This window comes from Opisthocomus hoazin, chromosome 7 (genome assembly GCF_030867145.1).
Source record: "Opisthocomus hoazin isolate bOpiHoa1 chromosome 7, bOpiHoa1.hap1, whole genome shotgun sequence".
NCBI classification, from domain to species: Eukaryota; Metazoa; Chordata; class Aves; order Opisthocomiformes; family Opisthocomidae; genus Opisthocomus; species Opisthocomus hoazin.
The window spans coordinates 57,237,676-57,309,764 of NC_134420.1; the positions used below are offsets into that span (position 1 = coordinate 57,237,676).

Here is a 72,089-nt window from a genome sequence, read left to right on the forward strand (position 1 = left end):
ATAGTTAACCTGTCGTCCACCAGGACACCCAGGTCCCTCTCCGCAGAGCTGCTCTCCAGCAGGTCCACCCCAAGCCTGTACTGGTGCATGAGGTTGTTCCTCCCCAGGTGCAGGACCCTGCACTTGCCCTTGTTGAACCTCATCAGGTTCCTCTCTGCCCAGCTCTCCAGCCTATCCAGGTCACGCTGAATGGCAGCACAGCCTTCTGGTGTATCTACCACACCTCCCAGTTTGGTGTCGTCAGCAAACTTGCTGAGGGTACATTCTAACTCTTCATCCAGGTCGTTGATGAAGAAGTTAAACAAGACTGGGCCCAGTACTGACCCCTGAGGGACACCACTTGTCACCAGCCTCCAACTAGACTCAGCGCCGCTGATGACAACCCTCTGAGTTCTGCCATTCAGCCAGTTCTCTATCCACTTCACCGACCACTCATCCAGCCCACACTTCCTCAGCTTCCCCAGGAGGATATCATGGGAGACTGTGTCGAAAGCCTTGCTGAAGTCAAGGTAGATAACATCCACAGCTCTCCCTTCGTCTACCCAGCCAGTCATGGACCAGGGTTTTCTCTAGTGAAGACATTCTGCCATTGACATCACCAAAAATCAGACAGTGTCTGCTGGCCACCTCTTTAGACTTTTTCTTGCAAAACCAGACACATTTGGATGGAAATAATGAGCTACACATCTCGTTTGTGATTTTGGCCTTACACAATATGCTTTAAAGCTGTATTAGCAAATAAATAAAATCAACAACCTTTAGGTGAAAGTGCTAATCCTGAGCCTGTATCATGCTAAACTCCTCTGCATTCACACTTTATACTCTCAGCTAAGCATGCAACCAGTCTCAAACTATGCCACGTTTAGGCAGAAACAACTGGAGTAAAAAAAGAAAGGCAAACATAGGTAACTACACCAAAATAAATGTTATAGATTAAAAAATATTCTAGAAATATACTTGCAATATTTTTATTATAGTATTCAGGGGTTAAGTGCTTTAGGCAATCAATATTTGGGATACTAGGCTCAAAGTGTAAATTCTATCATTTTAATTCCACTTTGGATCCAAGAACATATCACTGTCTTGTGCAAGCACACAACATGAATATGGCAGGGAATGATCGTACTCTTGGGCAAAGGGTTACTTATTCCCTTCACTTTGTAATTGTATTCACTTCTCAAGGAAGTCTAGCTTTTAAAAAATAATTTTATGTAGCTAAACTTCTACATAGTGATGACAGACAAAGAAGCTAAATTAATAACTCCATGAGTTCCTCAACAGCAGTATATAGCAGCATTTCATTTTATCATTGAAAAGGTACTTAGATTTACATACACCCTATTGTTGAATAGTTAATAGAAAACTAGAGATGGGCCTGAGCTGAAACTGCTGATTTGAACATCCCGGAGCTTTTCTGGGGAAGGTCTGCAGAACGTCATCTTCCTCTACCACCAGCCCAAACTCTACATCCCACTGACAGAACAACTGCAGACAGGAATGTGTCCAAAATCAAGGTCTGATTTCTGCAGTTCAGGCACATCCTTATATAAAACTGAAAGCATCGGTGTGTTGCAGTACCAAGGGATGTGACGGCCGGCATGCAGACACGTCCCAGAGAGCAACTGGGTTGGTGCCTGGGACTTACTCAGACATGGAGACCAAGTGGTGTCGAAGCCTGACGTCCAGAGAAGTAGCCAGGGTGGAAATTTGTCTTTCACTGCATCACTACTTTCAGCACAGAGGTAAATGGAGACATACATGTGGAGGTGTGACACGAAGGAAAGTTTTCAGGAGGTGGGGAACAGACCAGCATCTCGGCTAGTCTCATTGCCTTTATCCTAAGGGTTACTTACTGAGTGTAATCTGAGACCCTACGTGAAATGAATTTGGGTGGTTTCAGCTTTGCTTTAAGTGCAATCCACGTCACAGAAAATACAATACTAAGCTATTATGCTGAATTTGGCACGATTGGCAGTCTCTGCCCAGGGGAGGCAGAGACTGAGTTAACATGGGCACAACCAGCTTACCAGACCCTCAAAAGTGGTCGCCCAAGCCAGACCTACAATGTCCTTGGTGGGTCAGTTCAGGAGACTTGACACTTTCAGCAAACAGCACTAATCAGTGAATGAAGAGGACTTTGAAGGGCTGCTAGTCCTTTCAACACAATCCTGCCCAAATACTCACACCAAGATATAGAGAACATCTGTCCTGTAGGGGTTTCCCTGGGGAATCAGTGTGATGCAAACACAGAGAAATGTGTACAATTTCACAAACGAAGAACTTTTTAATGATAAAAAATAAAGTGTGATGCAAAAAAGGAGGCTGATTATGAAGTAATAATGGTCAAAGCACCTCAATAATACCGCTCTTTCAATAGCAATGCTAATTGCTAAAATCTTACATTTTGATTTCTTTCGTCTGAAAAGTCTTCAGCCACGGAAATTGCATAGTCATCAGACCACAGATGAATTTCTTGGGATAAGTCACAAGTTCATGCAATTTTTGGTTGCTTGATGGCTTAACAGAATTCTTTTTCCTATTTTAACAATGAAATAATGAGAGTAATAAGAATGAAGTTAAAGCACACAAAACTTCAGAGGCTGGAGAAGCATGTACGTGACACCTCCCACCTGTGACCCTCAGACCCACTTACAATAAGTTGCTGCCACTCTGGCAGATCACCTTCTCCTCGAAAGCAGCTTTTTTTGGACACTCAATTCAAACTGAAAAGTGGGGGGAAGAGAGGAAGAAGAAGAAGTAGGAGGCATCGCGACATCGCTTTCACGAGATGCAGCATGCAATGCTTGTGCCTTTTCGAGGCCTCTTCTCCAGGCAGCCTGGGTGGGCGAGTTTATCCTTCCCTGGAGAAGCAGCAAGCCTGAAGAGCAGCCTGACTTTCTCTTCCGAATCACTGATGCGTGCACTATTTCTGAAATGAAGTCCTTGGCCACAGAGCTCCTTTCGCTGCCTTATTTCACCCACCTTGCATACTCCATGTGTGTGCTTTGACAGTTCACCACCTCCTGCGCCTTGGTGGGGTTTCGGGGATTATACAACCGCATTATTATCAACTGTTCTGTTGTTTTGGGAGGAGGTCATTGCATATTCAGCCTGACTGGTTCCGTTCTCTTCTTTTCTCATTGGTTTCCTTGGGTGATCCCAGGTTCGGTGATGTATAGGCAGGGTGGAGGGAGAAGAAAGAACAGAGATAAACATCTTCTTTGTCAATACAGGTTTAAAGCAAGGACATGAAAGGTGCATCATAACACTGAACTTTTCATCTCTATTTTCCCTTTCTGAACACAGGTCAAACCAGCAGTTAAATTTTGTCAAGCCTCGTGATCCACCTGGAAGATGAGGAGTCTGCTCCTAAGCCATGTTGATGGGCTGTTGGTCTCCCCGTGCTAGCCTGTGTATAGATAGATGCAGGCGTGCATGTTGCATGAGACAAAGGCTGCTGGAAGGAGAGCCCTCCACCACCACCTTCATGCCTGGAACAGAGGTTTGGGTGCTGGCTCAGATTCTGCCTTGGGGCAGTCCTGGGCCTCTCTTCTCAAAGTGCAACGTCATTCAGACCGGGATGATGACCAGTTGTGTCCACTGAGGACCCAACTCACCAGTCATCATAAAACCACTGTGTTTGGTCACTAGAAGAGGACTCATCTGACCAGTGTAGATACGCACATCTGTGGTGACCATCTCAAACTACCTTCACAGTCAATGAAGAGAAACAGGTACTTTCAAAGCACAGTTCAGTACAGTGGATACCCAAAATAAGTCAGATGCTTTGCGCCCAAGGCATTCATGTTGCTCCGCACTGTCTGTGAAGGAAAACTAGTTCCCTAGCTCAGACACAGATCCTCATGTTCTAGGTGTCTGAGTTAGTGAAACACAGTGCTTGCTGTGATCTACCAGTCCCTCAGCGTCAACCACTGAAGGATCCCTTTTTATTTTGTTTGGTGGCCACTGGCACTATTTGGTAACGCAGGCCAGGACCACCAATGCCAAGAGTGAGGCAATTCAGGAGACATCTAACTAGTGCAGAAATCTAACAAGCATCTGCACATCACAGTTGATCATCTTATTTGGGATTTTAAAGTGACTCTGAAAAGGAAGACCTGAGCATAAGTCCATGTAACATCATGTGTTTCCCCCACAACTTCTCTCCTCAAAAATGGTGCAATCTTTATTTAAAGCTGAAGCTGTACACATAGTAGGAGGAAAAAGCTTTGTGCTTTCCACACAGATATTTCAGACATTAGTGCCTTGAGTTTAAGATGTTTGCTTCTAAGGGCAAAAAGAGGACCAGATAAACAAATGTAATACAACAGTCAGTCTGTGCAATTGTTCTTGACATCATTTGACAAAACAAACAACAATTAATAAAAAATAGTTAATGACATTTAAATTCAGCAAAGTATTAGTGAAAGATTTATGGGGAATGATTACAAGAAGATAAATTTGTTTTGCTTGTAATTTCAAACACAACACTTCTGATAGTGATATCTTACGCAGCTCTTTGGCTGGTAAGAGTTAAGGCTGGTTAATATTAGCTGCGATTCCAGGTGTTAGAGAATGGAAATGGAAGGGAAAGGGAGACTAAGAGCTTTGTTGAATCCTTTTCAGCCATTAACATGCTGTGCCTGTCTGTATCTGACACAAGCTCCTGCGGCTCTGTCTTTCATGGCATTGTAAAGCACACATGCATCCCACCACATCCCTGACAAGAGGAATGGAGAATCTGATGGCAATACTTCTCTGATTTTTTCCTGGGCAGGAAAAATTATGTGGCTGTCTTTAAACTTCTCTGCTGCTTTCAAAAATTTTCCTTTTTTTTTCCTCCCCCCACCCCATTCCAACCCTGACAATGAATGATTAGAAAATGAAGACATTTCGGCCACTTCTACTTGCCATCTGTTTGTCTGCTGTTAACCTATTCTTTCTTTCTTTTGGTCTCCTATGTGTTTCTGCACCTCTGCAGTTCCATTTCCCTTCCCCTTCCCTGTCTAGCCTTCCTCTTCTCTCTTCATGTTAAAAAATGTCTTCCTCTCATTTTTCTCTCCCTTTTTCCTTTTTCTAGAAGTGATTTCAAGACTGACTTCTTCAGTCCTCCTGAAACTCTTTTTCATTTCCTCCTCCTTTTTTTGTGCTTCAGTTTCTCTTCCCAAGAGCAGCCATTTGCTCCTTCCCCTCCCCAGGCTGGTCTCCCAGCACAGAACTGGGAGGCTCGGAGACTCTCCACCCATGGTGAGACCGTCTCTGGAGACACTGCTGGAGAGGTTGCTGGTGATATTACACCACTGGCACTAGCATACATTGAAAGTGTGTTTTTTGAGAGCCTGCAAAGAGTGGAATAGAGATTTTATCAGTGTTCTGCATCTGCCTTATCAATTGCTCAGGGTTAGTGCCAGCAAAACAGAGCAACTACTTTCTTGGGTCTCAACGAAATGGCTATTTGAGGCATTTGTTTATTTATTGGCAGACACAAAAGCTCAGGCTTGCAGACTGCTCTGTTGAACTCCTTCACTCAATTTGTTTCCACACGCATCTCAGGCATGGATTTGGGGACAAACCTGCCTCAGTTACACCATTTAAATCACTGGCTTGGCAGACTTGTATGCACTTGTCACAGTGATTAAAACTGACCTAGGTATTTAGCTATGCAAAGTCATTTTGGCCTGTTGCAATTGTTGAACTGCCCTTTTGCATTAGGGCGCTAGATCTTTTTGTGGCAGTAGTTCTGTGTGCCACTTGCTTTTTTTTACCTCAAATTTCCTTGACTGTTGAGACCTAAGCATGCAAGTTCTCCTCTTACACACCAAGGGGAACCCTCTTCTCCTATTTTCTGCCTGATAAGCTAGGTTATGCATGATCTTCCTACATGTAATACTCCAGGCCCTCTTTCACCTGAAGTGCAGTGGCCCTGTATTTATGCATTTCCATTCTAGGGTTGCTTTTCATTGGTGAGTGTTTCAAATTAGTGAGGGAATGAGGAGGGAACTATTTGTATTTGACATACTCACTTCGTGGCAGGCAAAACGGGCTGTTCGCTAACAAGTGGTTTGCATTGCTTTACAGCATGATTTGCTACACATTGTTCTTTGATGTCTAGCAAACAAATCGGTGCACTCTTCACGTCAAACATCTGCTAAGGAAAGGTACATGCACCTCTGTACAGCTTAGTACACGCCTGAAATGATGCGTCAGAGTCCATAATGCCCTCTCCACCGTGCATGCATTAATTTGCATGAGTCCTAAAATCAAGAAAGCATCGAACAGCCATTTAACAGCGTATTTCACAAGTCAAGCTTCAATTTCAGATGATGTTCTGCTCACATTATAAATCTTATTTATCAAATAAATTCATACTGGCTTGTCATATTGGCTTGTGCCACTTCTCTGCAGAGTCCTCTGTAAAGGTCGACAAAATGGCGCACATCCAAACACAATTCTTAAGTTGTGTTTAAAAATTTCTTAGAGGAGAGACAGTTTTTGGCCCTTGATCACGTCTAGTTACAAAACTCAGTTGATCTATTTGACAAAACCCTCCCTGCCAGCTTTGAATACCGGTGTAAATCTGGCAGAGAGCTACTGTCTGCAAGGCAGTTGTGTGGTAGAGTACTAGGGGAGGGTTTCACCTTGTGTCTCACTTGTACACACTTAGGGCACTTAAGGAAATCTCTACATATGATTTCTCAGATAAAATCAAGCAAAAGCTGAGAAGACTATGTATTTAATCAGGACTTTATTATGCCTTGTTACTTACAGGCTTATTGAAGCTTTGAGGAGAATAAGATCAGCTAGAAATAAAAGTTTTGTCCAGAAGAGTAACTGCAACAGAATCTAAAAGACACAACACAATCCACATGCTCATACTCTTCAAAGTGCTTTGTGTTTGGAAGGGATGAGAGTTAAGCATAAAACCTGATTTCATAAGACAATCCTGAGCATTACAAACCTGTTTCCTACTGCTTACCTCCGTAGCAATGTCTCTGTTGAGTGCCAGCGCACCATGGCCAGCATCTGGGAAGTTTGGGTCCTGCGGAAACCCAGCCAAGATAGGTGGGGGTGGCCTTGCACTGGCAGCAAATAAATGAGGGGATCTTAAATTCATCTCCTTCTGGGGCCCCCATACATGACTCGGCACTGCCAGGAGATGCCTGCCTCCACTTGGGATTTGCTGCCCTGGATTATCCTCTGAAGGTAACACCTACTATTCTGTTTCTTACAAAATGAGAATAGAGTGTCATTCCTCCTTTAAAATGCAGTGAGAGGAGGAGAGGCCACTTTGCCCTCCCTGCTGTGCGTAGCTGGAGGAGGTGCCCAGTGCTCAGAAGACCACAGTGCAACTCCACTCTTTCCCGAGCTGTGGCACAAGATTGTAAATCATACTTAAAAGGCATCTGCAAAAAAAAAAAAAATATAAAAAAGATTGCATTGTATGGATATCAGTATCAACTGATAAGAGATTTTACTGACAGTGAAAGCTATGAGGCATCTCTGTACTGCCTTTGCACAGCTGTACCTCTGCCAATGCACAAGGTACCTGTGCCAAAAATCCTTTCATGTTTTCAGTTCCTCTCACGAAGGTGCTTTTAGTAACACATAAAGAACTTGTCTCTCCTCTCAAAGTGGTTTCACCTTGAGGTGGCTGCTACCACCAACAAAGCTGCTACTGAGTTCTGTGGGCAGACCCACTTTTGCGTGTCACAGCACAGGGTTGTGTTATGGGGAAAGATAAGCAGCCAGCGAGCTGCTCCACCAGCGAGCATTGCCACAGCTCACCAGCCTCACCGGCAAGCATCGACATGGCTCACCCACCCCACCAGCGAGCATCGACATAACTCGCCCACCCCACTGTTGAGCACTGCTGTGGCTTGCCTGCCCCACCAACGAGCATTTACACGGCTCGCCCGCCCCACCACTGAGCATCGACATGGCTCGCCCACCCCACCGGCAAGCACCATTGCGGCTCGCCCGCCGCTCCTGTGCTGGCAGTGGCACGCACTTGGTTGCCTGCGCGCCTACCGATCCCTGCAGCACAGCAGCAGAGGGGAAGAGGCAAATCAGAGAGCTGAGGATGTATCACTTATACGTGCAACAACTTCAAAGCTGTTCTCCACACTGATGAATATTTCATTAGCGATCAACACATAAAAATTAATGATTTTCAATAAAATTGGGTCTCATACGGCACAACCATTTGCTTCATAGGATTGGTCTATCCTGATGTGTCCCCAGTCCACAGCAGAAATATCCAAGCTACCTATATACTAGTAGAGATCCAACCGCAGCAGCACCCTCCTGGGTTACAAAAGTTGTCCAAGAAACAGGGTAAATACCTGGTAGGTATGTTTTCACTCAGCTTCATCTCCTGGGCTAGGATGCTAGCAGTACTGAAGGCAGCTATGTTTAGAGCTTTTGGCTAGACTTCGCTGCTGGAAGCCCAGACAAGATGATGTGTGGGCTACAGTCACACTTCAAAAACATCTTTATTTAGCAGATAGCAGACAGCAATGGAAGAATAAATTTTGTAATGCTATTCAATTAGTGGATCATCTTTCCCAGTAATGTAAATGTTTATAAGAATATAAAGAAGATGAATGGGGGCTGTTTACATCTCAGTCCCATGGGTGTCCATCAAACAGCTGTTTGATTCACGTTGGCCATCAGCCATCAGAGGTGAATCAGTTCCTGTGACAGCAACCGGTTGAAGAAGTGAACTTACATTTTAAGACTGGTTTGTGAACAGGACTCCTGCTAGAGGGGCTCAGTGCACTGACAACAGTTGTTTTCTGGGACATAGCCATCAAATTTGTGTGCAGCCACCCACCATGCGCCTTGCCTAATGACTAACCTAGGCTGGCCAGCCTGGCGCTACAGCCCAGACATATGGGGCTCATGTTACAGAAGGACACTTCTCTGGAGATAGTTTTCAGAGTCATGGAAGGAGAATCACATTCTGACTTCTGCATTTGATTGTCTCAGAGGAATCACAAAAATTCAGTATCTGGATGTTTTTTTTTTGACAACATAAAGATAGAAATCAAAGAAGAAACCCTAATTATGAAAATTCTCTGAAACCTTAGATTTTCTGTATTAAATTAGTTAACAGCCATGTGTAGACCATCTCTCTGTCCAGAAAACAAGCTGCATACTACTCGTTACTCATAGGAAGAGGTTACCGGCTCGACTACATCCCATGTACAAAGCGAATGTTTTACAGTTATAATAAAAAGCAGCTCCATCTGCACAACTTTCAGCAACGCACTCACTACTGCTCTATGTTGGTCAAGGACCAGTGATCAATACTCCCAGTCTCCCGAGGCTTTTACTTGTATTCCCTGTATTTCCATCTCCAGTCTGGCAGGTATTGCAGCATCTAAAAGACACAAACTGTCTTGCCACAGTGTTTATTACTTATTATCCTAGTAAGTGATGTTTTTGACTTATAGGTAACCTGAACGATATTACCTGTACTGTTTGGACGGGACATGTATATTGGGTTACCTTCAGTTTTGGACATTTAATGGAGGTCTCCTTTCTCAATCTGCATTGCCCTTTGCTCCTTGTGAAAAAAAGATGTGCCTTATGTGAATCAGAAGAAGTCATTCTTTCCCTAGAGACCTTTGAGTACTTCACCCTTAGCCAGATCAAACTAGCGTCCAGCTGATAAATAGTATTTACCAGAGAAAGTAAGCATACAATTTCTAACATCATCAGACCTTTTCTGTCTCTCTCATACATGGAGCAGGGGAGAAGAGGAGAAGATCTGTATAAGCGCATGTGCTACGACCATTATGCGAACTGGGAAAGCTTCTTTCACAGCACTGCAAGTCATGTTGCACCAACAGGCTTTGATCTAGCCCCAGGATACCATCTCCTAAGGAGAGTTTCTTCTTTTCTGCCTCTGCACATGGGAATTTTCAAGCCCGTAATTTAGGGCCAATTCAGCTCTCCCTCACAGCCATTTTTAGCTGACCAGTTTCTGGAGAGTATTTAAGCAAGCCCTGCAGGCATGTAGGTGGTTTCTGTTTTGGGGTGTTTCACACTCCCCTGTCACAGTCAAATCCCACTTGCTATGCACAGACTGAAGACCTAGCCTTTGCTGAGTGCTTCTCTCAAGGAAAAAAAACCCATACAGAGCCCGCTCTGCAGCCATTCATCAGCACTCAGAGGTTCCTGGAGCTGGTGCACTCGGGTGCAAAATGGGGTGGGCAGATCTCTCTCTGTAGATGTGCATCTATCCCAGCCGGCTGAAGGTGCTCCGGGTATATCTGAAGGGAGGATTTCGCCTGTTCAGACTGCAAGTAATTGAAATAGATTGCTGAGCCACATGTGAAATTTAAGAAGTGGAGTTTAGTCTTCATTTATTTTCAGCAGTGCAAAGTCAGAGTAATTCCACAGACTTTGGTGGACTTGAGGAGGATTTGCTCTGATGTTACAAAGGCAGATCTGCCTCTGGGAGGCTAAGGTGATGCAATCACATTTCTTACTAGGTCTTCAATTAAGCTAACTTCAGAATTATGCTCCTTCACAAAACCAGTCTGAAGGAAGAGAAGCAGCTTTATTATTGGGATATTGGACTATTAACTGACATAACTGATAAAAGAACTTTCAGTGACCCCTCATGTTGTAACCCATTCTCTGCATTCCCTATAATGATCTTTAAAAGGTTTTATTGACTGGAGGGATATTACAGCTGACGTTATCCATTGGGTGTTCTCAGTGCAGAATACTTTGTCGATATGTTTTGATGACAAAAGGAAAAACATGAATGGGCCTCATGTGAAAAAATGACCTCAGGTCACCAGCCTTCCAGCCTGGCAAAAAGCCACCAAATGAAAAAAAAAAAAAGAAGATATGAAATGCATGGAATGAAGGCACGTTGCTTCGAACAAAGCAAAACCATGTCTGGAGCATGGCCATGCCCACAGCCATGCCTGGCAGTGTGCTACATGCTGACAGTGCCCTTTGGGGATGAGCTGGGCACACGCCTGCTCCTCTGAGGCCTGTCCTGCCACAGAACAGTGTAAGCAGCTAAGGGACATGCATGGAGCTTGGCTCATGGTGCACTGTGGTCTGCCAGGCAATGCAGAAACAGCCTGGGATTGTCAATATGTACGTCCTTACAAAAAAACTTCTACATCGGAGGGGGAAGTGGAAGAGGGAAAGGTGCAGGAATCCCCTGCCACAGCTGCAGACTGGCTGGCTGTTGGTGCCCTGGGCTCTGGGTCTGGGTGGCCATCAGCACAGCAAAAACATGGGGTTGGAATGATAAGAGGCAGAGAGAGGAGATGAGCAAGGGCTGCTCTTCACTGCTCTCGCGTCGTCTCTGAAGGTTGATATGTCCCCAGCAGCCAAATGACTGTAGATATTGCCATTTTAGGCACTGGACCTTCTACAAAACAAAGCTGATCTTCTGTGCTACTTTGTGCCCAGATGAATGTAGAGAACTACCTTGCTATTTGATCCCCGGCAAACATAGGCACAAACCTGAATGATAGACTTGATCCATACAGAAGAACAAGGGTACTGCTATTTCACAGAATCATTTAAATAGAATTTCACAAAATTATTTAAATAGTAATGGTTAATTTCTGTGCAGATGAACCAAAATTCTCTGTAGATTTTTCCATTACAGAACTGTCTTTTAACAGAAGAGTGTCTGCAACACAAACAAATGCAAGGAACTGAGAAGAAAAGAAAAACTTGCAAAATGAACCGACCTTTGCAACTACCTAGATCACTTTGTATTTGAGGCAATCTGTCTCTGTCACCAGCTAGAGTAAGACCACTGATTTCCAAGCAGCTGCTTCTGCATTTCTCCACTCACAAACAAATGTCTGCAGAGCCATACCTTTCTCTTTGCAGGATAAATGCAAACCCAGTGTAAGTGGACTGCACAGGGTGGTCCCAGCCTTCCCATACTGCAGAAGTGCAAGTGGGAACATCCACACAGATGCAGAGCAACCAGCAAGTCCTGCAAACCTTAATGTCTACACAAAGATTTGGTTTGGTGCAGTCTGGGAGCTAAGTGTGTTTAGACAACTGTAACTGGGAGCAATTTCTGAGAAAGGATTTGAGTTCAGCCAGGCTCACACTGAGGAGACTGCCCAGGGCTCAAAGCAGCTGCAGAGAACAGCCAGAGTAGCCTGCAGCTCCTGCTGCTTGGGAGTATTCACACCTTTCATAAGGTTTCATGCTACTGCCTCAAAAAGCAGACACCAAAGGTGGCACCGTTTCTCCACGTGGGACCTCTTTGTATGGCTGGGCTAAGGCAAAGGCCAGAATGAGGAATGACCCCGTTTTCCCACTCTTGCCTTGCACACAGCTGGGATCAGACCCTTTACACCAGACCCCCCCCGTTGGCGCTTTAGTCCATCACCTGGCATTAGCCTGGGGAATGGATGCTGCGATGCTGTTAGGGTAGCTCGTCTCCACAAACGCCCCTTGACATGGCTATGTAGCCAACACCTCTCCGAGCTGGACAAACCAGGAACATTGTTCTCCAGCCCAGCCATGCTGAAGGGGACGGCCACATGCCTGCCAACGGAGGGGACACCAGAGTCGGAGCGAGGTAAGCATGCGGCTGAGCAGGACCACCCCAGCAAGTGCCATCTTCTCCCCCCGCTCTGCCCACGCGGACCTACTGCGTGTCTCGCCTTCGTGGCTCTGCCGAGCGGGGAGCTGTGTGCTGCTTAGCAACCCCACAGCATGATAAATATTTAGCAGTAAGTATGGGGGGTGCAGAGAAGCAAGGACAGAGCAATCAGACCGTGCAGCCACACAAGCGGTGGCAGCACAGCTGCAAGGGGCTCGAGGACGGCTGCTGCCGACTGATGGGTGCCCAAGAGGCATCGCAGCTCTGCGAAAGGGGACCCTCTCCGCACCCTTTTCCCCCAGGCAGAGTGGCTGCGTGGCAGCAAACAGCACAGCGAGGCTGGGTTGTGTGCGATGTGACCTCCCTTCAGAGTGGTGGGGATCCCCAAAACCAGCTGGTGTGGACAAGCACCCCGAGCCTTCCTTTATCAACACCTGCTCTCATCTATGGCATGGAAAAGCTGAGGTCTTGTTTGCACACCACGCTGTGACTAATTAGACAGAGGTGTGAAACTAATGCATATAAATTACAGTGGGAAGTAACACTGCTGTGGTCAGATGCCTCGTTGCCTCTGGCTGAGATTCCTTGCATAGGAGGAAGCGTGTCCAAGTGCAGATCCTGCCCTTCCCTGAGCTCTGCCTTTGCCCAGGGTCTCTGCACGCAGAAGTCCACATTAGAGCCCGGCATCAAACTCAAGTCAGCAGAAGCCACAAACTAGGGGAGCCAAGGGTGGCCCTGAGCCAAGGATGCTGGCCAGAAGTGGGCTGAAAGGTCAGGCAGGAAGGGGGTTATCTTCTGCAGGGTCAAATCTGGGGCAACGTAGGGGTGAAGGAGGAACCAAGGCTCTGTTTAAAACAAGGGTAGAGACTGGGAGGGACCAGGGCATGAACACAGGGCTGAGAGGTGTGCTGAATAGTCCCAGGCATCCCAAAAGTGGTTGGATGCATGTGATGGGTGGGGGACCGACTGGTGCTCAGCTGCTCCATGGTCAGGTCTGGCTTCTTGTCACCCTGAGGTGGAGCAGAATGAGCGTGGACAGAGCCTTCCTGGGGCATATGTGGGAACTGCTGGGGCATTCCCATACTTTTATGGCTTTCTTGTTGCAACTTTTGGGGTTTTAGAGCTCCTGGAAGTCCACCATGTCTGCTGAACCCACTGGGAGCTGCAGTTGTTCAGCCACTGGAGAAATCAGGCTTCACTGCTTTTACTCCAAATGCACTTAAAATCCTCTGTGGAAAGGACAAGGACGCAACTAAGGCACCCAGCAGGTTCCTATGCCATTTTTTTTGTGTAGAGGGAATTTCTGGGTGATACAGAACTGGAGTGACAGATCTATACCCCCACCCCACTACCATAGGTACAACTTCCCCCGAGTCATAAAAAAGATTGTCCCAGGCATCCCAGGGTGCTGCTGCTGGGTTCTTGCAGGCTGTAACAAACACAGTCCTAAGCTCAGATATCCCAGATAATCAAGCTAAAAACTTTCTTCAAATGTCCCTGCACACTGTGCCGGCTACATCTTAGCCACAGCTGTGGCTTTTCACAAGCAGGGTCAGCCACAAGTGCCCTCGTGTCAGCTTGTAAAAACTATGATTATCTTAAAAATTAGATGAATTTCTAAGAAAACTTTATTTCTTTGCCTGGTAGGATTTTGAATATGTAAAGAGTCTTGAGTTTAAAGTTAGTTTTTAGACTAGCAGGTGAAGAGAACCCTGATCTCATATTTGTTCAGATTTCTTCAGAAGTTATGGCTTCAGGAAAAAATTTAATGAAAATCTCACGGCAAACCTAGCAACTCTCCTATATGTTTTAAAGCTCTAGTATTCTCTTGTATCTTCTCATTGTGCTGGGGTAAATCAGGAATATTTCAACCAACACAATTAGACCAGCATGAGCACTACATTCTGGCGCGAGCCTGTAAAATCCACTCGTGGCTATTACAGAGTTCCACTGAGGAAGTAACTGTACAGTACTTGAATCTATTGCAAGATTTCTGCCCATTCGATGTGGTACCCTCATCTGTAGCAGAAAAAAGAAATGTGGCAGGTTTGTTTCTGGTCACAAAGCTAATTGATCACAGGACAGACTATAATGCTCTACAGATTTCTGTTGGCATCTTTGTCAATACATCACAAATCAGGAGTGAACAAGCGAAAAATGATGAATAAGACAGTATTCTGTGAAACACTTGGATCATTCGTTTTATGCTAAAGGCTAAAGCCTCCTGAAGGCTTCCAGGGTTCCTGGTTACGAGAAACAGTAGGGCATTTTATCCATTTATGACAGCAAACTTTCTCCCTAGCAGAATGTGACTTTGGTGTAACTTAAAAGAGACAGAGAAATCCTGCCCTGTAACAGTTACGCAAACAGTAGTGCTTATAAAAATCCCAGACTGACAGCAATGAAGAGCAGATCCTCCTGCTTATACAACCTACACATAGTGCACAGGCAACAGCAAAGCAAACTTTCCTGCACATCACTGCCCACACGGCTTGGCTCAGCCATCTCTCTCAATGAAAGGCTATTTTATCCACTTTACTCATCAGCCCTTGATCTGTCAAATAAACCTGCTAAAAAGTAGTAGCAATACTTTTGCTTTTCTACTGAAAAAATGAGGCCAACCCTTCTTCATCTTAATGCACCCAAAAACACGGGGCAGTGCCAACTACTAGTACCCCATCCATCTGGCATCTCCAGTGGGCTTGGGTCAAGTTGTAAAGCTGTGCAACAGCTTGTCTCAGATATACTACCCTGGAAATCGCTTCACAACCGACACCCAGATTTCAATACCGTTTCGAGGAACAACTCATTTTCCTTGTACTAGCACTCAGTTTTCATCAAGCACAGCTACATTCAGTTTAATAAACAGTGATAGCTTTGAAAGAACACAAGAAAACCAACAAGAACTCAGAGAGACTGTGGACTCTCCATCTACTGAGATATTCAAAACCTAGCTGGACACAGTCCTGGGCAACCTGCTCTAGCTGACTCTGTTAGAGCAGGAGCTTGGACTCAGTGATCTCAGACTGTCCCTTCCAACCTCATCCTTTTTGTGATTCTACGAACTCATGTCTTGATGGTTAAGAAATAGGATCTTGCAGAAAGATTGGTTGCTCAGGGTATTTAAATTGTCATTAGTAGATCATCTGCAACCTCATTCCAAGGATGGGAGTAAATTCACCACTGAGAGATGATTAAGCATAGAGGTTGAACAACACACGGGGACATTGGGCTTTGTTTAGAGGTGGCAGAAGACCTGGACAGTGGTGCTCAGCAGTAGATGCCAGTCCTGTTGTTGATAAGCATAAACATTCAGTCAGCGGAAAAGATAATCATGCTGCAATGTGACTGTCTTTTCGTCAGTCTTCCAAAATTTTGAAATTTGTCTTTCTTTCAACTGCCCTCAGTGACATTCCCAGGTCTTCCCAATGAAGACCCTATTCCTTGCTGAATGGCACTTGTTAGGGGTTGGCCCCTTTTGCAGTGCTGAACTGGTTTGACATCAAGGAATTGCGTCAAAGACACACAAATCTGCCCCCGCAGACCTTCTTCCCTTTGAGTGTCCCCCTCTCAAATAGTACTTTTTAACACAGCTTTTCCACCATCTCACTTTATGTTCTGAGTAATTACTGTCTTTCCAGCCATCTGCTGAGAATTAAGGCACCATTTCAGTACAAACCCTCCTAATGCGTCAGGGAGAATAGAAGAGATTAATAATCTCCTTGACCTGTCTGCCATCAGCCATGCTGTGAATATCCACTTCAAAGCGATTAATAAGTTTAGGACACTGTTGTGTCTTCTTTCCCCACGTGGAAAAGCATTGTTTTGTTGCAATTAGTAATGATTTTGGACTAGATTATGCTCAGCCTCAGTGCCTCTCACAGGAGATGGCCATGTGGAGGACTACGCAGTCCTTGCTCTTCGGGGGAGTGAGTGGCACAAAACAGGCTGGGCAAGAGGTGTGGGGCTATGCCCTGCTCAGCAGCACATACACCCCTGCACCATGGGACACGCTCTTCCACACATAGCAGCTCACCACAGCCCCACATCCCACTTTTTACCCTCCCTAAACAAGCCTCTGTGTTTTCCCCCTGCAAGCACCTGCCTCATTTTATCAAACAAAACCAACACTCTGAACCTCACTCCTGCTGCTGAAACTAGACCTTGCAGTGTACAGGGTCCATAAATCATACACTAATGCTGAATACCCTAGAAAATACCTGAGCTATGAATTTTAAGACAGCTAAAATATGACCTGTCATTTTATTTCAGTACAATATTTTCTTTCATTTAATTATTATTTGAAGGTGAACTCAGTGCCTATTTAAGGAAGTGCATATGTAGGCATTTATGGTACCTTTCTCTCAGGCTATGGGACACATACAAAACAGTGGCTTGACAAAGTTAGAATAGCGAGTAAAAGGTCTACAATGTAAAACTTTGCAATCATCAGCCTACTTTCTCTGCTGACTTAGCAAGAGGGCGGTTGGGCAGCAAACCCTGTGGTACACCTGAGAGCAGAGGTATCCAGCAGAGCCAGGGAGTCATATCCCTAGGAACCATGGGCTGCTCCTGGGTCATCTCAGACCGTATGGATGTTCTGGAGATAAAAAGTACAGGTTTTTCACGTGTTAGAAAACCACTCGAAACACCTCCTGCCAGGCTGCATAGCTGGCACATCAGCTGGCATGGAGACCTGGATACTCAGCTTCACTTTCCTCTTTGAGGTTTGAGAGATGGCTCCAGTATCCTAATTTTATACAGGGAGCCAGGGATTTCTTTTTCCCTTTTATGTAAGTATCTTACTCCCCTCACAGATACTGACACACCAGTGAGCTGCAGAAATAGGATTACATACTGCAGGTCCCTCTCTCCCCCATCTTGGTTGCTTATTTACCAAACAACTCTCGTTTATCCTCTTTACTGTGTTTACTTCCCACTTTCCTCCAGTCTTACTGTCTTACTATTATTCAGGTGCTTGGAGATGTTAAAAAAAACTTAAGAGACAGCCACCTCCAGAGCTGATTAAAATGAATTGAGCTCCGCTGATTGTTTTTGAATCCGCATCGATTTACACCAGATGAAGATTTGTTAGAGCTGCTGGCATTCACGGTGCACTTGCCCAAGTCCAGCCCACAAACCGTGTAATACTGAAATGATCCATCTTCCTCCAGCCTGTGCTGGTTTACAAATTGTCCTTGGACCGCCTGCTTTTACTTCTTGGTGATGGTCTTCCAGGGAAAGAGAAAGAACGGCAGGTTTTTACAGACAGACACATGGTAGAGTAATACTTGCAGGTATTCCAGATTTTGAACCAGTTATTCGTCTGCTCTTCCTATGTGTTACAGAAATCACTAGTTGTCAGATCACTTCCCTTGTCCATGAAATGAGCAGCGAAGTCCCACTGCTTGGTGGGGGGGCTGAGCCCTGGCCAGTGAGTGACTGAGCTTGTCCCAGAAATCTGCTAGCCTTACAGACTGTGATTGCTGCTGGTGCTAAGTGCCAATCCTCATTTTTTTTCTAATGTTCCATGGAAAAGTTTCTTAAGAGAAAATCCACATTTTTTAAAAGAGGAAACATCCTTCTGTGATCAAGACCAGAGAAAACAGCTCTTCCCCCAAACTGAGGGTGCTATCCCCATGTGTGTAACCATGCTGCAGCACAACAAAACATCACATGCGATCTCCTCTGGTGCTTGATCTATGCATGCAGTAGCACGCATCTGTACCTGGTGAGCCAGGCACCCAGTGCCCAACACTGCAGACACCAGCCTCAAGCACAGGAAATTCAGAGGCTGCTTTAAGGGCCTTCCAAGAGTCGCCCCACATGTATTTTCCCAAGAGTTTAACCCCTCTAGCAGTATTCTGAGTATTAAAGCTGATTTACACGTTTTGGTATTAGTTCCCTCATGGAGCAGAGAGGCCAAATCCATCCACTGGAATCGTTCTCACCATTTCTTGCGACCATCTCATACTGGGAGAACCCGAGTATTTTCAGCAGAGATGCAGCATGCTGGATTGGTTCTTGTAGTTAGTTTATACAAAGAAGCACCAAAGCACTCGGATGTATTTTATCACAAAAAGCCTTAGTGCCTTAAATTGGTATATGCTAAAATTTTAGCTTTTATGAGGGAAAACAAACCACCCCAGGAGAAACAGCTTTTATACAGACTGAATAAAAATACCGTTGAGTTACAATACCTCGAGCACAGTCACTCCCTCTCTTCCTGCTACAGAAAAGCAAACATGAGAGAGTTTGATTTGGTCTGGCCCTTTGAAACCAGTAAATGAGATTTCAACTTAAGCACAATAGGATTTTTCTTTTTCTTTCTACTTCAAATTTGATTCTTATGAAAGTGAGGGATTAACACAACAGATCCAAGCTTTGTGCAAATAGATCTCTGCCTGCACTTTCCTACTAAAACATTTAACTCTTGCTACGCCCTACAATCAGACAGTTGCTGTTATTTTGCTCTTCAGCATCTCTTCAGTGCTCACACTGTTAATTAAGCTGAGCTGTATGCTTTGGGCTAAATAAGCTATAGATAGCATTGATAGTCAGGCTGTAAATCCCACTTCATTTGAAAGACTAACAAGCGGAGAAATCAAGTTATTCCAGTTACACTTTTGTAATACTCTCCTGTAATACTTATGGATTTGTCACTGGGAGATGCATACCATACATGTCTACTATAGTGGATACATAAGATCTATTACAGGTACAATACATAAGCTATACAGAGATGTACACATAGGATACATCTATCCATGGGTAAAACTGGTACAATCATCCAATCTGAGCTCATATTCAGTAGGTACTTGGTATTTTTATTTTGGTTTACTTCTTTTTTAGCTGATGGGCTGGTGAGAATTTTAAAATGTTTTTCCTATTGCACCAAAAAAAGACCTAAGACATCTGCTGCTGCCAAGCCTGTTTTCATGCTTACTGGCACTTCCAGTTTTTCTCACACCCCATGGAGTGTACGTTTGGATAATAATTCTTGCCACTTTCACATTTACATTGCTCATCAAAAACTAGGTGATGAATCTCAGTGACACACCTGAGAGGTAGGCAAATGCTTTGATATCTCTTTCAGAGGGAAGAAACTGAGCGGGGGAGGGCTTTGAGGGTCCATTTGTGACGGGCACTGTAAACGGTCCCGTCCTCAGCACACTTTGACACTCTCCTGGTCCCCCCTGCAGTAACCACCTACGTCACAGCAGGGAACCAAGGGTGGGACAGCTCTGAAGCCTGCAGATATGCCTGACATGGTGTAAGAAGGAAAGGATGCTCTTTAGTGGTAAGACATAAGGCTGTCCTCACCCAGAGGTAAGCAAGAGTCAGGGCAGGCAAAGGTGGGGTCTTCAGGCTGGGTTCTGATTTCTACATCAAGGCAATCAGCGTGTGCCTTTCCTCAGATGAAGAGGGTTGTGCCATATCGATGTTACAACCCAAATTAGATGCAGCTGGAGGACGAGTGGGTGGCATTCACATCTAAAGGGGATTGGGTATATTATGAGTAAGCAGACAATGCACTGCCTTGGAGGTGGGAGACAGCTTTGTTGGAGATGTAGTGACAGAGGTCCCAATTGCAGGAGATACACAGGAATGAGGTTCCAGGAGGAGGAATGCAGAGCAGAGTTGGTGGGACGGAGGTACGAGAAAGGACAGGCAGAGTACAGCTATGGAGCTGGAGGCTGGGAACACACTGGAGGGACACTCAGCTTCAGCATCACCCAAATTAATCCCCTTACTCTTTCTCTAGCCACCTCTACTTCCCTGCAAAAAACAGAGTGAAGGATTTCTCACACTAGCTAAAGCCAACTCAGCTAAGCAATCCCGGATAATACTCTGTGTCGAAGGCAGAGATGCTTCTCTTGTGAAGTATTTATCAATAGGTATCTTTTACAGTGGATCAAGGAACCTGAACTACTGAGGAATGCTGCCAGGCACTTTAGGGCATCTTTTTAACAGAGCTGTTTTTAGGAAGGACTCGTTGATGAAAAGAAATGCTCTAGTTACTCTGTAAAAATACAATTAACAACATTTTCTTTTATAGATGTCCATCCCACATCTGAGCAGTTTTCAGCTTAGCTTTCGTTAGCACTGTGAATGCCAACAATAAGAAGATCTAAGAGGACTTTTCACTGTTCTCTGAGCCTAATATCTGTTCAAGCAGCTGACTTCTACGTCTATATTCACACTGTTGACAAATAACGGGTGTCTTCATCAAGTACCCGTATTATTCTTCACCGACATGAAGCATAAGACTTTGTTATGTGAATTCCCACAGCCTTTTCAAGGCAGCTCTAAATTTGTCTGTTTAAGTATCTTTTCTGCACCTCACATCTACCAGTGTCAGAGCAGATTTGAAGAGCAGTTCCTCTCTAGGCACAAGTTGCCTTGGAGCATTACTGCTCCTGTAGGAGTATTTTGCAGCCTTGGCAAAAATCATTCACAAATTGGCACTAGGTAGACAAATACAACAGCTGGTTTTGAAAAAAATACAACTTTCTACATGGAGTTGGACCAATCCCCTATGAACAGCCAATGGTAGATTAGGAGCTACAAGTGAGAGACTTTGCACTGTATTACCAATCCAATTTGACTCCAGTTGCAGTTCTCCATAGACGATTTTTAAGTAGTTCAGAAGATAGAGTGAAAGCCTTCTACCTCCTCAAAACTAATAAACATTCATTTTAGCTAAACTAGAATAGCAAAGATACTTATGTAAATTTAATAAGAATTTAGATACAGACTTCTGTCTTCCTGTTTGAATTCTGCCTTTTTGATGCTCTTGGATATACTGTCCTTCAAATCCTGCATAAATTTTTTAGACAACCACAAAGCATGTGCTATGCTCCACCACTGTGATGTCCCTGCAGAGGCTCATCAAAAATCTTGCAGTTGCTTTGCATGCAGACACCATTTTTTGTGAAAGTTACTTTCTTTTCTTTCCCCCTTCCCACCCCTCGCCCCCCAAATCCCAAAGCTGAACATCATTTAATCCAAACTGTGATTCAGGTGTCATTGCAGTACTTCGTAAGAATTATGGATTTTGACTTTTTCTGCTTGAAATATGTAGTATTATTTAGGTGAAGAAATTATTCCCACTCCCATTTTTCTATGTAACTGAAATCAGTGATTTCTAACTACCGGAGACCTATGCAAGCACATCTGTTGCAAAGACAGCAGTAGGGGAGCTGAAAGGGTTACTACATCATGTTGTACATAGGCTTCACATAGGCTTTTAAATTAAAAAAGACTGGTTTTGAAATGGATTCTGTAGATGATAATTTTGAAGCAAGAATAAATTAGAAGTGGAGTCTCCAAATGAAAAACTACATAAATTACCCTAGAGTTTCGGTTACAAGGGCTTGTATCCATCCAAAATGCTACACTTAGTGATGGGCATGGGCCACAAATCTCACATACCATGTGTAAATTTTGAATACTATCAGAACTGGATAGGACAGTGTTTTCTGCCTGTACACTTGGCCAAGCCAAAGCTACTGACATTCCCCAGCAACCTGCAGCAGTTTGACTTGGGGAGTTCATATTAATCTGAATATTGTGTCCCTGTCCCACTTTCAGTTTTTCCTCTCCTCATGCCCCTGACTGTACCTGAAACTTTATCCTTTAGACAGGCAGGATATGGTACATACAGTGACTTTCCAATGAAAACACAGATTGACTACAGGATGCATTTTGCCTTTAGGATGCCATTAAATAAAACAAGGTGTCAGCTAAGTCTTGGATCAACCTTTGTGGGGTTGCATTGCCCTAAGCACAGTAGAAGCATCTGGAGTCTTACCTTTTTATGGCTTTGTAGCAAATGATGACAACTACGAAGAGGAACACTAGTGTGGCGCAGCATACTGCAATGATAATAACCAGGCCTGGCCACCAGGTCTCTTCAGTGGGACAAAAGGTAGACTTGGGAGCTGTGAAGAGAATGTGGAAAAATACATGAGTTCTCCCAAATAAGCAGCGTATAATCAGATATGCTTCAGTCACCCATACAATAGCACTATGCCAGGGCCACAGATACACGCAAAGAGGATATTTCACATTTAGGACCCACTTTTTTCCCAAGCAATCAACTAATTTGGTACCAGGTGTCTCTTATCATGGTCCCCAGATGACCAAGTTCTCCTTGTCAGTGCTGTCCACACAATCAGCATGAAGGAGAAAGGCTCAGCTCTGCTACCCATGGCAAACCTCTCCTCCCTCTGCATTTGCCATCTTCTGCTGCATCAGATTTAGTTTGAGAGAGAGATGTTATGCTGATAAGTGTAGGCTTTCAAACCCCATTAGGGGAGGTTTATCGGGGAGCTGCAGCAGTGCCTACCAATCAGTATTGCAGCTGCTATCATTGTAACCTTGGAGTGAGGAAGGGGGACTTGTTTTAAAAGAACAGGAATTTTATTACATTTATTAACTGCTTTTAGAGGACTATAGCTGACACGCTTCTTCCTGTTACATTGTCTTTGAATTGTTTGTGCAATAGTTAAGAAATGTCAACATTAAGAAATGTTAACGCGTGAAAATACAAGGAATTATTATTACATTTTTCCTATTCAATTTAGCCCTAGAATTATCTATGTAAGTACCACTGAACACATGCAATATTTTGCATCAAGAGTAATACTGGTGGCATTTAGCTCAAATCTCTTCCTTCAAGGCCACATTCCCCTTCCCATGCTTTGAGGGGACACCTGGGTGCTGAAGGATGGTGAGCAACAGCCAGTGGCATGAGCAGTACCAGTGCACTGCAGAGCGGGAAGAGACCCTTAACTCAATGTACACAACCACATAAACTCCATGAGAATTTGGGTCACCCTAAATGAAGTTTAATAATGAATCAGTCAATGGGACTGTCTAAATCTACATTTTCAGTTAAGTAGGGGATAGAATAAAATATAGCAAAAGGCAATTTTGAGTCTAATTATTTGATCTGATATATCCTAAATTTTGAACTCCCTGTAATACACATCACAAATAGGTACACAAGTTAAAATATCACATTTGCATCATTTACTGTGAGCTGATATCTCCTGTGCCTCCCGTGTCTGAGAAGGAAAAGACATACACATACTTCTAGGTTTAACACTCCTTAGGTAAAACCATGAACTACACAATTACCAAGAAAACATTTGTTTTCCCAGTTGCATGATCTACAGAAGAATTGGCAACGTTCACCCAGAGAAATCTGCAGGAGCACCTTAGAAAAATGCTAGGTAAAGAACTGTAAGAAGCAATCAAAATAATAAAGCCAACAGCCTGACAATGTGGAAAAATACATGAGTTCAGCATTTGGTGCCACACAAGAGGTCCTATCTTTCTTATACACATCGGCATTCAACACATGCCATAACTCTGATCATACCTGTCTAGCAAATAGTGCCTTCAATTTATTATACACATACTGACTGTGAGGGTGGGAGTTTGGGGGTTTTTTGGTGGTTTTTTTTTTCATACGAGAGAGAAAAATAAAGCTGAAAAATTAAGTGATTGGAAAAACTAATGGTTCCTGGCTCCTCTTTTGACAATGTGTCCACTCCCAGAGTATCTCAGCAACTGCATTTCTACTTTATTACTACGTTGGCTGCAGAAGTCAGTTTACAGTGAGTGACGGAACTATTTATTGTGTTGTGATAAAGCTAATGTTTTGAATTTTTTTAATACTCTCTGCAAGTTTTCAACATTGTTATTTTCTAAGATTCCAGAACAGAGGGCATTTTAAAGATGACAAAATGTTTGCAGGAAGGAGTAAGCAATCTCAGGGCCAGCTCCACCCTCCTGGTATTGCCCTGACAAACACAAAAGGTTTCAGTGAAATCAGAAGAAATATATGCATCAGCAGGTGCCTTGTAAAAGCAGATGAGATCATAAAAAATGGGGCAAGTAGGGCCATCATTATCTCGTCCTTGCTCTTCCTCCACAGTGGAATTAACCAAACTATTCATAACGCTAACCAAGATGGTGAGACAGGGTTGCTCCTTGGCATAACATGAGACTGACAAATGGCAGAGACAGGGTATAAAACAAGGTTTGTCACACGCCTGCGCACCACATGCTCCTTATTGGTTTATCACAGTATTTTCACATGGAGAATAAAGAGATATATGTGGGATTGAATAGTGAATCTGAATTCTGACAGCCTATACGTAGTTATTAATGACAGGAAAATAAGAATTACTGATGTGGAGATGACCCCTAATCCACCTGGCTCAGTTCCCTTCCCCACTGGTCCAGACCATGCACTCAGAGAGAAGCACAAGAAATCACACTGGAAGCCTGTTTTGTAGTGGCTGGTGGGTTTATACAGCTTTAAAAAGTATTTTCTATTTCTACTCCTTATTACTGCAGTGCTAGGCAATCTTGTTTTCCTTAGAAATGTCCGCTCTTTTTCCAATAAGCGTCTGGCTGCGTGCTATTTTCTGCCTTTCTCAGTGTGCATTCAGATAGCCTTTATTACCGTGGCATTTCTATGTCCTTAATGCATTTCTCCTCACAATTATCTTCTGATGAAAAGCAGAACTGCTTTTAATACCTTTGTGCTGATGGGAAGCCCAAGCGTGGCCTGCATGGATGCCTCCATGTGCCTGCTGTGCTGCGTGCCTGTGAGCAGCAGCTGGGAACGCCAGCCCAGAGGGGAACTTCCCAGAGAGCCAGCAAGGTTCCTGGGAAGCGCCATGTCCTCGGAGAGGTGCCGCTTGGCGAGTCCCACACTAAGCTCTTGACGTTAGGGAGGCATTGATGTCTCCGTGACCCTGGGATGGGGCTCATGGCTCCGCTCCCTGGGACAGCCCAGCGCTGCGGAAGCTCTCCATCCTCCTATGCCTGGGTCCAAGCCCCCAGCTCATCACAGTGTAGAAAAACCAGGCTGCACCTGCGAGGGGCTGAGCCCGCTCGTGTCATGTCCTTAGCGATCAGAAATTATCCCGGGGTGAGGACACCCACAGCACCCTCTTGCAACCGTGCCACTTTGCATGGAACAGCAATGCATTTCTTCAGCACTTTGTGGAAGAGGGAAGACATGGGTCCCAAATCCTGCTCTTATACAGAAATTATTACAGTAAACCCTGAGCAGATGTCCCACACTACCTATAACAACGACAAAGTCCAGTTGTTTTGTTGTCTTCCAAAAGCTTTGATGACATGCAGGAAAACACTTCAGTTCTCATGGTTGCCTCCTTCTTTGTACCACCTCTTTCAAATCCATTACAAGCCTACAAAACCTGTATGCTTTCAGAACCAAACCAGAATCCTTTTTTCAGTATCCTTTCCTTTGTCATGTAAAGAAACAACAAGCCACCTACTGCTGCCATTCACAGCAGTGTATGTGGGGACGGGGGACAGCTCTGGGCACAGCGAGTCCCTTCGTCATCACCGCGGGGCTACTGAGACCCCAGGGCTGGCTAGCCCGCCCACGGTGTTTGCTCCCTCGGCACCCATCGCTGAGCAGTCTCGCGTGAGCGGTTTCAGCTGCTTAGAGCACCATTGCCTCCTGATTTGACTCATTCCTGGCTGCTCTTCACTGGTCTCAAAATCAGCTGAGCGGAGAAAGTGGTTTTCACAGTGCAAAACAACTCGATGAAAACGTGCTTTTTTCTCCTAAGCCCCGAAGCGTCACCTTGCACATTGAACATACTGTTGGGTAGAAAGTGGTAGGAAAGCGATGACATTTTAAAGATGCTAAGCAGAGTGAGCTAAGCAATCACAGCCTGTCATCCTGACAGAAATCCTACCAAACTAATGAAAATCTCATTCAATTAATAAAAAAATAAATAATTGGTGCTAAAGAGCATAGATTTAGGAAAACACATCGTGTCAAACTAACTAGGTGTTTTCTGAGGAGATTACTGGTTCATAAACAGATGTATTAGTGCTGGCATGATAACTTCAGACTTTGGTATAACATTTGACGTAATTCCACATGATGTTGGAGTTATGAAACTATAAAGCTACACCGTGTGGCACACATAAATTGAGTTAAAAGCCAGAGAACTGGTATATCTCAAAATCTAACTATAAATGGAAAGTCACTGCTGAGAGCATGTGGTTTTTAACAGTGATTCTCCCCTTTCACCCAAAATAGGCTGATGGATACTAGCAGAGTTTGTAAATGGCTCAGGAACGTACTCTACTACAAGTGGAGACTAAGCATATTTAGATTAGAAATAGGGTAATTATTATCATTACGGGCAATTATTCATTACAGTAGTCTATCAGCTCTGGTGGAGTATTCCGCTGAAAAATTTAGTTTAAGGTAGACTTTTGACTTTTCCTAAAAGAAGTCTAAATTCAGCTAAAGAGATTGGACTCAGCATAAAAATTAGGCAAAGAAAATACTCTGTCTCTGGAAAGTCCACATGAGCACAATGCCTTTTTTTTTCTTGGCTTTAAAATGTATGAAGTACATATGTTGGTTAGATTTACACTTAGAGGGCCAACACCTTCAACTATTCCCAACAGCATCAGGTCTAAATAAATACAATGAATAAACAGACCGACTTCAGACCTACAGTGGGTGGCTGGATCCAACTTATTGAAAACAAATCCATGGAAAAGTACTTTTAGAGCAAAGGCATCCTGCCAACTATTTAAGCATCACAAAACTCTCACACACTTGCTTTCTTTGACTAAATTTGTTTTGAAGGCTCAGCATAAAGACACAGCTCCGGTTCTAATGTTAGTAGATATCTGTGCAGAAAGATATCTAGCCAGAAATGTGCATACCAGGAAAGATTAGCTCGGCTACAGAGGGTTTCCCTCAATGTCCAGGCACAAAAATAGAGGTTGTGTCACTGGAAAGGAAGCTTCCCTAAAATCACAAAGAAGTCTCTGCTTTCTTTTAGCTAATCTTAGAATGGGTCGGGTCACTCTCAAAATTGCCCTGAGCTGCTAAAAACAAAAAATAGCGATGAAGCTGTTTTAATCTTCTGGATTAAGCATTTCATGGCTTTGTATATGTTATAAAAGTGACACATACTTGTACTGCTTGTGAAAGAATATAGTAACAGGACTTGTAGTCCTTGGAAACACCCATAGATTATGGTTAGTAGTCATGGGTATAGTTTATAAAGCTAAGATTTTGGAAATGTAGTGCTCCTGTTACTTGATTAGAGTTATTACTTTCCATTGCGGTATGGGTTGTAGGCTAATTGCTCTTCACATGGGAATGCCGGGACATTGGAAAGGAACACCACCACATCTGTCAGGAAGGAGTAAGTGCTCCACCACAGGGTTTACGCTGGGTTGAGTTGGCACCTCTGCGCAGCCCTCAGCAGCGATGCCGAGGCAGGGAGCCTGCATCATGGCATCCCCTTCCACCGGCTCACCCATCAGCCAGCCCAGCAAAGCAAAGCAAAGCAAAACAAAGCACAACAAAGCAAAAAAAAGCGAAACAAAACAAAATAAAACAAAACACAGGAACACAGGGCTGAGCCGGAAAACAGTTAAGGGAGGCAGTGACCCATGCTCCCATGTGCAGTCCCAGGGAAGCTGTCTCTGGCCAAGGTCTGAGTGTGTCAATCCGCTCACAGGCTTGGTCCAGGCAGCTGGTGAGTGTGTGCTGATGTACTGTGGAAAGGTGACAGTGACCACCCTCACCTCTTTACAACAACAGCAACTTCATGCCTAAAAAAGGAAGAGCACTTTCAAGATAAATCAAAACTGACTATTGTTCTTCCTCCTGCTTTTATTCCTCCTCCTTGCAGAAAGGTCAAGAGTGCTGGCGTAATCATCTTTACGAGATGTCTGCCTGTTTTTAATACTGTGTACTCACAACAGGCTAAACCCTGCCTTCTCTACGCCTGCAGCACTCCTTTTGCTATTGTAGGGCTGCCTGAATCAGCCATGCACTTTTAATTAGCATGCTAGGGAGTGAGACTGGATTTTGTTTTGAAGGCAGGCTCATATTCCAAGGGCCTCAAGTGTTTTATCAGTCTTGGTTGGAACTTATAAGGAACTGGAGAAACAGGCAATGTGTTTCTAGCAATCTCTATGTACCTCACGTATTTTAGAGACCTGTTGATCTGCTGGCTCAGGCAGGGCTTGGGTTTCTAGTCTCATCTTCACTCTTATTTGCCTTATTATTTTGACATAGTCACATAATTTGCACATAATTTGCACGTTGGCAAATTTGCAAGACAGAGAGAGAGAGGCCACTAGTTCCTACAGCCATTATCACACTGGAACAAGCCCAGAAAACGTGGAGAGGTTTAGATGTGATTTCAGATGTCAAGGTATATGAAAAGACTCCCAGGACACTCCATGCCCAGTTAAATATGGAGAGGGGTATTGAGTCTGTTGCAGTTTGGGTCTCTTCACACCGAGGTGTCTCATCCAGCCCCCTAAGGAACAGAGGAGTTCAGTGAATCCCCTGATTAATGTGAAATAACTGGGAGAAGAAACCCTACAGAGGAACAGCTACACACACAGAGACACCAAGGCTTGGACACTTACTCTATAAGCATTGTCTTGTGTAAGAGATGAAACAGAAGGAAAGCCTCCATCATACATCCAAATCTTTTTTTGACAAAGCTGATTTCAGTGCTGAGCCTAAGGTCTCTCATCTACTTTCATGTAAGGCCTTTCAGTGCCCCCAGCAGTGTAAATTCACCCCAGAGTGAATGCTGATTAACTTCATGCTGATTAACTTAATTGTACATCAGAATGAAGCCTTGGGCAGCTATTAAAAAGGGCCAACAGCTCAAGTGATGGAAACTGGAACCTGTCTCTGCTCATTGCAGGGTGGGACGGACTAGATGAACTTTAAAGGTCCCTTCCAACGCCACCTATTCTATGATCCTACAATTCTATGGAACTAGTAGAAGTCCACCCAGCTGTGAGACTGGTGCCAGCTGAGGACCTGGTCCTGGCATCTGCATGATGATGCTCATAAGCGCTACTCTGGATTTTGCCGAAGACTGGGAGCTCAGTCCCTCGAGCCTTGGAGGCTGTGGGCTCTCCGGGTGCAGGTTTTGTTACCTAACCCAGGGCGATGTGGAGAGATCTGTGAGTCAATGTCAACTTAAGTGTCCTCTCCATGTTTGCTGTACTTGGTCATGTAGGAACCACTAAAGATCACTCTGGACAATCCACGTGGTAGGAGCACGCTGTGTGTACCCAGGGCTGCTACCAGCGAGAGGCAGCCAGCACGGGAAACACACATCCTTCAAAAGAGCCTTCTAATGAAGTTTGTGGTATTGCTAGATCTTGACATAAATATAGCTCTTCAGCTGTTATTCTAAAAGGCATTTCAGGAACAGGCGAAGTAGCTGTTCCCTTTGAACCATATCCATCGACACTCTTGGATTTGAGGAGAAAATTTGCTGGGAGGATGGAGAAGAGGAGGCTGACCAGGAGCTGGGGGGCCCTGGTGTCTCCTCCCAGGGCAGAGCGTCATGCACATGTGTGTGCCACGCAGTGGCTCTTCTGCCTAACCCCAGCCTCACACCTGTCCCAACGCACGGGCCCCAGGGCGTGCACGTGGCCAGAGGGAAGCCTGAGCTCCTGCCCACGTTGCAACCACCACTGCCCGTAGAAGGCAACGCTTGGGCTGGTGACCATCTGCAAAGATGGCCTTGCAGAAGGAAGGATTGCCAGTTTCCACTGGCAGATGAAGCAGCAGCTTGTCTAACTGCATCAGGCTTCTGCGTGCTGTGAGAGGAACTCCCTGGTGTTTGTGTATATATATACACAAAGATTTTATACGCATACATATATGTATATACTTATATGCCTACACGTACATCTGTGTTTATGTGTATAAATACACATATATACGTAGAAAGGATATATGAGATATATATATTAATGTATGTATATAAAGGGGTATACATATGCGTCCATATAAATGAAACTGCTGCCAATAGTTTTGTTAAATGTGTTTGCATTGCGTGGCTCCTCAGGATTAATTAGTAAGTGTTTGTGACAGAAAATGTGAGAAATTCTACCAACTCCTGTTTGTCTTCTCCCTCCTCCCTGCACTTGAGATTTCTTACTTCGGCTGAACACATAAAGGCAAACATTCACCTCTGTATGTGTCTGAAATGATTAATTTTGAAGATATAGGAGCTATAAGATATGAGTGGACGCACTTTGCTGTCTCCCTGGCAGGTCCAGAAATCACCCTGTCAACCTCCCTTCACAGCTGCTGCCTGCAGACAAGACACCTGGCCACACTTGACCTGATGAACGGGAGATGCAGGAGCACATCACATCAAATGCCAAAGGCAATGCTGGTACCAAGGGGAGCACTGGGGCTGGGTCAGTCCCCCTCCCTGACTGGCTGGCCTCGGCCATAATCCTCCTTCACGCTGCCTCCAGACCTCACAGCAAACACAGAGCAAAGACTGTGGGCAGACTCAGGGAGGGGAAGGTTGAGGCATTCCCAGATTTCAGCTAATGGTGGATCCAAGACAGGAGGAGTCTGAGCAGGTCCAGCCTCAACCACATGAGCTGGTCATGGCACCATTGCCAGCGGTGTGTACACACAGTTAAAGCTTGAAGAAAGATAAACTGCATTTGGCCACAACCGCAATGGGGCAACTTCTTTGCCCCATGGTGAGCCATGGTCATAACCAAACTCATGTAGCTACTGGCCAGAGGGCTTTGGGCACAGACTGCCCTCCTCCTGGCACCCCAATGGCAGCTACAGTCTCGGCCCCCTGGGAGATACAAAATGATGTAGAGAAGATACCTGGAGCAGACCACCTTAGAGGAGCAAGACGGTGTCACATGCACTGCCGTAGGCTTGCACAGATTTGACCAGAGAAGTTGTGGAAGCCCCATCCTTGGAAGTGTCCAAGGCCAGACTGGATGGGGCTTTGAGCAACCCAATCTAGTGAGAGATGTCCCTGGCCATGGCAGGGGGGTTGGACTAGATGAGCTTTAAATGTCCCTTCTGACTCAAACCATTCTGTGATTCTGTGATGTTTAAATGTCCATCAGGGTGGTGCTTTGGCATTGCAGCTGCTGGGAACAACAGCTGGGACATGGCCCCAGCCCTGGTCCTGCCTTTGCTTCCCCCTGAGAAGCAGAAATAAAGCAAGCTCTAAAGGAGAACTCCAAACGCTAAAGCAGCGGCAAGCGGATTAAATCCAGCAAATACAATAAAATATGAGATCCCCACAGCACCCAGGGCTGTTGTACTCAAAGCGATGGACACACGGTTTAGACAGCTGGGGGGAAGAAGGGCACAGGATGGGCAGCAGAGAAAGCCAGATCTATTAACAGCCATCATTAACTCGAGGGACTGGGCCAATGCAGCAGGAATGCAAAGCAGGAATGGAGGACAGCTTCAATAACAGATGAAGTCCTCTTGGGGCAAGTTCATCTCCAGTAAATCCAAACATGCTGGAAAGGATTTGGATTACCACAGTCCCCAAAAAGCAGTGACCCAGAAAGCTGCTCTGCTGGACCTGCTCCCTGAGATCCTGCCACAGAGAACAGGCACAGGAGGAAAATGCTACCCAGTGAGGAAAGACCAAAGAACTGCCTTAGACCAGCAACATCCCATCCTACCACCCTCACCTCCAGAGCATGGCTGTAACTGTACATGATGTGCAATAGACTGGCTTAAAGAAAACAAGAATCACCTAATTTTGAAGCAAATTTTGATCCAGAAAAAGATTTATGTTGGTTTTCTTTTATTTTTTTACTTTCTTACAGATCTGTGCCCTTCCTGTTGCTTGTAAACGTAGGGCTATTTCCAGAGTGCCATGAGCCAGTCGGGTAAACAACTACTACAAGACAATAGCAGTGTGCTCAGCAGAAAGCCTGTCCTGATTTACTGCCTCCCTGGAGTAGCTAGGTTAAATAATACTGGTGGAAATCAGCTATTTCTGTAGCAGATGATACTTCTGTTTATCACATTATGTTGCAGACAAGTTTATATCATGCAGCTGCTCCGTGCATATGTTCCTACTACACTTTTAGGGGGGATACTGCAATCACTACACAGCAGGAACTTCTGCTATAATAAAAACATGTGCGGCATGATGCTGGAGAAATTCCCTCCCCCGCAGCATTTACACTGTAGATGCTGTTATTCTACACTCTTGGTTCCCTCATCTCCCTAGTTTTCTCCCCCTTTCTAAAAATACGCCCCTTCTGAAACAAGAAACATGCTCAGTTTTGCGCTTAGTTTTGGCGCCTGGAGTTTGCAGGAGGTGGAGGAAAAGGGCAGTTCTGCAGGAGCTTTCTGATAGTCATGGGCGATAGAGGAGCGCACGGCTCACTGCAAGAAACAGGACTGGAACTGCTGGTGAAAAAACCTGAGCCTGGATACAGCCAGTGAAGAAGAGAGGAGCTGGGTGAGGGAGTTTTAAGCACGGTGCTTAAGATCTTAACTTAAGAGGTTATTGAATCTGCACGCATTTAGGTTTGGGTTTTGCAGCGGATTTCACTAAAGCCCCAAGTTACTGTGCTGTCCTGGTAGGTCTTATGCAGCTGCTTTTCCCTGGCAGATTTGAGAGTCCTTTAGAAACTGAACATATCATTAGGACCAAAATAAAAATAATAGCAGATGAAAGTATCGGTCGCCTAGGCATGAGTGAAGCGCATTGCGAGGAAGCGACTTGCGCAAAGTCACCGTGGCTCAGTGAAAAAGCCAGTAAACAAATGTCTTTTGACTCCTGGCCAGTCCTACTCTGTGGATGGTGTTGCCTCCTCCCTGAGAGCAGATGCAAGCACTGCCAGCCTCAACCCTATGAGGTTGTCGGTGAAGCTAATGGGACTAGCCAGAACCGAGGTATAACCCCGCAAACAGGAGCAAAACGTGGTTTCAGCTGCCAAGGTCTTTTGGAGGAGAGTGGGGTTAGTGAGCACAGAGGGTCTATTTTCTAAAGTATGATCTGGAGAAGCAGTAGCATTTACAGGCCTTGTGGAAAAAAGGCTTTTAAGGAGATTACATCATAGCTAGTTTCTGTGTTAACACTCAGCTCTGGCATTTATCTTTACAATGGACGCTCACGTCAGCCACTGCCCTCTGATCTGACTTTGTCACATGTTTTTCTAACCAGCAGTCTCCCCATGAGATGCCGCTTCTCCCTCGCCATCTGATTCTCCCTCACCATCTGATTGCCCCTCAGCAAGAAAGGATGGTATTGTTTTCACCCCAATTAAATCACACGCTATCGGTTTCTGTCGCGAGCAGATGAGAATTGAAGCCTGTGCCTTGCAAGGCAGCCTCCTCCTTGCAGCAACACGGTCATTCTGGAGAGCCCCGTGGGCACCGCCACACCCCCACTCTCCGCAGCCTGGATCAGCACCAGGCTGAGCAGCACCCAGACAGTCCTAGTGACACCCCAGATAGTCCTGAGCGCTGCCCCCCTGTGCGAGCCGTTGCTCCGGCAAGCCCGGCCGTGCTCGGTGTCCTGCCTTCCGAGACGCAAGGGTCTGACTAGTGGGTATCTGGTGCTTCTAAGAAACAGGTCACAAGTACGTGAAAATTTGCTGTTAAATTAGTACCCTGGAATTTATTTTAGAAGGTGACCTCATTTCCAGAGGTTCTGAGCACTCAGAAAGCCGGGATGGTTTAACTTGGGTATGTAGACATACAACCTTAAGTTTAATTTTCTGAGTTTTATGATACAGGCTTTAACCTCTGCTAGGCAGAGTGTCACTGTGGGTAGGAGGTAAAATTCCTCCCAGGACGTGGGTTCCAGCCTCTGCTCTCCCCCTTGCTTGTTGGGTGATTTTGGAACGATCTTCACTCCCAGCCTCTGTTTCTCCTTCTCCAGGACAGTAGTCCCAGCTTTCCAAACTGTTGCAAGATGCAGGGATAAAAAGTGCAACACAAGGCTGCATGTCAGCACTGTTGTTATTCCTTTCCCAATTCTCTAACAGGGTAAATAGGTAAATTTTTAAGTACTTCATACATGTTTCTACAAGAACTAGCTGTATTTCCCTGACCTTCCCATAAACTACATATGCAAGCAAACACAGCAGCGAGGCCATGGTCTACAGCAGCACGGCACTGACCTGGGGACAGTAATTCTCAGTTCTTTTGAACAGAGGCACCACTGAGAGGCACAGAGACGTGCCAGCGCAGTACCATCCACTTCATTGCACAAACATGCGGCCTGGCTCTCCAGCGGCGAGCGATGCGCGCAGGAACCATGGGCTATTCTTCAGTGGGAAAAAATCAGTACTGAGGATCACCTGCTTGCCCCAGCAAACTGTGGGACCTCGTTACGTTGCGGCAGTGAAAAGAGCATGCTGGAGACAAGAGGCCTGAAAACACTGAACCTTCACGCAAGTCTGCCTTTGCCATTTCGGCACTTGGATACCTGAAAGCATGTTAGGATATTTCCACCAGTATTCAACAAGCAGACACAGATGCACACGTACGTACACAAAGATACCTACATACGTCCCTCCCCCATTTTGATTTGGCTGGCACAGACTTCCTAAAGCAGATCTAAAAACAAGTATGATACGCAGAGGTGAGAGAACTTCCAACACGTTTTAAAGATGAAAAGGATGAACTTTTCACCTGTAATAGGTGTCAAACCATCAGCCTTGCAGACCAGGTGGACACTGCATCCCGGCCCCTGCCACTGTGTCCCAGGTATGCCTGCTCTTTGGCCGCTTCTGCGAGGAGCTGGTCGAGCCCGCTGTGTGAGCCTCTGGCTTCCTCGCTACATCTCATAACAAGGTTGAAAAAGATCAGAAGCTTCTGTTTTGGTGTTTACTGTCATGGGCCCCCGCCCTCTGAGACCCATAAAGCTCAGTAGATGCATGAGCAGCTATAACACAGGCAAGAAGAGGTTTGCTGCTATGAATCAAATGCTGAGACTTTTTCAGGCTTCTTGGTAAAAGGGCTACGTTTCTTTGCAGGCTTACGGCACTGGGCTCTGGGGGTATCTGACAGCAGCAAGGACCAGTGGAAGCAGTAAAGGATCACATCTAAACTGGAACTTGCTAGGGGCAGGAAATGCATTTTCCCACAGAGCTTTCCTCGTCCATCACATAGCTAACATCACCTCCCAGATCCACCACGGGAAGGTAGGTATGAAGAGAAATGAGTTGTCTGGACAGTTATCTCCCCCAGTCAAGCTGGCTTTCCTTCAAGCTGTTTCAGAGGCTGTTTTGGAGCAGAAGATGGGCTTGTCACCAGCTACCAGGTATTTCAGGGAGAGACAGGCTCCTGCATGGGGTGGTGCAGCTGCAGAGCGCATCTCATGCAGAAGTGACTGCCAAGGAGCAAGTGCATGAGTAGGAAATTGGCCTCACCATCCCTGTGTCCTCCCTCATGACCTGCTGGCTACCACCCGCCTCAGGTCATCAGCGAGGAAGTGCTTAGTGAACAGCACACAGAAAGCATCCGTCCTCTCCAAAATTAGGTGGAGTGGGCTATGGCTTAGGACCTTTGCTGGGAGTTAAGTGGTTTGCAGAGCTCATTCGGCACCTATCTGCATTTTTAGGTGATAAAAGCCCTTAAAAACCTAGCCTTTGATTTTACTGAGCCTCAGGCACCCTTGGATGAAATCCATGCCCCAGCAGGCACTGTGAAGCCTGTTAAGGTACTATGGCAGTGGCATCCACGTGGACACTTTAGCTACATACAGTGATATCACTTTCAGGCTGTGAATTCCCACGTATGCTGATACACGCTCATTTGCCAGGTGTTTGCTGACACTGTATCATCACTGACAGAGGAGAAATAAGACATGACGTAGTGATGTTTTGCACCATAGGTTCTTGTCCAGCCCCTCAGGCTGCCTCCTTTCTTTCATTACCATGCAGTGACAGTGTGGCCATAAGCTCTGCCTCTTGCTCCCGGCACGGTGAACATCTTTTCCTCCTTGCTGTGTGGTGGTGCAGCCTCCTCTTCTATGAGTGCTAGGACAGGACATAGCTGATCAGTTCTGTAGCAATTATTGTTCACTTTTGAGCCTAAAAATAATCTTTAGTGCTTTACATCCACTAGTCTTAAATCCAAGGTTTACAGAGCTGAAAAAATATTTCCGTTTCAGATATAACTCTGAGTGGCTGATAGCGTAGTTGACTTTCCTGGGATCTCCTGGCAGGTTGGTGGCAGAGGAGAAGCAGCACCCCGGACTCTCTTTTCACCGCTCCCCGCAGTGTGGGCAAGACACCTCCTTCGCAGGAGTCACAGTATGTCACCATCAAGTCTTCTGAAAGCTTATCCATCTTTCAGCTCTTGCAGTGAACAGGCCTTCAAAGAAGGGATGGGTATAGGCTGAAATTCAGACAGCTGAAATACGATTTTGGAAGTCTAAGCTCCTACATTGATGACCAATCTTCCATCAGCAAATGATTAATTAGATCTCTCGGGGCTGGCAGATTCAATCCCACAGAAAGATGACAGATTTTCTTGGTATAATGTTCTACATACAGAACAAATTAAGGTCCAGATCTGCACAGCTTCTTCAGGCTGAATGGCATTCACATGAGTGGTGTCATCAGAGTCACAGGCTATGAAATGTGAGCAACATTCAGTGCTGCTGGTATGATTAAGATATTATCTCTTAGCAGCTTTTCAAAGAGTTCAGGAACCTCCAGATAATAGCAAAGATTGGACAAGCCTCACATCTTAGAGTTCAAACTTTCTCAGAATTAGTGCCTTCAGGGAAGGCAGATACAAAACCAGCCTCAGCAAACTGCAGACTGAATTTCCTAACACAGATTGTGGATGACTTGGAAATGCTTGGGATATTTTCCTAACGTGTTAGTAGCAGCAGTTTCTAACGCACTGGTTTGTGTCCATCTCTGAAAAATTAATGGTTTGCCTGTTAAGCATTCACTCACTATATGGAGAGGGTGACTATAACAGACATACACTTTAGATTGGTTAGTACAGATGGCTTAAAAAAATTCGCTTTACAAAGAAAGCCATATTGCAAGTCATATGTCTGAGTTTTAGGGAACAGCCAGCTGACTATGTAGCAGATACTTCTGCTAGTGTATGGCATCTATATAAACATAATCCTTCTGTTTGATATTACATAGTTTATTCCTTGTGTCACTTCAGTGGCTCAGTTATTGCTGGAAGGGCTACAGCTATCACTTCAAAATGTCCCTGAGGAGACCAATCAATAATTCCCATACCTAGTGCACTTAGTTCCTTTTCCCAATTGTATTCAGGTTCATTGTAAGGGAAACAAAATTGATGACCCATCCAGAGTAAAATGGAACTGAAGTGTGAATGCCTTCCAAACCAGGCGTAAATTTCATTCTAATAAAACCAAAATTACATTTATAAACTGATAAATTTCCATGCAGTGTCCATAAAATATAAAATATCTAAAATGGCAATTACATCATATTAACAGATCAAGTCATTTCACCATGTCAAATGCACAACATGAAGTCCTCAGTCGCCACTCAGAGTACATTTATAACTCTCTGAAAGCTAAAAGACAAGGCACAGGCTACCTTACAGTCACAAAAGCAAGCAAAATGGTTACAGGTTGCTATCTGCATTTTCCTCAGGCTTCACACAGAAATCTGGACCTGCACAGGTAGGCGAGCTTTTGCAGAGATGCTGCTCACCATCACTCCCTACTGAAGCCTACAGCAGTAGGCAGCCAGCGCCGCAGAATGATGCCCCAGAAAGCTGAGGCAGAGCGCCTGCAGCTTGCCAAATCAAACCGAGGGTTAAATCAAACCCTCCCTTTGCTCCACTAATAGTCATTTCCTTTGACAGTGGCTATGAAATAAGACTATGCACTGCTTCCAAAAGGAAAGGAAAATGTCCAGGGATGATTCAAGAGAATCTGCTGCTTTGGTAAAAGTCCAGTTTAATTGCAGCAGTGCTCCTAGTAAAAATCCAGTTTAATAGCAGCATTTTCAAGGAACAGATTTTTGTGTAAACTATTTCTAACCACTGAACTGATGAAATATCAGCTCCATTTAAAAGACACTTCAAAATTATAAACTGATTAATTTTAATAACAATTAGGAATTCACAATTTGCTACTATATATATGTTGTTATAAAGTGATATGATTTACTAGTCGAAGTGTTAAATTAACTTGCACAATTATTAACGACAGTTTTTGGCAGTGGCATCAGTTATTAACTATGTTTGTACCATATTAATGGACACTATGTACTCATTTTGGGATAACACCCCAAATGTCCAGACTGCTGCTTCCTTGATCTGCTACGTCGATTTAAAAATTACCCGTAAATTGCAATTACACAGGCAGTGCATCACCTGTCCATTGTGTCTACAACAAAGAAAATCCACAAAACCATTACAAGAACATAGATTTCTGTGGGTCTGCTTTACTGAGGTCAGCTGCTTAGCCCTCCCTGCTAGAACAGCTTGTGCCAATTAAGAGTTTACATCTGACTTGTGGAGATGAGGCACAACTCCTTCTGCCACGGGCAGGGGAACCTACAATTACTTGTAAATCAGCAGCCTCTGACTCATCAGTAACTTCAGTGAAGATTTCTTATCTTCTTAATCAGTGAAATGGTAGGCATGTACAAATGGACTGCCATCCACACAGGGAATTAATGTCTTCAGCTTAGCCAACTCTTTTGCTTAAAAAAAAAAATACCAAGCTGTTGGGAGTATGCATCTCAGAGTAGAAAGGACTGTGACTGCAGAATCAGCTTAATATCTGCTGCTTCTTTTTTCAAAATTAGACAATGCTTTTAATCTATAGATAACAGAACTCCCACTGATTCCCGCACTGTAAAATCTGGCCTGAGGCTCTTACTTTTAAATACTTCAAAATGTATGAACAAGTGAATTTTCAAGAGAGTGGATTTTTCCATAATATGGATTTATCACTGCACGAAAAATTCAAAACAAATCTGCAAGGTCCCAGAGCAGGGGGAAGATTCATCACTTGTCTAAATAAAAATTAGACTTGACAAAACATTTCAGAATTTATTGTGGTGAAAAACTCTGAATTGGGAAAGCAATAGAAGCTGTGACTGACAGCCTGATCTAACCAGTGTTTTACAAAGATAGTTTACAACAGCCCAGTATGAGATGTTAGGTGCACGAGTGATAGCAGAATCCTACCATGAAAGAAACAGCATGAACCTTTCCAGTCTTCCCTGCTTTCTAGTCACTAATCCAGCTCTCCAGACTTGAGGTAACATCCCAGATGTTCAAACTATTTCAAACTTCATATTTGATTGCTGCTTAAGAAATATCCTCATCCTAAATAATTTTCTCATTTTGACTGGTAGGTAAGCACTTGCAACTTTTATTCCTATGCCAGAAATAACTGCTAAATGCAAAAAATAGCAGGATTTTGAAGGCTTTATGTCTTTAGTGATAAAATCAGAGGTGCCTGCAGTTTGAAGCAGGAAATCTAATAATTGCTTTTCTGATTTAGGTGGGTGAATTCTGCCTAAATACCATCTTGGATACTTAATGATTTGGTTCACTGTGCTAACAGAGAACGTAGTGTCTGTGATGTGAGAACAACATGATGGGGACTGGGACTAGACTCTGCATGTGCTACCATCCATGACTCCAGGCTGTGGGGCTGGATTTCAATTCAGACTCGAAAGCCTCAACATCCTTCTGCCAGTTCTTAGAGTCACAATCCTCCAGTAAAATGAAAGTTTATGTGGGAGAAGACAAGAACTGAATTTTGGTTTTGCTTTGTAAATTATAAACAATGCTGTCGCACAAGTCTGTAATTCACAGTATGACAGCTGTGTTACCAAAACTGAACGGGCTTCCTTGTTTCAGCATTCTGCTTGCATTTAAAAAAATCACTGTCTAGACCAGACTTGTAGTAAAACAATATTCTTTCACTGTAGCTGTAATTACTATAAATGTCTTGGTGTAGGAGACAATGTGCTCCCTGCCATTTTGGTGCTACTGTAGTTCTCTTCCATAACTGTTCAGTTTTGGCAGTCACTATGTTGTGTGAAGTATGGAGGAAAACATCTTCACATATTATAAAACAAAAACACCCTCATCTGTTCACTAACAATTCCACTGGGCATCAGCACTTGGGAGCAGTTAATCCAAGACTCCTCAAGTGTGCCCAAATTCTCAAAACTACTCCGAACTGGTCCTTCTGGCAGAAGGGCGGTAGGTAAAGGCTGGTCCTGCCAGCTGAGCCCTTAAGAGTCAGAACTGCTTTTGCAGTGGCTGTCTGGAAAGGTGCAAAGCACTCACAAGGCAAAGGACCTACACACCAGGAAACTTAAAGTCAGAGCTCTCTGAGATGCTCAACCCATATTGCAGACTGCCTGCAGCAAATTCTTTGGCACCTCGTTTTAAAACATGTGGTGGCCTCCAGGAGGATTTAAATGCAGTTCGCAATCTCACAGCTTCCCCGGAACTCCTGGAGGACAATCATAGACCTCTGCCAAGGACAAAAGTCCTTTTAGCGTTGTGTAGGCTAGCACATCAACTTCTGAACCCATGTAGTACAAGAAACAATGTGGTGAGCATCAGGACCGTGCTCAGCTCTCCAGCTTGAACGGCCATCTGGAGACTCTGCTCAGCATGAGGCGCAAACTCGTTCTCTGGATTCACACGGGGTCACCCTGTCCATTCTACCACCAGGATTTAGGTTGTAGAAAAGCCTAAGGAGAAACCGTTTCTTAATCTTTTATGTCCCACAGCCATACATTTTTTATTTCTATAACAAGTTTCTGCTGTGAAAGGCTACGTTGTTAACAGTCAGCAAGCCAAATCCGCAAATTTTAGCTGCTTTAAAAACTACTCAAATTTTAAGAAGTTCCAGACTGTTCTTGTACTTCAGACTCCTGCCCATATATGCACATTGTGACCATCTGTCCTAAAAGATCCGAAAGTCCTTAGCTTTTCTACTTGTACTGAAAGGACCCTGCACACTTTCTGAAACTCAGCTATACATCTGTGCTCATATAGTTGCCAAAAAGTTGTGCCCTTCCTGTAGCTGGTCATTTTTATTTTGGCATTTTCACCAGTCCAAATAATTAGTTAATTAGATGCACTATCTCCAAAGATGAAGGAAAAGATTTCACCTTGAAAAACAAAAACATACAATTACAGCCTGGAGATCAGAGTCCTTTGCAGTGATGTTATTCTCTTTGGCTTTACACTGACTTGATTGTGCTTTATCTCAACTGACAGCTCAGGGCAAACTTTCACTTGAGGTCAGGAGCTGTAAAGACCTCACTGCGCACCTATGTGCAAGCGTCCAGTGAGTCAGAGGTTGCTTCACAAATCCAGCCTCAGCTATACTAGTACAGCTTGTAATGATTTAAGACAAAAATTTTTATTTATGTTTCCTGTTCTAAATTTTGACCAAAGCAATGTTTGACTGGACATTTCCATCATCCAGAGAGGGGATGGCAGTACCATGGACTCCTCACCCACCGCAGGAGATGGGTAAAGCAGAGACAGCAAATGTTTCTAACCAGCAAGCGAGAAGTTCATGCGGAACAACCTTTCTCTTCCTTGTACCATTTTGAAGAAGTCATTTTCGAAATGTTTTCTCCTCAAACCTTACACAGGTTAAAACTGTGAAAACACTGACTGCAGTGTATGTCTAGCTTTAACCCTCTCCTGTTTTGAAAGCCTAGCTTCTACTTCCAGACAAAGTCCTTTCTTCTTTGCAATGCCCCTGGAGAAACCTGTGTGCTCAGAAAGTATTTAAAGGTTGATAGCAGCAGTATTTTAGCTTTTGAAGGGGCAACATAATTTGAACTAGCTTAATCTCATGGGTCTCTGAAGCCAGGTTAGAAAAGCTGCCTGAACAAGTACTCCACCCACCTTGCCTTAGTCCTGGCTGAAATCCAGACACAAGGAGGAAAACAGATGGGGAAAAAAAAGAAACAGTTAATTAAAGGCCAGGTTCTGAGCATCTCTATCTCTTTCAGGTCGTTACAGCCACACCTAGGGAACACAATTTCATTGAAAGTTCCTCCTTTCTTTGCTGTCAGCATCTAAGCTTAGTTGGCCTTAGGCCCCTCAGAGCCTCATGAGCTTTCCCTTCACTTCATCAACAAGCGGTTTTCTCGGCACGGGTTAAAGAGCAGGCTGCTGCTTGCGTAAGGAGAGTTACTGTGGAAACATCAATATGCCAGACTGTCTGGAGAAACCGCAGTTGGCTCACCAACATGTCTCCTGACAGTCCCCACCACTTTGTCATGCAGTCCCCACCATCCTAGTTACTTCAAACATGGGCTGGAGCCCCTCTCATTGAAGACCCTCAGTAAGGTACACATCTATACCGAACAAGACAGCAGTATCTCAGCGGGATGCCAACACACCTTATCTGGAACGAAGCTCAGGAAACTCAAAACTGAAATGCTCGATGTGTCCCACGTTACAGAAGGAGACAGGGTGGAACTAGCAATATTGAGAGAACCACCATCCACAGGGGCCAGCGTGGCTGATCCTAGCCTGCATTTGGATACTGTAGATCAGACTGGTTCACTGGGGCAGACCAGGAGTCCTACGCTTAGCAAGGAGGAGGCACAGGGATATGTTGCCATGAAGGAATGTCCAATGGCAGCTGCAGAGCAGACACAGTGAAGGCAAAAACAGGGGTTGGAAGGGATGTCGGAAACGCCAGTGGTCTGTGTGAAGGAGTTAGAAACGTGGGAGAAGGAGGCCTGGGGTCATGGCTGAAGGACAAAAGCAGTCTGTCTTTTCTTCCCTGGGGCCTTGGAATTCACCAGTCCATAGTTTTGTTGTCTATATTTGGAAATATGAGAGCCATATGATCTAATTTAATTTGCCATATTCGTACTGTTGAACGAACGATATGCCTCCTCAGGGTGCACTGAAACACATCCCACATGTTCCTGTTGCAAATACGTAACAGTGAGGTGTCTCCTAAAGCCTGGAAAGCTGGTGTTTCTACTACTGCCCATGTATTTAGACTGACTGCTAAGTTGTGTGCGATTCTACTCATCTTCTGTGGAGGGAATTCGCTTACTGTCCCTCAGAGTAAACACAACACTTACCAGTTATTATACGTGAATCCTGGAATTCACAACATTTAACAGATTTTGTATAAATCTATCTGCAGGAACCAGAGCTAAAGATTTGTCTCTGGAGCAAGCTGTCAATATTGAAATGTCTAAAGAGACACTAAATGCACTGTAATTGTTCCTGAAAGTCCTCAGTGGTCCTCAAGCACAATGAAAACCTTTCACGGAGTGATTCAGCTGCTCACAAACAGTTACCCAGTGCCATCCCATACATCTGAGTAGGGTTTGCAAAACATTCAGGTGGGACTGATGGAGAGGACACAAAGAGGGTCCCCTGCTCTTCCACAGCAGCAGCTGGAAACCAGACAGGACATGTCAAAGAGCACTAGATGGCTTCATTTAGCAGATAACCCAGCTGTCGGTGCCTGTAGTAACTGGATGGAAAGGAATTTTGTATCTATTTGCTTTAATCATCATGCCCAGTAGCTGTTTTTAAAGCGTGTGGAGATGATCTAAACTTCTAACAACCTCTTTTTTGCAGTTTGACTGCAAAAACCAGCTTTTAAGGACAGTGCCTAGCAGGCTGCAGCCTTTTGTGCTCATAAAGCTCTGAGAGCAGTGCCAGCACCTTTACAAAGCACCTCATGGCCCAGACACTGTACCTTGCAAAGGTAAAAAACTCGCAGCTCTGGGGCTGCTGCTTTTTGCAGAGGTCTTTCCAGTACTTAACTTTAATCACTTAAAAAGTGCCAAGTGCAACTCTAGCATCAACCACTTCATGATAGCTTGCCTTGTCCCTTTACTGCCCTCTCCTCTGAATGCTGTTTAAAAGCGGTGTCTATAACATCATATTTAACCACAAGGCTTGCTCATTCTCACAAGGATGGGGATTGCTGTACACGTGGGCTAAATCACAGTGCCTAGACAGCTGATAATGAAAGCATCTTTCAAGCTGAGGCACTTGATTGCTACTCTAAAGCTTATTGGTGAAAGGAATGTGTAATCTGTTTGGTTTTTTTTTATTGCATTTGAAATGAAATAGCTTGTTTAAATATTAGTCATCTGGATTTATATAGCTCATTTTTAGAACTGGGTTAGCACCTGGCAATCTAGCCTGAGTAAGCATCAGGCTATCCCAGACGCAGGCCCATTTGATTTCTCTTTCCTCTTCTTGCAATGTGTGACAGACTTCTTTATTCTTCTGATATGATTTCCTGCCCACTTCACAGGAGACAAATCCACGGGCTCAGAGCCGCTGCCTGACGGCAGCTGGGAGGGTACGGAGCCCAGCAGCGGTGGGTGCCCTCCTCCTGCCACAGCTGAGCAGCCGGGCTGGTCCCAGTGCCGACACTGCTCTGCAACGTCTCATCTGGGTACGAGCAGCTCCCTCAGGGCAACGGGGCACCCCAGGCACAAGAAAACGGAGTGGCAAAGTACTTTATTTTCCAACTGTGAGACAAAGATCACGGGAATTTTCAATATTACTGTCCATGACATTTCCTGAATGCTGAAAGAGATTTTTCTTGCTATAAAAAAACCTTCATCTCTGCTTTTCCAGGCTGTCTTTGTACTTCCTTTCCCAAGTGTTTCCCTACTTTTTTCTCCTGCCTCTGCCTTAAATTTCTGCAGCATGGCACACATACAAAGCATGCTCCTGGCAAAAAAACCACACTGCAGAATTCTGCCTGTCCTGTGCCTGGCTAAAAGCTGTGCAGAAGCCTTCTTCGTGTCTTCTGCACATCTGGGGATGGCGCTGATAAAGACAAACAGCCAAATGACGCTGCCTAATGATTTCTTTTCCCTTGGGGGAAGTGCTGAGAAGGATAATAGATATACTTTGCAACAGTGTTCCCAAGGGAGTATATCTAAGCAGGGAGAAGAATTAATAGGCGGCCTTTTAGGGAGAGACAAATTTGCAAAAATATAGAAGCACTAAGGAGATTTGCTGGAACACCGAACACCCGGGACCCAAACGTGTCTGCACAGGGCCCAGCCTGCGTCCCCGTGCCCAGCCAGCGCAGGTAGCCCGGCGAGCTTCGTCCCGCCACGGAGGGACTGCCTCTCGGGGGACCACCGGCACAGCCGTTGCTCCCCAGACAGGATCTGTGCGCTGAGGATCACAGGAACGCTGATGTGGAAGGAAGCTGGCAGAGCTAGCCAGCAGGAACTGCAGGCACAAGGTCTGCCAGGCACAGGGACGCACAGCTGGAAGTCAGGAGGTTGGATGGGCTGGGTAAGGCTTGGGAGCACTGGTTTGTATGAAGAGAAATAGATGAGTCCTAGCCTGTATGCGCAATAGTGGGAAAACCACTCGCTTGCTGTGACTCCTGACATGCCCCTGACTTTTGTTACAGTTTTAAGCAATTGAAAACCAGTGAGCCCGACTCGCTGCTGTGGTAAACCAGTACAGCTCCATTGTCCTGAAGACAGCCAAATCTGCAGGATAGTCTAGACAGAGTGTTTGAATTTTTGCCTGCTTATAAATTAATTTGCCTTGGAGCACCCAGACCTCCTAGCCGCACACCTGGTGAAACAGGAGGTCACGCAATGCAAGGGGAGGCACGGAGCTGTGTCTCTGAGGGAAGCGCTGCCCAGGGCTAGGGCAGCAGGGAACCATTTAAAGACAGGGAATCATATATAACACAACGAAAGGAGGGGATTTCTCTGGCTTTCCTCCAAAAGCCAAGCATTATTCATTGATCAGAAAACAGATCTTCATCTCCACTGAGAACGTTTTCTCGTCCATTTGCCAGGTGGAAAATGACAAACGAGCTAGCTGTGCCCTCTCCCACATCCTTTCTCCTTACGTCTGTTGAGGTGTCCCTGTCGCTTCGCCCTCCCTCAGCACAGCCCGACCATACCAGCAGCTACTTACTTGGCACGACTAGCAGCCTCGGGGGTGGCGGAGGTGGAGGAGGCGGTGGTAACGGTGGAGGTGGCCTGCACTGGCAAATCTGCTGGCAGCTCTCTGTGACTTTCTCTGCTACAGGCTTGGAGCACGACTTCTGGGACTCACCCTGAGTGATCTGTGAAGAAACAAGTCATTGCATGAGCAGCAGAAACAGTGAAAAATGCTTTTTCATGGATGTGTTTCTTGGACTTGAGTACCCGAATGACACCTCAGACTTGTAGTGAGAACTGAGCTCGTGTTCCTCACTAAGGCCACTACAAGGAGGTCTCTTCCCTGCATGGTGCCCATTTTTATTTTTTCACCTCACACAATAACCTCAAGAACTCCTTCCCTCTGTGAAGTTTGGCTGAAATTGGGCAGATGGTTTCTGAGTTATTATGGGGTAAGGAGAAGGCGGGTAGCGGCAGACAATATGATTGCATAAGCCTTCTTTCCTTAGGGAAGCCATCTAGCAGCATGCATTATTCACACGGTGGTTGCTGCAAGCCAAAGAGACCTAATAAAAACTACAAGACAGTTAGGGTCAGGATTATGTTCATTTTCCTTCCAGCAAAACTGAAAACCAGAGGAGATGTCTCCTCCGCTTTGCCAGCCTCCCTTTGATGTTCAGAGAGATTTCACGGAGTGTTTCACTTCCCACCAAGAGGAGAGGGAGCCCACGTTTTACTCATCTGCGGACCACATCAATGACAGAGTCAAAATGGAAATGCCACAGACGGCGACTTGTAGCCTCTGTAACATGCAGTGTTGCTGAAGATGGGGCACTGCAGAGCGCAAGTAGAGGCATCGCTGGGGCATGGACAACGACTTAGCCAGTACTGGTATACAATATATTCAATAGTTTGATGTATTCATGACAAGGACCACTTATTAACAGCATATTTTTCTTACCATCAGTAATATTTACATGACTAGGGATTTAAGGAATATTCAGTAAAATTCCTGATCTAACGCTACAAAATGAAGAGGACTAAGTCCCTAACAGAACGGAAATCTGCTGAACATGTCAGGAGCTTCTGAGAGGTGTTAACGTCAGCCAGCTCTTTTTGAATGTACTGATACTCAGATGGAAAATACTGGATACAATTTTAAGGAGACAAAGCCTAAACAATGAAACAGCAGGTTATCTAACGAGCACTTTGAATGCAGGATTAGGAGACCACTTGGAACAGGCTTGTGTGTTGCTGAAGCTAAGGGTAGTTATGCTAGCATTCAACTGTTGCCTTGTACAGTTTGGTCTTGGGAGGGTTATTGTCCTAATAGTTTTGTCCTAACATCATCTTCTTTCATTAGCTCTTTTCCATGATATGCTGGTCATTACAGAGACGATGTCTCAGGCCATGCTTTCTGACCTGTTTTAGGTGGGCCTCTTCTCCCTCCCTGCCTATGCCCTGGGCCACCCAGGGTTGTCTTTTCCCTGCTCCTCTCTCCTGCCCAAGCTTTGCCCCCCTTCCCCTGCCAGCTCTGGGCACACAGTCTGTCTCCTCCCCCCTTTCAATCCTTGCCGCCAGCCCACAGCACAGCCAGAGAGCTTCTCCCACCACCCACAGCTGGGCACCAAGGGTGCTCTGCTGCCTCTTGGCTACAGGAAAGACGCACGCAGTCATTTCATGTATTTCTGGCCAAAAAGAAAGATGTGGCTAATTAAAACAACATCACTGCACAAAGGACATGTTCACATGCGTAGGAGGTTTCTAAATGCAGAAAGATGCACTACTCTGGCCTCGGGGAAATGGAGGTAGGACTTTGTTGATTAAATATTATAGAGAGGGAGGAAAAGAACAGAAAAAGCTACGTGTAGCTGAGTTGGAAGGATGGCTCGGCACAGCACAAGTCAGAAGGCTCAGTTCTTTAAACAGCTTGTCAAAGTCTATTACCAAACATAGGGAAAAACAAATTCAGCATGAGTGCTTTCCAACTTTCCCCTTCACCATCAGGTAACAGCAAGAGGATGGTTAAAGACCATCCCAGACAGCTTCCAGGAACTTACACAAACTCTCTGAATGCTCTAATGAATCAAAATGACTCCACTTCATAATCCCTCATGGCTGGTAATAAATCTGTCTGCTAAGCAGGCTGATTTACTTTTCAAGTAAGTGATCCCATGCAGCCGAATGCCCTCCATGCCATTTCAGCTCTTCCAACGCTGTTTACGCGCTGGGTTGGGGTGTCAGCGGAGCCCCGCAGGAAGAGTGCCTGCTCCGTGCGGTGGCAGTGGCACGGCTGGGGTACCTCCTCGTTGTACTGGTGTGACAACATTTACTGTGCTGACAGAGGAGGCAGGGCAACATCTCTCCACCGGCCCCGGCAGCTGATTCGGAAGCAACTCTTGACTCCCAGCTGTAATTACTGTCCCCCACTTAGTCCCCCGCTTGCTGAATCCTAGGGCTCGCTATGTCTCCCAGGAGCGGGTGCAATGGGAGGGGGCAGAGACAGGGAAGAGTAACACTGAGCAGACTTGGAGCCAGCTTCATTTGCAGACCAGATGCAGCTTTGTGTATATAAGTCTGAAGACGGTGCTGGTATGGAAAAGCTACATTGACTTATTGCTCTAACTTAATATCAACCAGAACCAAAGGCTTGGTCTGTCTGTTTTTAGAACTATTGACTGCTGTTAAATCCCTGGAGGTTCTTCTACCTTAGGCTGGTAATAGAGTGTCCTCAGAAACCAGCGGGTATTTTTCTCGATTACTTTGCAAACAAGATTAATCCTGTACATGCTCAGCCACTGTTTGCTCCCATGTACTTTTAAAACATTATTTCTGAAAAAAAAAGTTGCTTTGTCTCTCAATACATTAGTCTGAACCTTTATCAAAATTCCCCGTGATCTTTGAAATTGTTGGGAAAGAACTGACATTTAAAAGCATGGGGTTTATCCCCTATTTGTTTCCCTTCTCTTGTCACTCAGTGAAATGTCTGGTTGATAGAAGACACCTGTAGGAACACAGATACTACCTTGCCAGGGGTCTGTCTTAGAGGGTTAGTTTAAAATAACAAAGATACCGTAAGCTGGCTGAAATCTGTCAGGAAAAGGAAAGACACAAACCGAGCTTGAGGGCCTCGAGGAGGAGAGAAATAGCCAAGGACTGCTGCAAGAAGTCTAACTAACAGTAGCAAGACAGAATTAAGAAAAACAAGAAAAGACATTTGGCTCCTTTTCAAGAAATAAAACCCCACTGTTGATGTCTATTAGTCTTCTCATGAAAGGAATGAAGGCTATTAACTTATATCTTTTAAAGGTAAGCAGAACACAATCACTAGAAAATGTGCTTTGGGGAACAATCTTGCTCTGGGAAAGGATGCTGAAATAAATTACTCCATGTTTCTTTTTTACCGTCTGCAGTTCAAGGTAAGCTGCCTTTACAGGAGATGGCGGGAGGAAAAAGGCATGTTGAAAGAGCCTAATCTTTCCCTGGCCAGGTCTGCTAATTCGAGTCCGGCCTCAAACTTTACTGCTTGTTTCTTCTGCCAGACACTGCCCCGGCCCCAGAAGAGCTTTGGAGGCACTTTGCAGATAATGACTCACCAGGCACTCGCTAGGCTGCCAGGCAGTTTGTCGCACAGAGGTTGCCTTGGCAAGGGGTCATCTCCGGAGATGGACCACACAGGGCTTGCTCCATAGCTGTAACTTCTGCACCTTCCAGTCATTCCTCCAAGTGCCATGAACACGTGCCTCCTTGGCCTGTCTAAAACCTGGCCGCTTGTTTGGGACGAGGCTTTCTTAACACACTCAGCAGTTGCCCAGTTTGGACATTCATGTTGCCTGGACTTCAAGCTGATGCATTTTTTACCCTGCTCTGAAAAGACGTAAAGAGTTGACTTTATGGATCTGTGCATTTGATATGAACATGCTTTGAAAAAAGGGCAGATGTTTTTAAATATTCATGGAAATGAAAATCTGATCCACAAATGTCCAGGGAAAAGCAAACAGAAAGCGGTAACTGGTGGTTTCCTTCTACAGTCTCTCTGTTGAAGTTCATGTCTGTGATGTATTTCTTTTTAATCTGAGATTTCCTTCAGCAACAGTGGTCCTAGTCCTGCTTTGCATAGAATGGAAGAATAAATGCATGTGGTCAGAGCTGTTTAGTATTTCAGTAGAGTCTCACGGGGTTGCAGCAGTCCACGAGCATGCTCTACAGAGTCGGATGGGAAAAAAGGATTAATACAGTCCCCGGAGGGTGGCCGTCTTGTGACTTTCTGAATCACGTAAAAGGAGGAAAGCTTGAAAAGAGAAGTGCAGTTGACTGAAAAGGCACAGAGACCTCTAAAAGCCTGCTGATGTGGCAAGAGCTTTGTCTCCTGGAAGCAGTCTACAGAGATGAGATCTCAACATCACTGCATAAATCCCAGGACGGCTCTACATAATTCACATCACAGTTAATTCAGATCCATGTTTATGAAACCAGAAAAAACCTGACCCCGCTATTTATCATGACACTTACTGCTCTTTTTTTTTAATTATGTCAAAAGCCTCAGGCAGAATCGTCCCTTCCTTCTCGTCACAGTGTTGGCTACGACACTAACAAGAAAAGATTGTGGGGTTTGTTTTGTTTTGTTTTAAATAAGATAATTGCTTCTCAGAATCACAGAATCACAGAATGGTAGGGGTTGGAAGGGACCTCTGTGGGTCATCTAGTCCAACCCCCATCACCTCCTCTGATTAGAATTTGACTGATTCTTTTAAGTGCCTCAAGGCAGGGCCTGAGGAAGGAATGCAAAGATGCGGGAGGGAAGGCTGTGCCACGCATAAGTCGTCACATGGAAAGAGGAGTGAAGAAGGGCTGGAAGAAGAGATGTGAGAAAACACGATGGCTTCTACAGATGGAGCAGGGGCAGGTGAGCAACATGATGGGACATTACTGGATTAATCGAAGACACTATGGCTTGCTAGACTTTGAAGATAAGAGCAAGGATTAGGACTCAACATGGGGAGGGGAGTCATGGGAGGGATTCAACGATGAGGGAGTTTCAGTCCCAGGAAGGCTGGCATGCCAGTGAGCGCTCCACACCTGCCGTTCCCACTGGTACCTCCTGACAGGAGCCTTCGATACATCCTACTTTTGGGAGAGCTGGAAAAGAACTTGAGTATGAGCAGCTTTATTTGATTGCCCTTCCACAGAACAGCAGGAAATAGCACAAGTATAGACGAAAAATGCGACAATAAAACTTACAAATTATTGCAAGGAAAGGCTGGGCCCCTCAGCGTTCGCATTTCTCCGAGCCTGTTTCAATTCTTGTAAACGTAATTGTTTTTGAAAGATCAGCTTAGATCACCTGAGTAGTTTGTCAGAAAGATGTTCATGCGATTTTTTTTTTGTCTGCCTGATTGATTGACGGATTACAGGAGAGAGGTTGGAGAAGGCATCGCTATGAACACAATTGTGTTTCCCTTAAAAACGCAGTCACAGTTTTAACTTATGCTTAGCTACCTGGATACTTGAGCAGGATAGGAGGAAGGCAGAGCTGGCAGAGATTTTTATGATGGGGGCATTGGTTTAAAGGAGGTTGTTTTTGTTGTATTTCTGTTCATTTTAATCTGTAAGGAGCACAAATCCTCTTTGTCATTCACGGCAAGAGACACGATGCTAAAACAAACAACATCTCTCTTTAATCTCTTGGTTGTCACTAAGTTTAGAACAGGGAGTAAAAGACGTGGAGTCTCCGCTGTGTTTTCTCCAAGAAAGAAACTGCAATTGTTCTGTTCTTGAACAGCACTCGGCTGGCCCATCAATCACTCCTCTGAAGGCACGTATTATAAATAAACTTTAAAATATCAATGTGATGCATCCGAGTCGAGCTTTGCTGCCGTTCTGGTTCTCCAAACTGGATGGGCGCTCTCCCTCATCCTACACCCGTTTCTCCCAGTCCTTCTTGCTGGTCGCCCCCCATTACAACCAAGGTCACACAACACCAGAGCGTCGGAGTTGGCAAAAGCTGATTCAGCCCTTCGCCCAGAGAATCCTCAATTCGCCATCAGCATCGCAAACCCACGGCAAGACACGGCCAAAACCGGGCTGCCGAGGCTCCGCTGCTTTCCGCGCACCTTCCCACCCACCGCGCAGCCCGCTCGCCAGCCCCCTCACCCCCGGCCGAGCCCGCGGCACCCCGCTCGGACAGACCGCTGCCGGGGGCTCCGAAACGGCCGCCCGCCCCGCACGCCCCCCGCCCCGCACGCCCCCCGCCGAGGGGAACGGCAGCTCCGGCCGCCCGCCCCGCACGCCCCCCGCCCCGCACGCCCCCCGCCGAGGGGAACGGCAGCTCCGCCCGCCCCCCCGCCGCCGGCCCCCTCCCCGCAGGGCCGGGGGCTCTGCCCGCCGCCCCGGCCGGCCCTACCTGGCCGGAGCCCCAGAGCGGGTGGAGGGCCCAGTGCAGCAGCAGGGAGGGCCAGCAGCGGCGGAGCAGCCCCGGCAGCCCCCGGAGCAGCATCCCTCCGGGGCGGGCGGGCGGGCGGGGGCGCGGGCTCCGGGCGACCGGCGGGGGGAGCGGAGCGGAGCGAGCCGGCGGCAGAGGCGTTGGCTCGCACCCATCCCCGGAGCGCCACCGTCCCAACTTTAATTCTGGAGGGGAGGGAGGGAGGGAGGCAGGGAGGTGGGCGGGTGTGGAGGGGAGGGGAAACGGTGGTCGGGAAAGCCCGGCGCCCCGCAAGCCCCGGCTCCCTCGGCGGGCAGACGCGCCTCCGCCCCGCCCGGCCCGCCTCCCGCCCGCCCCGCCGGCTCCCCCCCCTCCCCGGGGTGCTCCGCCGGCTCCCCGCCCGGCGCTCTCCGCTGAGCCGGGGCTGCCTCACGCCGCGGGAGGGGAGCGGGCGGCGGGAAAAGTTTGGCGCCGGGCTGTGCCGGAGCCGGAGCCGGCGGGGAGAGGCGGGAGAGCGGCGTGGCGGCGCAGCCCGGGGATCGCGGCTCCCCCCTGCCCGCCGCCGCTGCTGCAGTGATTTTTCAAGCCCATCGAGACAGCACCCGGCGCGCTCGGCTCCCCCCGGCCCTCCCTCCCGGCGCCGGCTGCCCTCCGCTCGGCCCCGCGGGGCCAGGCCAAGGGCAGGGCGAGGGCTCAGCCGGCACCCGGCGTCCTGGAGGAGCCTCGCCCCACATTGCAGCCGGGAGGTTTTTGGGGTTGGTGGTTTTGGGGTTTGTTACGGGGTTTTTTTGCCCCAGAGCTTGTCCTGTGAGAGGCCGGAGGTGTTGGGTCGCGGCCCCGCTCCCTGCCCGCTGCCTGCGGGATGTGGCGAGGAAGATGCTTCGTGGCGTCTGCGCTTCTGTGTAATAACAAAGCGTGCAGAGATGTTCAACAGCACTCGTGGGGAAGCCGATAAAGAATCCCCTGATGTAAAGGCACAGCAGCCCGGCCTCCCGGTGACGAGGAAACGGGAGAAAATCAGAGCTGAAGAGTAGGAAATTGAAGCCGAAGATGGGTTCACTTCCAGTGAAGCAGCTGATGAGCAAAAATCTGTTCTGTGAATGGTGGCCGTTGCTGCAAGTTGGGCTTGGTGTGTGTCAGGGTGCCCGTAAATGTCTGTTGTTGGGTTTGTGGCATGGGCACTGTTTTCAGTGGTTTGAATGCAGCAAGCGAATTGTTGGGCCCAGAGTTTACATTTCATACTCAGAGATGAAAGAGTTTGAGGATACTGATTCTAGTTTTTCTTCGTATTTCTGGCACCCACTTAGCCAAGTTTAATAAATATTTTCATAGAAATCTGCTCAGTGAAGCAGGAACGGAAATACATTAACCTCTCAGCTGATACAGGGCTAAAATTCTCTTTTCATACCACCGTTACACCAACATATTTCCGTTCATTTTGGCCCCGACAGGCACTGGTTTAAATGTCAGGACTGTCAGGACCAGCAACATCTCAGAAATGAGAACAGTGTAGTGGAATTTAATGGAGTTACACCTGAGTCGAAGCAGACCCATTGTGGCTAGACGTTTATTTGTAAATCCCCATCGTGTGGGTTTGTAAGGGCAGAATACAGGGAGACAGAGACATTACGACCTTGAGTATAGGCAGTAGTTGTACAGCAAATATATTTTCTGTAATGATGCTGAAAAAGATGGCGTCCTTTTCTGTAAGTCTACTGCATAACGTGCAGTGCTTAATATATTGTGCTCATTCAATTATAGTTTTAGTGAGCTGGAGTCACAAGAGACAGCAAAGCTTTTCAGGCTTTCTGGCGATTTCCTGAAGGTATTTCAGCACTTGGTCACAGTACAGAACATAATAAATTGCACCATCTGTATACATAGTTCTTGGTTCCTGACAGAATGAGAGATAAGGCTTTAGGCATTGTACGCCAAAAAAATACAACACAGATTTCTTTCCTTTCAGAATTTACAATGCCTTAATGTCAGAAGAACTGTGGATTTTCCTGCCATTAGCAATTGTCCAAGTAGCCATCTCAAAGCGTTGTTCCTGTGATTCAAAGACAGCCCAGGGAACTGAGGACAGGGGGCCAAACTCGACCCGCCGTGGCAGAGAAGCGAGTGCAATCAGGGATATTGTTCTGACACAAACAAGAGCAGAGTTTGGCCCAGGTAATCAGCATCTTTTCTGTTTCGCACTCGTAATTGACAGTTCCCTTGGGGAAATGGTTGGGCTCTGGATATATTAAATCCAGTCTTTGGCCCCAGTCATGCGGTCCGCACAGAGACGTGTTTCCCATTAGCCTGAACGGCTGAAGAAAGGGCCCTGTTCTTGTCCACATGATACCAGTGCTTTTCACCAATTGCATTGACTTCTATTCTGTAGTTTCTATGGAGAGAAAATCCAGTCCAGGAATTTTTCCCACTTACAAGGAAGATAATTGATACGGTGCTTGTAAGACTGCAGGCCCTGAATAAATGGCAGGCTTGAAATATGTTTTGCTTAATAACACAGTAAGTGTTTTGTAGCACCAGGACTGGTGCGAGGAAGAACACGGTGATTTGTCTGCAGCAGTCACACTACTGAAGTGTTGAGATGGATGGTGGCCAGGGCTACGATCCCTGAACCAGAAGCAGGATTTCCTGGGTTGTAGTCCCTCTATGAGCCACGACTTCCTCTGCTACCTTGGGCACATTTTTAAAATTACCCTTACCGGGATCCCTGCCTGTCAAAACAGCATGGCCAAATCCAGCTGCCTGAAGGCCATGATGTGTTTGGTGGTGGAGGCAGTAGTGGGGTCCTGTCCTCCAAGGTGTGTTCAGCGCTTCACAGAAATCAGGAGCAATGCCAGATCCTTTCCTGGTGTGATCAGCACAGGTCCGTGCTCTGGCTCAGTGCTCTGGAGATGATAGGTGCCTTATAAGTAAGTGTCACAGCTCAAAATAAAAACTTAAGCTATTTGAAAAGAGATTTTTTTGTTTTGTTTTCGGAAAAGGACTGCACAGACAGCATAATTCAAGCAGTCGCTCAAAAATTTAAGACGAATATTAACACTCAGTAGAAAGATGACCATTACTGTTTTTCCCTTTCGTCTTTGGTTTGATTATCAGAGAAGAGCATTTGTCTTGTTTGCTTTGTGGTTTTTTTGTACAGCTGCTGATAATCAGAACAATCATAACTAACACTCCAATACAACAGCTGCTCAGGAAACATTAGTAAGGTCTGCAACACTGATTAGCCATATGAACAAATATTATTGCACTCCTTTAAGTAGCCATAATGGTTGTAATGGACTCTAAGAGGTTATTCATTTTGTCGGTATAGATGGAGTTTACGACATGTATTCAAGGGTTTCAGAGGACATGGGAGAAGGTTCTCTTCCAGGCTGACTTGTCAAAACTTCATTAAAACCGAGAGATATTCACCAGTCTGACTTTAGGTAGAATTTGTCCCTAGGTCTCCCATTTTACTGGAGGCGGCTTTTAGCCGGAGCCAGCAGCAGAGGAAGCGAAGGCGACCACTTCTCAAGCTTTGTGGTCAGTCAGGCCTAGGAAGAATCCACTTAAGCTTTTTTTGCTAATGACATTTCTGGATGCGAGTCAATGAACTCAAGAAGGGTGTCCAATCTGGTAAAACGCTAGCCAAAACGTAAACAGAAAACATTTCAGCAACTGACATTTCAAAGCCTCCTGCAGTCCAAAGGCACCATCTCGCTCAGACTGATTTTTAGTTTTGAGTCTAGAATACCATCAGCAGGCAGGTAAACGTACAGCATCGCTTCACTTTGAACGTTGGCTTCCTCTGAAAATATTTTTGTTGCTATTCTTTTAAAGTAATTTTCATTGCTCCGTGTATCTAACACAGTGCTTTCAACATGTGAAAAGCAAATTTATTGGTTTGGGATTTAAAGTGTCTACTCAGGAATCCACACCTTATTAGGAAGTTTTTAGGAGATTGCAAATTAATAAAGATCACAGCAGCAGGAGCAGTGGAGGAATTTGCAGTTCTCCAAACACTGCCATTGATTCTCAAGGAGGGGAAAGGGTGTTTCTTGATGATCCCAATTATTTTAAAGAACACAGAAAAACACTAGGACGCTTAACTCTATTTACATGTACAAACAACAGATCTGACTTTTGGAAGACTTGATCGTTCAATTGCTCCATAATTCCAGCTTGAGTGAAAAGATTCCCAGTTTTGAGCACATCTAGAATGAATTACCAAGACAACTGATTCTTTAATTTTCATTATATTAAACTAATAGTTAATCAAATATTGGAAGTGAGTTTTAGGTTTTAAAAGCATCAGAATTTCAAGAAGTGCTCTTCAAGTTTTCTCCCAGATAAACATGGGCTATTGCACTGCATCTTGAAAACAAAGGCAGGGTGTCTCCTTTCTGTTGGTATATGTTCAAGGCCAGGTTGGTCGGGGCTTTGAGCAACCTGGTCTAGTGGAAGGTGTCCCTGCCCATGGCAGGGGGGTTGGAGCTAGATGATCTGTAAGTCCCTTCCAACCCAAACCATTCCATAAATATACAGTATAAATCAGGAATCTTCGCTGAAATCAATGGGTCCACGTCAATTTCGGTGAGGAGTGAATAGGACCAACAAGGAAAGCTGCATCGTGCAATCTTTGGCTTGTGCTCTGCCATCTGAAGTAAGAGGACACTGTAGATCATGGCCAGAAAAGCTATGGCTATGCATCATGTAAGCCTGCTCTTGCCTTTTCCGTTTTCTAGCTCTGAAATGCTGCATTCAATGATAAACAGGCCTCCTGCTTACTCACTTTTGGTAGTTCCTCACAATTTATTCACTTCGACAAAAGGATTTGCTTGGCAACATCACTGTTCTTTGTTTTTAAATGTAAAGGTAAAATGTGTGAGATTAGTTATTAAAGTGTCCAGAAAAGTCCCAGATGTGAGGAAGTGGTTGTATGTCCCCAGATAAGTCTGGTTTTTTTCAGCGTTATCAATTGCTCACACAACACATTGCTTCTCCTTACAGATACTACAGTCTTAGTCCATTGTGGTTGTTATAATGAAGACCCTAAATCCAGCTGCAGGTTGCAGGAATCACGTCAGTGCTATATCACTTTTACACTCAGTATTCATTGCTGCTTAGGTTTCATCTGTCTTTACAGAAGTTTAAATGCTTGTTACTGAAAAGTGTAAAAGATAATAAGAAAACATTGCCTTCACATTCACTCTTGGACTCTGTTTGGCTGCCTTGCAGATCTGATGTAAAAAGCAGGGCTGGTTACACATTTCTGTGAGGAATTCTTCATCTACTTTACCATGGAAATCCGGTACAATTGCCTAACAGATTATGTTCTATAGCTGCCCCACTGGAAAATGGCTGATCAGGTGATAAAAGTTCATCAAACCTTAGTAAGCCCTAAAAAGATACCTCATTGTTTATTCCATACTACGGTTAAGGATGTGTTTCTCTGCAATCCTTGAGGTTGCTATAGATGAAGAATGAAAGAAGACCACAACCATGATTGTGCAGACCATTATGGAAACGGATAGATGGCAAGGATGAGGCTGAGTAAACGTATGAGAGTGTAAATAGTTCCAGCTGAAAGGCAAGGATGGAGAATCACTATTTCCTAGAAAAAACTGTCAGCATAGATTCTTTTGTTAACTCCCCCTGCAAGTAGAAACCTGCACATACTTTTGTCTAATTGTTTGGTCTGACTGACCTAATTTTGATTATCAGTTTAGTGAACCCCAAGCATCAGAATCTTCCCCAAAACACAAGTCCAAGAGTTTCTGTGCCCAGGAAAAATACGATTGAATTGTCTCGAAGTCTGTATATTTGACAATGTTTCATCAAAAAATGCTTGAAAGATGGTCCATTTCACAGAATGTTGCTTGCTCTTTCTGCCCTCTCACTTCTTACCTCTCTTTGTAATCGACTTGATTGCCAGTCTGAAAAATTAGGAAGGAGATTTTAGAAAGCTTTCGGTCTGCAGATCTCAGGTGTGGGTTGTCCAGCCTGTCTTTGTAGCTGCAAGCACACAGACCATCTGGATTCATACCTGGATTCCAAACCGTGGGGATGTGTTGCCCCTGGCATTTAAGTGAGAGGATGAGGAACACAATACAAAGTCCTTAGAGAAGCAAAGAGAGCAGAGCAAAGCTGATTTGTACCTTCTTCTGCATTTTAATACAGGCCGTCGTGCTGCTGTGTGGGGTAAGGAGAGTGACTGGAAGTATTCCAAGAAGAGCTTCTCAGACACAAGGCAGCAGGAGAAACAGCAGCCAGCAGAGCCCTGGCAACAGAGAGGTTCCCTCTCTACCAGCGTGCAAGCACACCGTTTACACAGGAGGCAGGAGCACATGGTGCTGGTCGGTTGACTCCAGTCCTTAAGGGTGTTTCATGATAGTATAAACTGCAGGAAAAGTTTGAATAATGAATGAAATTATTCAATAATGAATAAAAGTCACCAGAAACACCCCACTGAACACTAGCTTTGTAAACAGTTTCTCACTTTTTTTTTTTTTTCTGTTTCCATACTATTTTGGTCGGTGTGATACATTTGAAACACGATGGCAGCAGTCCCTCCATTTTTGCCTCCCTTAGTTCTTTTATTGCTAGTGCACACTAGACCTGCATCTTGTCGGGGAGGGTGCTGATTGTGAAAATCCTGTGCAAATCACATTGGACCATTCCCTCACCTGCAAATTACTCCACAGTGCTAGGGAGTCTGAGAGGAATATCCGTGTGTGGGGAGGAAGGAGAGAGTTACTCGTGTGTATGTGCACATACGGACAGTTACTGAAAGGAGAAAAGAAAGTGACTTTATAACGATGAGTTTTTTTGAGACATGTGTGCCATGTTTTCATTTATTATTCCCCATCCCACCTACCCTGCAAGCCACATCAGGAAGACTTGGAGATATTTGGATGTCGAAGTGAGATGTAGCCTGTACCCAGGGAAGAACAGCCCTCCCATCACTTACAGTACCACCTTTGTCCCTTGGGGCCGGGCTTGTTGCCTCCTCCACAGAGATGCCTTATCAAGGGCACTCCAGGCTGCAGCAAATGTGAAAGCCTACGCTTCTTTGAGCAGTCAACATGGGGGCCCTTTGTCATTTAGCATGGCTAAACTTTACCAAGATTCATCAGGGTGAGTTGTGCCTGACCTTGGTTTCCAGAGGAAATCACAAAGGCGTTATGAATTGTTGTAAGAAAATGCTGGTAGAAACACATCCCAAGTTATTTTTGTTTTTCTTCACTTACCAATAATCTCCACAGTGGATTTTGGCAAAGGGCCATTCTGCCGTTGATTTAACAATACATTCAACAAATGTGGCACCCGCTGAGGTGAGATGGATGTGATGATTTGTGCCACTGACCAATGTGTGACATTTGCTAAAGGCAGGGAAAGAAACAGGAGGTTGAGCCAATGTCTGACACAGATTTTTGTTGAATATTTTATATCAGCTGAGGTTAAGGGTTAAGAGCCAGATGCCAGGCAGGTCAGACTGTAATGGGCCCATCTGTCTTATAACAAGAGCTATTGATCGGTTATTAGTCATAGCTAGTAGGGGGCTATCACAAAGCTACCACTGGCAGCAGAGGTCTCCTTTGAGGTCTGCTGCAGTCAGATAGCACTGGGGTTAGCAGGAGAGTTTCTCTCCAACATCTGCATGCTGAGAACCATACACTGCACTGGCACAAACACTGGCAGTTCCCAGTAGCATCACTGGTAGCAGCTCCCAGTTCCCCAACCAATTTCTGTTTGGTATGTAGTACAGGCCTTTGTTTTATGTATTAATTCAAAACTGTCCTGTACATCTGTTCTCCCCTGAAAATACACTGTGGTTCTGTCTGCACCTGGGAAGGACGATCTGTCAGTTTATCAGTGGCTTCTAGGCTTTTACAGGGTGTTACATCTCTGTGAGTCTTTCCCATCATCGATGTCTGAAGGAAGCATGAGGTGTGCACACCAATCCAGCTGGCCACTGCCGTCATTTCTTTGATCCTGCATGGTCTGTATCTATCTGAAGAAAGAGAATAAAGACACCTAAACTGGTGCCTATGCTTTCTGGCATGCAGAAGACACGCTGGGATCTGCCTGCAGTCCATAGGTGATAGGTTATCTTCATGTCTGGTAAGGCATTGCTAGAACCTTGTTAGATTTGGCTAGCCAACAGTAGTTGAGAGTATGATTGCTCATGGCTGAGACTGGCTGCCAAAAAGCCACACACAGACTGCCTGACAGACCTTCTTTGTACAGAAGAGACCCAAACATATAGGTCTTTCAGGACTGGCAACTGCACTCATCCTTGCTTGGCCTTTAAACACCATAGATGAAAGCTGTTATGGAAGTCAAAAAATCTATGTTGTAGAATATTTTAGACATTGAGGTGATGTGAAGCATTGTATTTCTCTCAGCAATAGCCATGTTTGTGTTCTGAAAGCAGTCCTACCAGGCAGTGTCCAGTGGGTTTCTATTGTCCCGTCTGAGTGTTTTCTAGGGTCAGAAGGCATTTTTCTGGGAGCAAGGCTCACCACAGGGGTAGGGCTGATGGCGTACATATTGCAAAGGATTTTCTCAGCTAGACATAAAGAAAAGACAAAAATATGTTTAGAAAATACAATTCTAATAAAAAAGTATAAATTCTGATATATTTTACCTAGAGCCTCTGCTATGGAAGTTTTCATGAAATCAGACACAACTCACACTGCGGGTAACTGCTGTTCACTACAGTGATACAGGTTGTCACTGCAACTGAGTTGCTTCCCCGGCAGAATCTTATGCAAAACATGTGGATGCTGGGATCTCCTCTTATTAAGGCCACCGATATCAGTCTGGAGTTTCAGCACACCATTGTTTTTGCTCTGGATCAGCCAGTGTAGTTAGGTTTTATTGCATTCTAAAAAATTTATCTCCTATCAATGAAATCTCAGTTCCCATCTTCAGCTTTCTAAGACCATAGTTCCTCCAGCTGAAGAACTTACACCTTGGAGTAGTCTTTGTCTTGCAGTCTGCTTTGTGTCACCAAACAGCGTGAGAGCTCTCAGGAGTTCCCAGAAAGACGGTGGTCAAGGTGTCCATCATCACGTCTCCTAGCACTGGTGCCCACACTCTGTTCCACACAGACTGAGATGTGCTCTCTCTTGCTCTATATTTCAGATACGGTACAAGTCCAAGAAAAAGCTGGACACCTTTGCATTCAAGAGCCACAGCTTTCCGCCATCCCTGTTCAGCCTGTGTGGAAAGGGATGAAGGAAAGTGCTGCAAAATTCCTGTGCTCTCTTTGGGGAAGGGCTTTCTTCTTGTGATGAGTGATGGGCCACATCATGTTTTTGCTGGCACTAGTAACACTTGGCTAGTGAGTGACTTGTTGGTGTGTGATTGTGTTCGCAACATGTTTGTTTGCTGCTTGCCTGTAGGCACTGTGGTATAATCAGAGAGGAAGGATGTTGGATCTAATTCTGAAAGTATCCCATCACTGAGGTGTTTTAAAGGATATTCGACACATATCTGTCAGGATCAACAGAGACTGAACCTGTCTGGGGACAAAAGGATGCATCAGATCCACCTTTGTCAGCCCTTTTTATTCCTCAGGGCGCAAAGTATTACCCTCTGCCATCTTTTTGCAATGGTTTTCATTTCAAAATGGGCTAGGTTTTGAATGCTGATGTTTTCACTTTTTCCATTTTTTTGCTTGTTAGTCCTGCATGTCTGTGCGGGAGATGAGGGAAAAGTCTGTGTGATTTTCAATTTTTTAAGAATGCAATTTGTTTTTTCACATCCTAATGTCTTGGAAACCCCTGGGAGCCACTGTTTTGAGGAACCTTCCCATCCATTTCTTTGGTGTAGTGGTTGGAGATAGCTGGTATGCAAGGTGTTATGAAGAGATAATTAAGCCAACAGTGGCCAATCTTCGCTAATGATGATACATTTCAGCTTACCCTGGCACAGCATCCTCATAAGCACGCAGACATACACCGTCTAAGAAGTCTTGGCTGGGGACACTCAGTGCCCAGGAGGTGACATGCTAACGCGTGTTACTTCTCATGTTGCTGACTGCTCCTGGCACTGTTTCGTGCGTCCCCATGTTTGAAGGTCCAGTCTTGTTTAACTGACTGACTGTTAGGCCTCTGATGACTCTTCCTATGTCCTTTAACTTATCCTTCACTTCAGGTCCCAAGTGCGCACCCCCCACTAGCTGCTAATTTGAGGGAGCTGGTGTTGTTTAGCCTGAAGAAGAGAAGGCTGCGAGGGGACCTTATAAATGCTTACAAATATCTGAAGGGTGGGTGTCAGGAGGATGGGACCAAACTCTTTTCAGTGGTGCCCAGCGACGGACAAGGGGCAATGGGCACAAACTCAAGCACAGGAAGTTCCATCTGAACATGAGGAAGAACTTCTTCCCTCTGAGGGTGACGGAGCACTGGAACAGGCTGCCCAGGGAGGTTGTGGAGTCTCCTCTCTGGAGATATTCAAGACCCACCTGGACAAGGTCCTGTGCGGCCTGCTGTAGGTGACCCTGCTTCGGTGGGAGGGTTGGACTAGATGACCCACAGAGGTCCCTTCGAACCCCAAACATTCTGTGATTCTGTGATTCTGTGATTCTGTGATTCTGTGATTCTGTGACTGACATTATTTTGCATTCATCTCAGTGCCTCCAAAGCATTTTGAGATCCTCTGATGAAAGTCATTACATAAATGCAAAGCATTGTATTGTTAAAACTTTAAATCATGACAGATTTTGCATACATATTTTTTGTGACTCAGTCATGAATAATCACAATTTGCATATAATATTTTCCTGTACTCAGCATAACCTCCTTCTCATTTAATCCTTCTGACTTGTGCTGCTGTGATAACTCTAAACCTGAATTACAGAAGCAACTGCGGATTGCCTTGCTGTTGGCTTGGTGATGAGTAATGTTGATATACCTATAGGCAGGAATAGTTGACAATCGTTTGTAATGAACAGGGAGGAAACCCATAATCAGAGGAAACGTTTCTCTGTTTATGAACAGGTGCATCCATTTTGCTTTCATTGTAACCAAAGCCATAGTGGTGTTCTAATATGAATATTACTTCCTTATGCTTACTACTGCAGTGCCAAGGGGTGAGATAATACTGGGGCTTCACTTAATAAGGCCCCGGTCAAATGCTGAGAAATAGGCAGTGATGCCCATGAGCACTGACGGACTTGAAGAGCAGAACAGGCACCCAGTGAGAAGGTATAAAATGCAAGCATGGATGGAAAGTGATAAGAAGTTCTCTGTCTTTGAATTATCTTTGTTTGCAAAGGACAGCTTAGTTTTTTCCTGGAAACACTGCTATTTCTCTGATCAGGTCCTTAGCTGCCATTTTCCGGTTTCCCCTAGATAAATGGGCCAGGTGACAGCAGCAGGGCTGCAGAGTCCCGGCTGTGGGAGAGGAGCTGAAATGCCTGCAGCAGGCTGTGCTTGCCCATGCATGTAGAGCACTGTCCAGTGAACTGGAGATCCAGAGTCCAGGTCCACACACTTGTCCTAGACATATATGAATGTAATTCTACCATTGTATGCTGGATATTGCAGACAGAAGCCCATTGTCTTTGTTGCCTTCAGAAAGGGACATGACCAGAGTTAGGACCTTCCTGGCCAGGAAAAGCCCTGCACCTGCTATGCTGCTCTCGATAGCAACCCCCCACTGTACTTTTGAAGGTTTTTGCAATGTGTCCTGCCAATGGTAGAGGAAATAGTCTTCTGAAGATGGTATAGCCTACGGTTCCTTTCATTATGGGGGATTTTAGCTGGGATGACTTCTTGCCTTGGGGAACAAATGTTTACTCTTCAGTAAAAGAATAACCTCGCAACACAGCTGTTTCACCAGATGCTGGTTTACTCCATCTCTCTCCTGCACTTGAATATGTTCTCATAATGCTAATTTTTGCTGAAATAATCCAGCTTCAGCTATGCTGACAATCCCACACAGAGCTATTTAGAGCAGCTAAGAGCTGTTCTGGGTCCCAGAGCAAACACGCTGGTTCTCTCCCTCCTCTTTTTTTCCTCCTTCATCTTATGAGTTAACGCAGTGCTGACCTCCTCTTCTCCCCAGCCTCACTAGTGGTGGGAGTGTGGAGGCACTCACTGGGCTGCAAGTCCAGAGCCCCAGGGCATTCATCCCTGCCCTTTGCGCTGTTTCTGGTGGGCTTCGGTAGTCCTGTTCAGAGCATGCATTAGTCCTTTTGTCTTCAGTTTTGTGGTGCTGGAGCATGACTAGCTCTCAGCCCTCCTCATCTTTTCAAATATAACTCAGTCATCAGGCTTCTTCGCAGGCATCTTGTACGAGCAGTTATTGGATCCCTATTCGCTGTTTGAATCTGGAAGCTGAGCTCGCCACTGCCAGGTGGAAAATAAGTCATCACGCAGCTGCAGAAAGAGAATAATTGCACCAGAATGATTTTGATTGGAATTACCTGGGGTAAGCCGACAAACTCTCCAGGTGCATGTTCACACGCCAGCTTCAGTGGGGTAACCTGCCTGCAGTGAGCCACCTGCGTGCAGAGGCTTGCAGGCACCTTCATCTCTGCCCACATCCTCTGTCTCTTGGAGTTCAAACTCATTTCTGTAGCTAGCTCAAGTGCGAGAAAAGACTGATTCCCCTCTCTTCACAACTGGTTTTAGCTAGAACCGGATTTCAGGCAAGTTTTAGCTTTGAATCATAGAATCATGAATCATAGAAAATATGAGGTTGGAATGGACCTCAAGGGTCATTTGGTCCAATCTTTCTTGGCAAAAGCACGGTCTTGGCTTGATTCAAGCAGAGAGTTCTGGAGAGCACCGCCAGAGCCTGCTGGCACCTACAGGGTGTGAAACTCCATCAATAATGGACACTCTGCATAGTTTCCTTTTGGAAAGGGGAAAAATTTGTGTCCAAAAGCTTTCTCCAGCGTCAACCATCTGCTTTCAAGAACATTTCTCTTTGTGCTATTTCCAGTCTGAACTGGGGGTGAGGTTTAGCCTTTTTCAGATATTCATTCATGCTTCCTTTTCATTTGTTTAAATTACACTCATCCATCTTGACCATCAATATGTTGCCCAGCTGACCAAAAAAGATAAACTCCTGCACCCATAAACACTTTGGTCCATAACTTCTCTCACATAAATATGCTCATTAACTTTTCTACAGGATGACTTGCATGAGGAAGATGACATGTGTGCTCACTAGTAGAAAGATAAGAGTCTGAGGTAATTGGATTAGCCATAATAGAAAAATGGGTGAGCTGCGGGGATGCAATTCATCCAGGACTGATTTGGAGCACAGAATATCAGAGTGCTGCAAATCTGATAGCAAATGATGCTTATTTATATGGCACTTCAGAGGGCTTTGTCAGTGTGTATCTGACACTGAATCATGTATCATCTATAGGACGTAGGGGGCCATGCACTTACAGATGCTTGTATACAGTGTTCTGCGATGAAAAGGGGTCCTGATGAATACATTTATTCAGGCTAAGAAAACTATAGGAATTTCATCACATTTCATAATCCAGTAAAAATAGCTGCCCCAAAATTCTGGAATAGCGATTTATTCTGCCTTCCCTCTCCTCCTTACCTTTAGCTCTCAAATCTGGAACCACCCGTGCTCACTCCATGCCATCCCATTGGCTTGAAAAGAACAGTATTGACCTTCAGTCCAAGAAAGGACATTTAGAACCATTTTTTTATCAAAGACAAATAATGTGATTCTCCCAGAAGGCTGGCTGCAGAAAGATAGACCTAGGATAACTCACACATACAGTACACACACCTATGACTTGTACACATCAACTGTACAAGGTGAGCTTACTTGGTTCTGTTGATCTGTGAGGACTGATAGTGCCCTGTGTTAAAATGTAAAGCCTCTGCTGTGTTCTCCATGTCCCTCTTCTCTCTCTCCAATGACTTCCTCCTCCTCCTGTTGACAAAAGATTCAGCTTTCCTACTGATCTCCTTCATGGAGCAGAGAAAATTATTCCCTGCAGCGGTCTCCAGGACCTGCATGTGGCTCACGGAGACCTGAAGTTGCATGTTCAACCTTGTCAAAGGTGACACAAGGGTCGGTTCCTCAGGGCCTCTCAATGGCTGAACTCAGCTGTCATTGCCATGATGTCTGCCCAGGGCTGTGTTGCCAGTGATGGAGCTGTTATTTCCAAACCCTCTCTACCCTGTTTCACTTTCATTCAATTTGTAGTTGTCTCTGGTAGTTGAGATTAATGTGGATTTTATTTTATGAGCAAGCATGGAGTTCATTTGCAGGGTATTTATTGCTCTAGACACATAAAGGAGATGAATCACTTCTGAAAGAAAATGTCCTGTTGCATGCAATGGGCTCAGTAAGTTTGCCTGAACTCTTAAAAAGTTTCTATTTAATTTCTGCCTGGGGTTAAATCCTGTGAAACTAGGACTGAGCTGTAAAAGTACAGTGAGCAATACACAGGACAGGCAATAGCACAAGAAACAAGTTAATGCTGCCTCCCTTTCCACAGGCTGTTAAGGTCTTATTCTATGTTCAGTGGAGACAACCCACAGCCATCTCTTGAATAAATTAATTTCTTTATATATTTACTTACATAGCCCTATATCAATGCATTTCTTTTAAAAAACCTCACTCACCTACAAATAGCTCTCCACGTACAAGGATCAAGATTTCCAAAGACAGTTAAGGATTTTGAGCAGCATTGTTGAGTGCTCAGCCTAAGACAGCAATGATAACTTCTTTTGGGGATATATCTCAGAACAGTCATGAGTCCATTAACCAAGACATTTTGTGACTATCATTTATGCCTTCTGTATTACACTAGGTCAGTATTAGTCTGCTTACATTTTCAGATAATTTTTTACACCCAAGTACATATGAATCTACCCGTTGCTCTCTTTCAGTGTCACCTGGAAGTAACTACATATACATTGACATCTCAGTCTAGGTAGGATTGGCCATTTTGGACTTGCTATATAGTAAAAACTTAATTTTAGTCTCTATTAACAATCAGTCTATTCCTTGTGCTTGTACTGTAGTCAGTTCTGGTATCCATTTAGAAGTGTCAGAAACAAATGTGCCTGGTTACCTTGCTTAGTAAATGTAGTAATAGATCCAGTTCTGGGTCATCCAGAATGGCGACTTCATCCACTACCTGTAAGTTCATGTACGTATTTTGCTTTTGCACTTGGCAGTCCGTACTGATTGTGACATACTTTCATGCAAAAAATTGTTGCTGTTGCTGCATACATGGCATCCAACAACTCCATGGGCCTGTTGCTATGCTTAGAAGGCTTGCCATTATGATGCTAAGCAAACACAAGTTTTCAAATAAACTTAACAGAACAATTTTTTCTTGTCAGCAGTTTACGATGGAAACCCGGCCATCTTTTTATTTCTAAAATTTGTCATGTCTCCAATCCTGGGTATTGAAATACTGGAGGAAAATCTGGTGTTTATTTTCAGACATTCATTCATTCAACTGCTTTTGATGAATACTGCAAAATGTCATGTTTGATTTTGCTTTCATCTTCTCACAGAAAACCTGCCTGGTCCAGGGGGACCTGTTGGATTAAATTAAGTAACCATTAGAAGAGGAGGTTGTTTCACTGTGATTTAGCAAAGCAAAGCAGGCTTCTTCTGCAGCTCAGAAGAAGAAGAAGAATCAATACCCTGCTTGCCCTAGCACCGTGCCCATTCATATCTCTGTGTATTTATGGACATGACACATATCTGCAATGAAGAGAATACGGTAACCTTGTTGCTCAATGCATACACATTTGAGGTATATATCATTTTCCCCTCTTTGTGCTCAGCAGACCAACTGCAGAAGTCTGGTAGTTTACCACATAGGACAAATGGCTAAACAGAGAGACTGAACTGCACTGACAACCATCATAGATCCAAACCTCTGATGTGCTTACAGTAAAAGCCAGGAGAGAAGGGCCCCCCTCTAAAATAAAACAAAGCAGAAAACAGAACAAGTGTGAGCTGAAGTGATAAATTATAGAGGACTTCATGTGGAGAAATCAAATAAATCTCTCTAAATATTTTTAGCATGCTCAATTTCCTTTCAATAGCTCAAGGGGAGGTTCAGCAGTCTCACCTGGCATCTTATTAACACTGCACTGATTGGTGAGTGTGCAGGAATGGAGCAGCACTGGTACCTTGGTTAATCACATCTTCTAGGAAATTGTGGCTAGCTGAGGTTTTGCTGCAGAAAAAAAAGTCTGTTTTCACAGCAGGTGGTCAATAAATCTAGCATTGTAGTGGAACATAGCTATAAGTCAGTTTTCAAATGTTCCCAGCCACACGTAGCATCTGTCTTATTCGGGAGCCTGGTCACAAACAATTTTTGCTGCAAATGAAAGATGGAGTTTCTCCTGCATTTGATCTTGCTTACTTTCCTGTCATTTGTGGCTTTTACTTGAGCTCTTCTTTGGATCCTAGTATTTCAGAAGAATATTTTTGATCAATATAATTCTTCTGCAGTGCCTAGTGATTTCCTTATTTTGAACTAAAAATCTCTTTCATAAGCAACTCCCTATAGAAATCTTCCTTTTAGTCTTATGAATTACTTGGATATTTCTTCAGGGATGGAATGTTATTTTTCCTTTTAATTCTCTTTAAACTGCTGACACTAATGCTCTCTATAAAACTTGTTGTGGGCCCTGCTCTGTATCTTGTATATATTTAGAATTAAGGAGAATTTATTATCATGTGTTCTTAAAGCAGCTTTTTCATAAGTCTTGAGTACACTCTTCTGTCAGGTGAGTGCTGATTATATATCATAGGAAAAAAAGTTTTTAAAAATAGATCCAAGAGTGAGAAAATCTGAAGGCTTAAGATGAACAGTTATGAGAAACAAGACTGGGAGGAATCTGCAGCAAGAGAAAAATCTTAGCTCCCACAGAGGATGCTCAAGTGGACGATGCTGTTTCTTCTGAATGGGAGAAGCTGTAGCCTAGGAGGTGAACCAGTGCTGCTTGACACTGTGATGGCCAGACGAGATGCGACGCCTGAGCTCACCTCCCACCAAAATACAGGATTTGGAATCCGGGATTCTGATTCCATTCAGTGGGGCTGGGGACATTCACCGCAGAAACCAGAGTCACCCGCTCAGAGAGCTCAATGCATAGGCACACATACTGCATATATAAACATACATGATCTTCTGGAACATGTATTAAGCTGAAAATCCACCCTTTGAGAAAGGCTCTTTTCAGACACCCCAAATCAGACACCTAAATATGGAAAAAACCCAAACCCAATCCCTTTTGAACATGTTGGCCTGGCATTTCGACTGCTTTTGGAAGAGGTGTGTAAACTCACCAAAAAGTATTTCATGCCTTGCACTTCAAGTGATTTCAGAGGCAATCAGTCATTGAAGAAAAGACAAAGAAAGTTATACTACTTCTCAGTGATCTCTAAAACACACAGGTAAAACAGAAGTCTTTGTGTTCTGTGAAGGGGAAAATGTCAGAGTTTAAAGATGCAGGTTGCAGAGGAAAATGCATTTTAGTGCAAAAAGAAAGGTTATTTTAAATCTTGTCCTAAAATTAGTATTACTCACCACGAGCTTGGGAGCTGTTCAGAATTATAACCTTGATAACTTCAACTACAGCAAAATATATATAAGTGGATCAATTTTTAATATGTGTAGCTGCAAATCTGACAGAGATAAACCCTTCAATGAATCACAGGCTCAACTTCTTGTTTGAAGTTAACAGTCATTTCATTACATTTGACTTCAAAAAAACCACCTTGCTGTGATTTAATGTTATAAATTATGAAGTATTCAAATTGCTCACTGAAAATGTACTATTTAAAGATGTACTTTAAAAGTAAGCAAATGTAAGCAAGCTGTATATTTAATGAGTTACACATTTCATTCCCAGGAGACCATTTCACACTGGGAACTATCATGCTAACTTGTCAGTGTGATCTAGTGGTATGGGCAGGAGCGCAGAAGTCGGTGGTTATACGACAGGTGGTAGGTGACCTTGAGAAAGACATTTCATGCCTGCATTGTTTTTTCACGTGTAAAATAGAGAGCAGGAGATAAGTAATGTAGCTCTCCTGGGATTTGCACTAAGTTAGTGTTTATAAAACCCTTTAAGGGTTGGAAACGGAAAAGGTGCCAGAGAAGTGTTATAGTTTCACATATTTATAATCCTTTTTTTCAAGCAGAGGTCAGATCCTCAGATTTGGCCTTTTTAGGTTGCTTCTGTGTTGCAAAGACATTGTAAATCTGCCTTCATAGGGCAGCTAGCAGGAATCCCTGCACAATGGAAAGCTGCCTTTCTATTTATTTCTGCTGCAGTTTGGTCCATACAGAAATTTCCAGCTCCTTTTTTACTTGAACGTTAATAGAAGATGTATGATGGAGATAAAGAATTAAAATCTTTGTAAGAAAACCAGAGTTTCTCTGTTCTTGCCTAAAACAGCCACCCAGTGTATCCATCATACTGGCTGCTCTAACCACCACTTCAGCTCACTCATTCTGGTTGCATTATAAAAGCCCTAAACCATTCATTTCCATTGCTGTTTCTTAATTCCTTTTTTAACTAGTAATTGGCACTAATGACTTTAACACTGGCTGTCGTCTTAGCTGACTTTGATTCATGCGTATATAGACAACCCACAAAAATATTAAATGTTTTTAACATGTCACCCTTCCCAGCCTTGCAGGCTCCAGCTGTAATTTCCTTTACTGACATTCCCATCAGCAAAATTTCTACCTTAAATGTTCTGTATCTGTGAAGCCAAATTGCTGCATGTGTCATCTTCTGGTAAAGTATATAAAATGTAGTTCAACTTAAAAAAACATCACCATAGCACTGGGTTTTGTTCACATTTATCTAAATACCAGTTTGGAGCATGCAAAAATTTGGGTTTTTTTTAATCATGAGAGATCAGACGTTAATCTGAGTGTTCATAAAGCAGTGATCAAAACTCTAGCAGAACAAGATTGTGGCACAGAGAACATCCTTGTAAAAGGAGTATGTGTTCAAATGCCCCATGTGAGGTCTGCTGCCACAGGGCGCTGCAATGCTGAATCTTTGTCCTTCCCCTGGTTCCTCCTTGTTGTAGTTACGGGGGAACCTGGTGACTCCCTGGAGGGTCTTGTGCAGTCCAGGGGTGTTGCCTGGTTGGGGAACATCTGTACCCCTTGTAGACCGGTCCATTCTGATTCATATTGCCCTCCAAAGGAAAGGCACTGGTACATTATAAAGAAAAAAACGTATCCTGTGCTTGATTAGTGCTGGCTCTCATGAAACCCAGACTGCTGGGTCATATGCTTTGAGTCTGCCACCTCTTTTTTTCTTGCAGTCATAAAAACCCTTTCAGGAGGGC

At 44.9% G+C, this 72,089-nt stretch overlaps 1 protein-coding gene across 3 annotated transcripts; it reads right to left on the minus strand.

The window, feature by feature from the left end:
- Window positions 1-330: 330 nt before the first annotated feature.
- On the minus strand, window positions 331-52,960 carry PRIMA1 (proline rich membrane anchor 1). Of its 3 annotated transcripts, none has more exons than XM_075426540.1 (4): window positions 52,740-52,960; window positions 46,371-46,521; window positions 22,419-22,548; window positions 331-3,148 (listed from the first exon to the last, which is right to left on the minus strand). In XM_075426540.1, the coding sequence occupies exons 1-4, from the start codon at window positions 52,830-52,832 to the stop codon at window positions 3,049-3,051; spliced, it is 474 nt and encodes a 157-aa protein (XP_075282655.1). In that variant the 5' UTR covers window positions 52,833-52,960; the 3' UTR covers window positions 331-3,048. The 3 variants fall into 3 exon arrangements, with proteins under 3 accessions (XP_075282655.1, XP_075282658.1, XP_075282657.1); XM_075426543.1 differs by lacking the exon at window positions 331-3,148 and adding an exon at window positions 6,204-6,254; XM_075426542.1 differs by lacking the exon at window positions 331-3,148 and adding an exon at window positions 7,146-7,403.
- Window positions 52,961-72,089: the final 19,129 nt, after the last annotated feature.

Bases quoted from the DNA above. Each gene is read 5' to 3' on its own strand.
- PRIMA1 (XM_075426540.1), bottom strand. From the start codon at position 52,832: ATGCTGCTCCGGGGGCTGCCGGGGCTGCTCCGCCGCTGCTGGCCCTCC. The intron at 22,549-46,370 runs GTAAGTAGCTGC...TTCTCTTCACAG, and splicing joins GAGGCTGCTAGTCGTGCCAA to CTCCCAAGTCTACCTTTTGT. The intron at 3,149-22,418 runs GTAAGACTCCAG...GGATCACCCAAG, and splicing joins TGCTACAAAGCCATAAAAAG to GAAACCAATGAGAAAAGAAG.